Here is a 60,948-nt window from a genome sequence, read left to right as displayed (position 1 = left end):
GAAAGGTTCATCCTTATACCATTTCGAGCTCACATTTATGCTTGTGATATGGTATTGTTGGTGTTTTCTTTTCTTTTTAGTATCAGTGTCATACCATTCACACTTAAAAAGTACCACTTTGTGGTCTAATATGTACGATACTTCTAAAATTTGTGTTATGACACCATAAAAATCACATGTACTACCACCATGTTCACCCTCAACCCAAACACCATAGTTTTGAGTGATCCGTCCAATGTCCCAAGTTTCTGTGTGATATCGCACACCATTAACTATACATCCATTATATGAGAAGATTCGTCGATCTGGCATATTTGCAAGAGCAAACATTGACTCACTACTTTCACGAGGAGATGATTTATATTATGCAACTATCTGTAAAATTATTTAAAATATTATCTTTTAGTAAATTTTATACTTAATTTAACTATGTCTAAAAATTTAAAATAATAAAAAAACTACTCACTTTTTCTTTGAACCAGGATGGAAACTCTAATTCTTGAGCTTGAATGATATCTACTATGCCTTTAGATTGCAATAATTGTCTGTGCTCACTGTTAAACAATGACCTAATATAATTATTTATGAAAAATCTCAAAACTAAAAAAAATACATATGTGATGAAAAGAAATCTTACTCAATATAAGGTTGCAACTCGGCACAATTATTTAAAATGTACCAATGCACCTTGTTATACTCCATAGGTTGTAATTCAAGTAATTCTTTTCTACCAAATAGTCTCGTAGGTTGATCAAAAACCGATAACGTTGATTTATTTTGTACTTCATCAAGATCCCAATTACGTTCTGGACGATTAAATCGTGTTTCAATCCCATGAAGATATATTGAACAAAATGTTAAAGCCTCATTAGCAACATATCCTTCAGCAATTGAACCTTCTGGTCGGGCTTTATTCTTGGCCAATTTTTTCAAAAAACCTAAGAACCTGATTATAAAAATTCATTACTTGGAAAATAAATATTAAATTTTAATCTAATATATAGTTGAGAAAAAATTACAATTTGTGGCAATGAATTATGCTTCTTTTTTTTTTTTTATTAAATCTTAGCTTTTTTTAGTGATTAAATAATTAGTCGGTAAATGTGAACTTTCTCCCACTAAATTATTAGTTGGTAAAAATTATTTAACTTTTGGCGACTAGTTGTTAGTCGTACATACACATTCTTTAGCGACTAAGTAATTTTAGTCACCGATAAAAAGGATTCCTGCCAAAACAACAATTTGGCGCCAAAGTTTCAGTGACTAACAAAAAATTTAGTCACTAAACAAATTAAACAATGACTAAAAATTTAGTCGCTACTTGTTTTGGTACAATTAAACCTTTGTCTTACAACTAAATCTTTTCACGACTAATTATTAGTCGCAAAAACTAACTTTTAGTGACTAACTCAATTTAGTCGTTGAAAACTTGGTCACTGAAAGTGAAGTTTTTTGTAGTACTCTTTGTATTGTAAAAAATGAAATCACTTGGATTTTTTTATATATAATAATTTCATAATAAGTGTTACATTTATTTATTTTATGATATTATACTTACTAAAATATCAAATTAATATTATGTAATAGTTAAATATTAAGTATAACATTTTACTTCTAGTTCTATAGTCACTCAATTAGGAGACATATTAAAAGATTGTGGAACAAAAACATTACTACTATTTGACAACTTAAGTGGAAATTTTTTACTACTATTATATATGTATATATTTTAACATCATGGACCTCCAATTATTAAAATTTTATATTTTATAAATAAATTTAGACTTAATTTTATACGTAAATTGGTATTTTGATTCCATGTGCCAAATTAATTTTAACTAAAAATTAAGTATGATAAAATTTGAAGAAAGATATTAAGTGTGAGAATTAATTTAACCTTTTATTTCTTTACTGTTAATTCAACTATCATAGATATTTAGAACTTTTTATATTAATGTTTTCATACTTTTCTATATACTAGGTATAAGTAATGTTTCTTAGTTTTATTTAAAAAAAAATATTTAATATATTTATTAAATTTTTATAATTGTCATATAATTTAAATAAATAAATAAATAATATTATATATATATATAAAGATAAGAAAATGACATAACCATATTAAAAGAAAAATTAAACCTAAATATTGTTTATGATTTTTATAAAAAATATATATGATAACATTTTAGATCATAAACTAATTCATGATATTATTCAAATCACACATTTATAATTGAAGAAGAAACTTGTTTATTCTTGATAGAAGATAAATGTTATTCTAATTTCTTATATAGCTATATGTTTTATTTATAAATATAAATAATAATTCTTTTAATAAAAATTAAGATTATGTATTATATACTATAATAATAATAATATTTTATAATATTTGAATTTACATTAATATAATTATTAAATATCTAATTTTGTATTAAATATTATTATAATAAAGATATTTTATAATATTTTAATTTGTATTAATATAATTATTAAATATCTATTTTTAATAAATTTTAAATATATATTCTGTTAAATATTTGTAATAATGTTTCGTTAAAGTTAACAAAAAAACTGTTAAAACTAAGAAATCTCATTATCTACACGCTTTTTATATAAAAAAGATAATTTATATATAAAAGAGATATGAAGAGGATTTTTATATTTCATATACCAATTGTTTCTCTCTTCACAAATTAAGTATAATAAAATTTTCAAAATTAATTTAAATATTTTTTTTACCATTTCATTACTTAATGTTAATTCACCTATCCTTGCAAAAAAAAAAAGGGTTGATTTACTGTATAAAACATGAAAAAAAAGAAGTTAATTCACCCAAAATACATATTTACACAAGAATAAATAAATTTTTTCCTCTGAACTTTTGACACTATATCAGATTATGCCCTCTAAAATATGCGGTCGGTTAAAATTTCCACATGAATTATTGATACTATCAAATTGTGCCCCATATTATGATTTGCATAAAATAATTAGCATTTTTGCCCCCCGAACTTTGACAACTACCAAATTGTGCCCCATTTAATTATAAAAATTTTAAAATCTATTTTTCTACTAGTTCTTAAAAAATTTAAAGAAAAATTATTAAAAAAAATCAATAAAAGACTAAAATGATTTAAAATTCTTTTTAAATACATTTAAGTTTAAATTCACTACACCAAACACCCCTTTCCACAATACATCATTATAATGCTATTAAAAAAGTATCATAGAAAATATTATAAAAGACGGTAAAGTAAAAAAGTTTGAACAAATAGCGAGCCTCAAATGTTTTTAGCGGCAATGTTATAATTTTCGCGTGAAGATTAAAAAACTCTTTTTTCCAATGGCTCTGCAACACTAACACTCTCTCCTTGGTTCCTCTTTCTTCTCGACAAAGCCCTCTCTGTCACTCTCACTTCACGGTGAATCCTCTCTGTCTCTCTCTCCGCTGTAGAGCACTCTCGACTGTTGTCCTTCCCCAGCGAAACCTTCTCATCTATTTTTTCTCCCCAGTGAAACCCTCCCCAAGGATCATTCTTTCAAGATGTTAAAGTGGATGAATGTGGCATTATAAAAAGATGCAAAATGCATGATCTGATGCATGATCTTGCCATTCAAGTAGCAGGAGCAGAATGTGCTACTTTTGTAATTCCAAATGGCCAAGCGAATATCAAGGAAACTACTCATCACGTGTCCTTTGCAAGTCATACCTACTCAAAAAGTGAAATTTCAGTTTCATTGGCTCATGCCAAAAAGATTCGAACAATCCTTCACTTTTCTGTTTCAAAGGACCAGACATTTTGCAATGAAATTATATCAAACTGTAAGTTCATGCGTAGTTTGGGTTTGCATGATTCAAGTATGGAGTTAGTATCACATTCTATTGGGAAGTTAAAACTCTTGAGATATGTGGATCTCTCATGGAATTTTGGACTCAAGATACTTCCCAATTCTATTACTAATTTGCTGAATTGGCAAACGCTGAACATCAATCATTGCTCACATCTATAAGAACTACCTAGAGATATTGAGAAACTCATCAATCTTAGGATATTGAACTTTCTTATTGTAGACAATTAAATTCTTTGCCAAGTGGACTAGGTTAGTTAATACAATTGAGATATTTGGATCTTTCTTGGAATAATGGTCTATTGTTACCGGATTCAACTAATTGTTTGTCGAATTTGCAAACACTGAAACTCAATCAATGCTCACAAGTCCAAGAACTACCTAAAGATATTGAGAAACTCATCAATCTTAGGCATCTGGAAATTTCTGGTTGTGATAAATTGGAGTATGTGCCATGTGGATTGGGCCAACTAATTAATCTTCAGACATTATCGAACTACGTGCAGATGAAGAGAGAGAATTATATCCCAAGGCATGGTGGTGAGCTAAAATAATTGATGAGACTGAACAACTTAAGAGGCGATTTGGAAGTTATAAATTTGAGCCATGAGAAAGATGTGGCAACAGAGTATGGGAGTGCAGAATTAAAGGATAAAAAATATCTTCGATCTCTGACATTGGAGTGGGATTCTCATGTTGAAATTGATGAGGCAGAGGCCATTGTTGGTTATGAAATGTCAATGGAAGGCCTTCAGCCACACGAAAATCTTCTAGAACTGACCTTAACAAATTATGGGGGTGTCAAGGTCTCCACCTGGCTTTCATCACTTACAAACTTGGTCAACTTAACTTTGAAGGATTGCAAGAAATGTGAGTATCTAGTTTCATTGAATCAATTCCACTGTCTCAAGGTTTTGAATCTTCAGAACTTGGAGTCTTTACAGTTCATATCCAACAATAATTGCAATGAAGACTTATCTAGGTCAAGAAAATCATTACTGCCATCTTTACAGAAACTTGAGTAGATTGAGTTGCCTAATCTAAAGGGATGGTGGAGAGAGATTGTAATTAGTGGTGAAGAAGACGAACACATATCCTTGCCTTGTCTCCCTTCTCTTTCTAAATTGAAAATACAAGATTGTGCTAGGATGACTTGCCTACCACTTTACCCACATTTGGAACAGCTGACTCTGGAGAACAACTTGAAGCCATTGGAAGAGACATTAAGAATGAAGATGATGATGAGCAGTACCGCTGCATCTTCTTTCTTTCCTCTCTCCAAATTGAAAACACTACGTCTAACTAAGATTGAGAATCTAGAATGTCTTCTGGATTGGTTCGAGAGCCTTACTTCTTCCCTCAATAAATTGTATATTTGGGATTGCCCTAAATTGAAGGATTTGTGTCTAGGTATTCTACATCTCTCGTCACTTCGAAATCTGTGGATTGAAAAATGCGAGGGGTTAGCAGACATGCTTAATGGTGATGATGGCATTATGTGGAAAGCCCTAAATGGAAGACTCCACTCGCTACAACTATGGTTTTGCCAAATATAGTGACTGTTCTTCTTAATGGTATCCAACATCTTACAAGTCTGCAACGTCTTGAAGTTTTTTCCTCTCAAAGTCTGACAACAATTCCAGAGTGGATCCACAACCTCAAATCGCTTCAGAAACTTGACTTTGATAGATGCCCCTATCTAGCATCATTCCCTGAAGGAATTCGAAGCCTCACCACTTTGAACTCATTGACCATTAGCAGATGTCCCATGTTATTGAAGAGATGCAAAAGGGAAATAGGTGAATAATATTATGTATAAAATAATGAGATAAACATATTAAATGAAATATTAAACCAAAATATTATTTATGATTTTTTTTTTAAAATTACATAATATGATAACCTTTTTAAATATATATGATAATATTTTTAATAAAAATTAAGATTATGTATTATATATATAGTTTTATATTAAATATTATTATAATAATGATATTTTATAATATTTGAATTTATATTAATATAATTAATAAATATATATTTTAATTAATTTTAAAAGTATCTTATGTTAAATATTTAGAATATTTAGTTAAAGATAACAAAACAAACCCATTAAAATTAATAATTTCTGTTATCTACATATTTTCCATTATCATGAAACTTTTTTTTTTTTGAAAGGTTTTTGATTGGTTGGGTAAAAACTTGGTATTAGAAGAATTTTTGAAGTAGAAGTTAAAAAATATTGGTATAAAAAAGAAAGATTTTTTTATTATTTTTTATGAAAGGAGAAGGTTACCCTAAAACATATTAAATTTTAATTCTTAAAGAAAAGTTTTTAATTGGTTTGAAACCAAAAAATGTTGGTATAGAAAGAATTGTTGAAGTAGACAGAAATGTAAGAAAATATTGGTATAAAAATGAAAGTTTTTTTATTGTTTTTTTTTTTGTTTTTGATATTTGTAGTAAAGTCTCCTATTCTTTTACAAAAATTACGACAAACTCCCGAATAAAAAATTTTGGTGGCAAAACCCCTTTCCGTTAATGGTTTGTTGCAATTTACCTCTTTTAGGTCTTAAATGTCATGTAAGCAAGTTAAGTGTCAACTAAGATACACATGACAAAAATAATTAATTATTATATTTAAAATAAATAAATTTAATTAAAAAAATAGGAAAAAAATTAATTTGAAATCGTTTTTCAATTTTAAGTTTTGTTTAATTTTAATTATGTATTATTATTAATTTTGAATAATAAAATAATAGAAAAAATAATAATTAACACCCTAAAACAAAACTTAGAATACAAAAAAATAATTTCAAATTTTAATCGTTTTTCAATGCCATTGGGATGTTGGCATTGGAACAGATCTTGGCTGCAAGAGCTTTTACAGAAGCTTATTTTACTCTTGTTGTTTAGCTTCTTGAAACTAGACTTCTTGGTGTTTGAGTCCAATAATAGTTCTTGTTTGAATCAATTCAGTCAAATGGAGATTCGCGTTTATCATATTTACCATGAGATAAATCCAGTGCTTGACTGATTAGTTTTTAGAGACCTTATATCATTGTAGTAATTTTTAAGTTGCAAATTAGCTCAAGTTCTTTTTCTTTTTAGTATTTTTTTCCTTTTATTTTGAGAGGTTTTAGTGAGGCATTTCGTGGTATCCAACAGGATGTTTTTGCATGATCTGTCTTGGTACTCTTCTAGATATTTAGTTATTTTGTTTTGGATTCTTGTAGCCATTGGACAGTTTATTTTATTTTAGTTATCTTGCTAAAATTATATACAACTTTCCTTAAAGAAAAATTATAAATATTTTTCAAAGGAAAAATTACTACTGATCAATAAAGATTACTTGTAAGAAATAAAGTTCTCAAATTTAAGCCTATGTTTGGTAAGGTGGAAAGAAAATAAGAAAGATAGAAAAAATGAAGTGGATAAAAAAAATAAAGGAAAGAAAAGAAAGGTATTTTCTCACCCACTTGTTTGGTAGAAAAAGAGGAAAGAAAATTACTTTATTTCCTTTGTTTGTTTGGTATTTGAGTTAAAATTGAGAAGAAAGAAATATATTTTGACATTTTTGCCCTTATATTTATATGTTATTTATACTCATATTAATCTTTATATGTATTACTTCTTATTTTGATTCCAAAGTTTTATAAATTATCATGCCTTTTATTAAAATTTAGATTTCAAAAATAAATAAATAACTATGTCTACTATTTTATATTTTTGTTTCTTTCTTTTCTTTCATATTCTTAAAATAAAACATATAAATAATTTATATTATAAAATTTAGACTAAAAATAAATAAACGAGCAAATATAAAAAGCTATATATATATATTATTTTTTAGTGTATATAAAAATATGAAGATAGAACATAAATGAATGATTTAAACTTACAAAGTTAAAAAAAATATTGTGAACAAATTAATGAAATAAATATAAATATGATGTTTATATTGATAATAATAATAATGATATTTATGTATAAATAAAATAAAATAAAATAAATATTTTTAAAGAATTAATTTATTAAAATAGAAATAGAAAAAATATAGGAGTAACACAAAGTTATTTTAGTCAAATAAAATTATTAAGAATTTTCTTTCTTGTTTTCTCTCCAATTTAGAGAGAAAATATTTGTTGTGGTCCCACCTTTTTTTTTTCCTCTCACTCTTCTTTCCCTCCACATTTTCTTTTCTACCAAACAACCTTCACTTTTGCTTCTCTTCAATTTTCTCTCCAAAACTTTCTTTCCACCTATTTTTCTTTTCTAACAAACAAAGGGTAAACGAACCATAAAAAAAAAATACATACTAAAATAAGTCTAATTACTGACTCGAAACATAAACATTCTTAGCTAGTATATATTACTTTTATGAAAGACCAAAACACACGAAAAAGTATCTAGCTCTATCAATCTATCTCGTTATATGGGCAATGAAAGAATCCCATTCCATACGAGTGACTCCTCCTTCAGCTGTAGACTTTCTAACTTCAGCACCCAACTCCTCAGCCCTCTTTCTGATCTCACCACCTTCCTCTGAGGCCATTAATGTCCTCACAGCTCTGTCAATCATGGATGAAGTCACCAACTCATCTCTCTGACCCCATTCCATAACAGCCACACCCACTTTGAGAACTTCCGTAACTAAGAGAGCATTCACAGGTTGATCAAACTCCATTGGCCATGCTGCTATAGGCACTCCCATACTTATGCTTTCCATGCATGAGTTCCATCCACAATGACTCATAAACCCACCTATGGATTTGTGCCCTAAAATCTCCACTTGGGACACCCATTTCGTCACCACCATTCCCATTCCCTTTCCCCTCCTTCTTTCCTCAAACCCACTTGGAAGTTTAGATAGCTCACCCTCGTATCCATTGCTGAAACTATCTAATCTATCTTCATCTCTCAACACCCACATAAACTTTACCCCACTCTGCTCCAAACCAAGAGCAATCTCTTTGATCTTTTCCTCAGAAAAAGTAGTAGTTGTTCCAAAAGATATATACAAGACACTGTTGGGCTCTTGTTTGTCTAGCCACTCCAATAAGCACTTGTCATCATCCCTGGCCTCCTTAAAGACTGTCGTTTGGTGCAAGGGCCCCACTGCCCAGATCTTCTTCTCTCCTTTGAGTACGTAGTTTGCTACATGTTCAAGAAAAGAGCCTTCAATAGCCTTACAAGAGTTGTGGAGCTGACCAACCTGACTTTTCATCTGTTTAAACTCACGTTTTATAAATTCATAGAACTGATGAGTGTAACAAGATTCCACAGAGGGAATATTCTTTATTGGGATGATGTCGTACTGTCCTATGGCAGCGAACGCGTAGGTGAACATTGAGAAAACAGAGCCACAATTGACAGCATAGGCTTCTGCGTTTGGTAGAGAAACAAAATCTTGAACCACTGAAGTCATCAGAACATCATGAACAACGACAAGTCGTTTCACGTTTGAAGAGAGTGATCGGAGAAGTGCAGCGACTGGGTCGCGGAGGAGCTTGACGGTTTCGGATAACTTTGTTCCGGAGCAGAGGTTGGGTGGGAATGGTGTAGTTCGGATTAATGGGAAGTTATGAAAATGGATTTTTGTTAATTCTCTAAGAGGGTTTATGGATCGAGACTTGACTTGAGAATTGTGGAGAGTAGAGCCAACGTAGTGGACAGGGATGTTGTATGAGGAAACGACATGGGAGAGTTGAAGGAGGTGGTTGAGGTGGCTTTGAGCTAATAATGGAACCATCACTACCACAACTGATGATGAATCTTTGAGGTGGTGATCAGTAGTCGCCATTAAAACAGTTGGTTAGGAAAGGATTTTTTTTTCTTCTTTCCTTAAAATTCTTTATATCATCATATTGAAATTTTCTGTGGGTACAACTTACAATAATTAATATAATTTCCTATTATCAGTGGCAGAACAAAGATTCAACAAAACGAAAAAGACATCAGAGAAACTTAGACCAAGTAATCTCTGCTATTTAAACTAACAGCCTACAGCAACTGGGAAGCAAGAAACTAGAGGCTGGCAGGAACCATGCACTAACAACTAGAGAAAACTAGGAAGAGCAGACCACAGAAACACAATTCGAAGTGTTACAACTAATCGTATAGTTAGCTAATGGCTCACTTAGACATTGTTTTATTTAATTCAATTTTTAACAGAGCGTATGACAGTTTAGGCCAAGATTCATCTAGTGGAAACTGTCTCTGTTAAATTATTATTTTTTTTTCAAATGATGCTCGTTGCAGCCTAAATTTTTCCAGTGTAGCTTTATTGATCTGTAGCTTTATTAATTGTTCATGTCATCTTGTCATTCTGAATAATGTTTTGTGTCTAATTACATGTATTTGATACTTAAAAGTGCAGATTCATTTGAGGGACTATGGATTCTCAAAGGCAGCCTCCTATTGATACCAACTGGCAGAAGGTCTGCAATGTTTAGTGTTCAAGTTTAAACTATTCTCAAAGGCATCTAATACTTGTGTAGTTGTTTGTGTTTAACACACGAGTCTATGGTGCATTGATTCACGTTGGATTTAAGAATATGAAAAATAAAATGGGGATGTTCTCTTGCTTATTGGTCATTATACATTTCTATTTGTTATATTTGAGCTTCTTAATTCCTATCTGCTATGTACACCCACGCTGTCACATATATGTTTGTATATCATAAGAACTTAATTGCTCACAAAGTGGAATTGGTGACTTTTATTTTGTATGCCAGGGCCATCATCGACTACAAAATAGACAAAAATTGTTGGACCCAAAATTGGGTATGTTCTAAAATATAGATCGCAAGTGCAAGAATCGTGTGTATAGAATAGTGTTTGTGTAAGCAAGGATGTCTAGCCCAAGAGAATTGACTAAAATTAAAAATAATATATATTTTTAACCAAAATTAAATAAACTTTAAGTTAACTCCAAAAATTGATAAGATTTTGTGTCAAGAAAATAAAATAAAATATACAAAATAAAGATATTTAAGACAAGAAAAGTAAACAACTTATGATTTGTAAACAAGTTGAAAGAGAAAAATTATTAAGATACTAGAATCCACAAAATGTAAGTGGAATAATATATATTAGTATATTGATTATCAAGTTTATTGATAGTTAAAATAAATCAAACCATCACATTCAAAATAGATTCATAGTTTAAGCACAAATTATTTATAAGATAAATAAGATTTTTCTTCACTTTTCAAAAATATAATTTCAAAGAATTTAATGTAAATTAACTTGATGACACAAAAAAGAGCCGGTAACAACTCAAAGTCATTGGATACCAAAAATGAAGCTTACCCCTAAATCCAACGACCCACAACTTCTTGAGGTGTGTACATATTATTCAAGATAGGGATGCGCCTCTTTTTTAGCCCTACCAAAGAAAAATCATATTATCTTATTAGGACAATTCTTCTATAAGGGCTTCACATTAAGTCCTACCGGTGGGGCTTTCAGTGTTCTTGACCCGTGAACAGTTTTCGGCACGATTTCTTTTAATGACCGTGTATATTGTAGCTATTTAGAGCATCCTGCAAATTTTCAGAAAATTTCGAATAATTTACAGTACCGAAAACTAAATTCAAACTTGTTTTTACATGCGTAACTAATTTTTTTTATGAGCGTGGAAAAAAATATGTTTAACCTTAGTTTTCAGTACTATAAACTATTCAGAATTTCTGAAAATTTGCAGAATGCTCTAAACAACTACAATATACACGGTCATAAAAAAAAATCGCGTCAAAAACTGTTCACGGGTCGAGAACACTGAAAAGCCCTACAAATAAGGCTTAAAGTGAAGCCCCTACAGGAGAATTCCCCTATCTTGTTATACCACTTTATATTATTTTGCATTTAAAGAATACAATACATTCAACTTATTTTAAATTATTTCATCTCTCTGGTTATTTTTATTAATATTTAATTGTCATATATAAAACAGATAAGGATGAATAATTAATTCATATCAATAAATCATATATATGGTGGAAAATTCAATGATCATTAATTAATTAGTATAATAAAAAGTAATCGGTACTTTAGTCTAATAAATGTTGGGCAATTTTTTAGTCTCTTACTTGTATTTGATGGACTTAGTCTTTCAATTATTTTTCAGCCATTAGATCCATGGTGGACGGTGGGATTGTAGTGTTTGGTTGATGATATGTTAAAATATACATATATCCCTTCATATCCTTTAGCAACCGGCTATCGTTTTGCATATAATTTTTTTTTGGTTATATTTTTGTAAAAATAAAAAACTCTAAAAAACAATGTCTTGAAATCTTGCTAAAAAAAAAATAATAATCAAAGGATTAGTGGGAGTGTGTGATCGTTTCTATTAAATTTCTTGAAGAATAGGTCGATTGTCGTCGTTGATTGGTGATACAGGTCAGGTACGCAGAGTTTGGAGGTTCGAGCGTGGTGGGTTTCACTCATCGTTGTTGGTTCTTAGTATATTTTTCAATCATTTCTTCTAAATCAGAGAGTGATTGGAGCTCTTTGGCATACTAGTAAGTTGTGAAATTGTTTTGGCAGACACTAGTGATTCTCCTTTTCATATACACCATGAATGTGCAATAAATCCACAAATGGAGAAGATAATATATCTAAAAGTAATTTTCATTGTTGAATTTTAGATGACACTCTCTTGTTTTTGTTTTGGGTATTGACGAGTGAAAATTTGAAGACTATTTATTTAGGTAATAGGATTGAAAGATTGTTGTTGGTGAAGTTTTTAGAACGAAAAAAAACATGATTAAGAATTATGGAGAAAGCTTATAAAGATTTTTTCTTTCTTTCTTTTGTCTGCTTCAGTGAAGGCTTTAGTAAGATATTTATCGTTTCAAATTTAGTCATTTAGTTATATCCAACTTATGCAATTAGCTTAAATTTGTTGAACTCTAGTTCTCAACCCATTTTTTCGTTGTGTTCTTCTTCAGATTGTGAGTCGCTATTATCCATGGTTGTCTCCGCCAGATTTGTGAGGTAGGTGTGTTTGTCTAGTTCTAGTTTTATTAAATCTTTGTCAAAAAAATTTAGTGTTTTAATTTTGATTTATATGTGTTTAAATAAACCCCAGTACTCTAACTAAATATTTGTTGATTATAGATATTCAATGACTTTGGTTTCAGTCCTCTTAGCCTTAGTGAAGTACCTGAGAACTTGGAGAGGTTTAAAGAATCTGATTATTTTCATGGACTATGTTTGTTGTTGTAAGACTTTTAGGTTCAAAACACTCCACTAGTTTGTTAAATTTACTCAACCAATCTTATGTATCATTTTTATGGAAGCAAATTTATAGGAAATTTAAGCTTAATAAAAGTAACACCAGCTTACTACTATTATGTTGCTATTTTCATGAGGTTGGTTTTTAAATTTCGGGTATTGCTTCATGCTAATATTATTTTGTTGCATATCATCTTCATGTGATGATATATGAATTGCTTACATTGAGTAACAAATAGTTTTATGTATATATATATATATATAAATGTATGAACACACACATAATTAGGTTCTCTTTTTATTATTATTTTTTCTTTTTTCAGGTTCTTGGCATTAATCCAATTTAAAGATTTGATACAATAAAGATGAAATATAAGAGGAATCACATGAATGCTGAGAATAGATATGATGAAGCAATGGTGCCAGAAAAGGTTAAACCTCTCTCTTTAAAATATTAGCTAAATGAAATGTTCATTTATTTAATATTCCTATTATTTATGTGCTTTGTAATCTTTATAAGTGATATTGTAGGCTTAAGGTGCTTCAATCACTCTTTTAGGCCTTTTTTTATTTATTTATTTATTTCTTTTGCATTGTAAGTATAGATCATGGGGAGTTTTGTTGTAACTAATTTCACGCCATTTATTTCAATGTTTCTAGCTTTTTGTAGTTGTGATTTCGAGAGAGCATGTGCAAGTCATCATATTTTGTTGTTAGGAAATAAACAAAAATCCAATAGATTTGATTGCATATATCTTAGATTGATGATAAAAGTTTGCAAATTGATTTTGGTTCGCTGCTTTAATAGAAAAAAATATATATATTAGTGAAACTCATAGTACATTATTTGTTTGTTTTATGTCATATCAGTTATCTGGAGCTTTGCCTCTTAGTTGATTAATCAATTTCAAATAGAAAAATGATAAGTTCTTTTTATATTGTTAATTGTGTACAACAATATAGACGGTAGGATTAAGATTTTATCATGAGCACATCCCAAGAGATCAAATGTTGATGAGGTTTATACTTTTCTAACTCATGATCTCATCTTTTTTATTGTGTCTATATAATGTATAGATGTGTTTCCCCTGTAATAATTAGCAGTTTCATAAATATATATCACATACTCTTTGTCATGTTAAGTTTCATTTTTTATTGATCATTTTTTCCTTTTATTTTTATCATTACTCTCATCGAGTTTTATATTATTTAACTAACTTGACTTGAAATTATATACATTGTAAAATTGTCTTTTGGCTCTTCCCAGAGTATGCACTAATGAATAGTTTTGATGTACAAATTATGCAAATTAGATGCAGTCTGTATTCCTCTACATCAACTTATTGGACTAAAATTCTCATCATAATATCATGTAAGGTTAAAATCTCTTAACTTACTATTTGCTCTCAAACTTTCTCAAATTAGACTTAATCCCAGTTCAACTGTCACAACAGAAAGTAGTAATAACTATAGTTTGAGTATTTGACAGTTTTAGTGGTTGAAAATGATCTTTAGACTCAAGTTGGTCAATAGATTATATTAATAGCTTTATAAAGAGAATATGTAACTTAGATATCATCTTGTATTCAGCATTGACAAATGTTATACTGGGTTCTTGTATTATGTTGATGAGAGTTTGAAAAATAAAAACAAAGTTCTTATTCAGATTATATAACTTTGTACTGATCTCGATTTGTGCTTATTAAAGAGTATTAGTCTCATCCACTCGATTTAGGTCATACTTGTTTGAACCAAGTAAATTTCTTATGTTGTTAACATGAGTACCGTTTATTTAATTATCATTTGGTCGAAAATATATTACTAGTGCAATGTTGTCAATATGAGTAATGCAGCTAATAAAACTCTCTATGATGATCATGAGACAACTAAGGCTCGTGAGGTGTGCTCATTGGATTCTAGTCATTGTTGGTTTTTTTTATTATTATAATAATAAAACCATATTTACTTCAAGCTTTTTTGCTTTCAGCTATAACATTATTACTTACTACTCAATTAAATATTACTTACTAGCATAAAAATGTTACTTATACGCAAAAAAAAAAAAGTTACTTCAATGTTTTTTACTTTCTGATTCAACGTTATTACTGACTATTTCATTAAAAATTACTTAGTCGCATCAAAAAATTACTTACCCAATATCGTAAATAAGTTCAAACACAATACATATTTTAACTTATTGCACTCGATTGTACATTTTTTGGACTGCTAATTATTTTATTGTCCTTACTTGTCACAGCTATATCAGCACAATTTCTTAGATCCAGTTTAATCAAGTATAAATTTTAAAAAAGAAAAAAACTAAAATGGTTCAAAACTTGATACTTTTGGCAAATTATATGGTCCCACTTGTTGTACTAAGTGGACTAAAGAATTTGCCATAAATGTTATATAAATATATATACTGCGTTCCAGAACATATTTGTTTTATATATAAAAACAAAAGATAAAGACGTTATATATATATATCTAATGATAGACTTAGATACTTGTACCAAGCTCTGAAATTCTCTCTGCTATATAACTTCTTCATTAGCTCAAACTTCAATCAGATTGGAACCAAGTTTCCAAGCCATGGCTGAGTTGATCCTCTCTCCAATTGTTGACAAAATCATTGGGCGTTTGGGATCTGATGCTGTGAAACAGATCTCTCTGGTTTGGGGTGTCAACGATGAGCTCCAACAGCTCAATGAAACCATTTCAACTATCAAAGCAGTGCTTCTCGATGCCGAGAAGAAGCAGTCCCACAACAACCAAGTCAACAACTGGCTCCACAGGCTGGGCAATGCAGTTCTTGAAGCCGACGACTTGATGGACGAGGTCAACACTGAAGCTCTACGACGCCAACTCAGGATGTCTCGAAACCCAATGGCCAACCAGGTATTTTCATTGAATCTCATAGGACTCTTTTTTATTAAATTTTAAATTTTAAATATTTATGTAAATAAATATTCAAATATATATATATGTATAAATGCCACTCTACAGGTATGCACTTTCTTTTCCGGGTCCAACCAACTTGCTTTTCGGTTCAAGATGAGTCGTAGAATAGAAGGCATCAAGAAAAAACTGGCTGCCATTTCCATTGATGAAAATTTACTTTTAGAGAAAGGACGTGAAGAGACTCCGAGTGTTAGGAGAGTGAGAGATACTCACTCCTATGTACGTAAGGAAGATGTTATTGGGAGAGATGGGGATAGATCTGTTATCATAGATAAGCTTTTGTTGGAGAGTTGTGAGGAGAGTGTCTTGGTGCTAGCCATTGTAGGCATAGGTGGGTTAGGAAAAACCACTCTTGCTCAAAGTATTTTTAATGATGAGCAAGTTCAAAAGCATTTTGAGTTAAAGATCTGGGTGTGTGTGTCTGATAATTTTGACTTGAAATTAATTGTGAAAAGCATCATTGAGTCTACGAAAGGTGAGAATAGTGTGGGAGACATAGGAATGGAGCCGCTACGGAAGAAACTTGGAGAAGTACTTGGTGGCAAGCGGTATTTTCTTGTACTAGATGATATGTGGGAGGAAAATCGTAATAAGTTGTTGGAGTTGACAACTTTAATCATAAGTGGTGAAAATGTAGGGAGTAGAGTTGTAGTAACTACTCGGAGTGAAAAGAGTGCTAAATTTATAGCTAGCAAACAACAACCATATCAATTGGGGATTCTTGATGAAGATCAATCTTGGTCTCTGTTTAGAAAAATGGCTTTTGAAAATGGAACACTAGAGCTCGAAAACACTAGTGTTGTGAAGATTGGAAAGGAGATTGTGGAAAGGTGCAAAGGAATCCCGCTAGCCATAAAAACAATAGGAAATCTATTGTATGGTAAAAGTAAAGAGTCGGAGTGGTCTTCCTTTAATAAAGAATTTTCAAAAATACCAAAACAACAAGATGATGATATCTTACCCACCCTTAGATCGAGCTATGATCATCTTGACTCCCATTTGAAACTTTGTTTTGCCTATTGTAGTTTATTTCCTAAAGACTACGAAATGGAGGTGAAAGATTTAGTTAACCTTTGGATGGCTCAAGGATTTCTTAAGCTATCAGATCCAAGTCAAGATCAATGTTTGGAGGATGAGGGTTATGAATGGTTTATGAATTTGTTACAAGGGTCATTCTTTCAAGATGTTGAAGTAGATAAATGTGGCATTATAAAAACATGCAAAATGCATGATCTGATGCATGATCTTGCAGTTCGAGTAGGAGGAGCAGAATGTGCTACTTTTGTAATTTCAAATGGCCAAGCAAATATCAAGGAAACTACTCATCACGTGTCCTTTGAAAGTCATACTTACTCAAAAAGTGAAATTTCAGTTTCGTTGGCTCATGCCAAAAAGATTCGAACAATTCTTCACTTTTCAGCTTCAAAGGACAAGACATTTTGCGATGCAATTATATCAAACTGTAAGTCCATACGTTGTTTGGGTTTAAATAATTCAAGGATGAAGTTAGTATACAATTCTATTGGGAAGTTGAAACACTTGAGATATTTAGATCTCTCATGGAATTCTGGACTCAAGGTGCTTCCCAATTCTATTACTAATTTGCTGAATTTGCAAACACTGAAACTCAATCAATGCTCACAACTCCAAGAACTACCTAGAGATATCGAGAAACTCATCAATCTTAGGCATCTTGACCTTTCTTCATGTGATAAATTGAATTCCTTACCAAGTGGACTCGGTCAGTTAATGCAATTGAGATACTTGGATCTTTCTTGGAATGATGGTCTATTGTTACTACCGGATTCAACTAATTGTTTGTCGAATTTGCAAATACTGAAACTCAATCGTTGCTCTGAGCTCCAAGAATTGCCTAGAGATATTGAGAAACTCTTCAACCTTAAGCATCTTGAAATTTCTCATTGTGATAAATTAGAGTATATGCCACGCGGACTAGGCCAGCTAGCTAATCTTCAGACATTATCGAAGTACGTGCTGATGAAGAGAGAGAGTTCTATCCCAAGGCATGGTGGTGAGCTAAAAGAATTGATGAGACTGAACAACTTGAGAGGCGATTTGGAAGTTATAAATCTGAGCCATGAGAAAGATGTGGTAGCAGAGTATGGGAGAGCAGAAATAAAGGATAAAAAATATCTTCGATCTCTGACATTGGAGTGGGATTCTCGTGTTGAAATTGATGAGGCAGAGGCCATTGTTGGTTATGAAATGTCAATAGAATGCCTTCAGCCACACGAAAATCTTCTACAACTGAGGTTAAGAAATTATGGGGGTGCTAAGCTCTCCACCTGGCTCTCATCACTTACAAACTTGGTCGACTTAACTTTGGTGGATTGCAAAAAATGTGAGTATCTAGTTTCATTGAATCAATTCCACTGTCTCAAGGTTTTGAATCTTCAGAACTTGGAGTCTTTAGAGTACATATCCAGCAATAATTGCAATGAAGACTTAGTTGGGTCAACAAAAACGTTATTGCCATCTCTACGAAAACTTGATTTGAGAGGTTTGCGTAATCTAAAGGGATGGTGGAGAGAAGAAGTTGATCATTCTTTTGCTGCTGCAATTAGTGGTAAAGAAGAAGACAAACACAAACACATGCCCTTGCCTTATCTCCCTTCTCTTTCAACTTTAGAGATATGGAATTGTCCTAAGCTGACTTGCATGCCACTTTACCCACATTTGGAACATTTGACTCTGGAGAACAGCAGCTTGAAGCCATTGGAAGAGACGTTAAGAATGAAGATGATGATGATGAGCAGTAGCGCTGGGTCATTGAAAGATCTAACTCTAACAGCCATTGAGGATCTAGAATGTCTTCCAGACTCATTTGAGAGCCTTACTTCTCTCAATTGCTTGTTTATTAATAATTGCCCTAAATTGAAGCATCTGTGTCCAGGTATTCTACATCTCTCGTCACTTCGAAAACTATGGATTTCAAATTGTGAGGGGTTAGCAGACATGCTTAATGGTGATGATGGCATTATGTGGAAAGCCCTAAATGGAAGCCTCCACTTTCTATGTCTTGAGACGTTGCCAAGTATAGCGACTGTTCTTCCCAAGGGTATCCGACATCTTACAAGTCTGCAACAACTTGAAGTTTCAAGGAGTGATAGTCTAACAACAATTCCAGAGTGGATCCACAACCTCAAATCACTTAAGATGCTTAGGTTATATGGATGCTCCAATCTGACATCATTACCTGATGGAATTCGAAGCCTCACCATTTTGAACTCACTCACTATACGGGACTGTCCCATGTTATTGAAGAGATGCAAAAGGGAAATAGGTGAAGATTGGGATAAGATTTCTCATATACAACGCTTGCACTTATATCCAGAGCCCAACCAAGAAGAAAATGAGGTATAAACGTGTATGTTGAATATTTGTTTTTATTTCCTAATCAAATTAAAATAAATCTTATGCAACATTATGAATGCAAGAAATCAAGGATAGATATGTCTAGGTAATTATTCTGCAAATCCCTTCACCCTACTTCATTCTGATATGATTTGAATTACAAATCTCAAAATAAAATAACAACGGTTTTCAGCAATTTGATAGGGAAAAAAAACAGAGTAACATTGACCGACTAAGAAAATATGTGTTTTTCTTCTATTTAATTCAAAATGTTGAGCTTATGATTTGGTTGGCGATTACATGTTGGTAATATAGAGAATTGACTATGGGTTCAAATTGTATTCATGTTCCACTTGGGATTGACTGGTCATTACTGCCACTCCTGGTTATAAAATCTAGGCATGGAGTGAAGCTAGTTATCATTGTTAATGTACACTGTCTAGAAAATTGTCTTTTAACTGATTTTACTGAGCAAATGAGGATAAGAATATAAGCTGACATTGACATTGATTGAAAAGTTGGAGTCCTTCCATGATGATGATGAGTTCATTTTGATTTTTAATAGATATATCTGAACTCGGTTTTGGTCAATGATCGTGAAAAAGATGATTTATAAATTCCTGAAGGGTTCTAATGATCGATTTTGAGTGGGTTTTGTGGTGTTCAACTACTAAGTCCCATGGCTGTCGTTTAGCTGAATTAGCACATGTTGATGGTGCTTTCAGTTATGTCTAAGCCAAGGAATTCTGCAGCCCCTTGTATGTTTCTTTGTTTACTTGATTGATTCTAAATTACTTATTGTAGGAGGAAGCGAGAGAAGAAGAGCAAGTAAGAAAGAAGGAATCTAAGGGTTGTCAGGAGGATGTGGCATTGAGAGAGATGATTGTTCCAACAGCAAGAGAAGCACAAGAGCCAGCGAGAGCAAGAGCAGTTGTGGGAACTAAGTCGTGCATTGGCTGTTTTAGCTTCTGCATCTGTAAGAATTGGATACTTTAAGCTCCCTTGTCCATTCTTTTTGATAAATTTAGAAGTTGTATTTACTTTCAACTTGTTAAATGCAGTCAGTTAGTAGAGAATATGTAGAGTTCCTTGGGCTTGTAAATAGGGAGCTGCATCGCTACAAGGAAATCATTGAAATGGAAACTTGTTATGTTCATTGTGAGGATAATGTCATCTTCAATTTTTTTGTGCATGACCAACTAGAGCAGAGATTAACATCCAAGGTATAAATGTTGTAATTCATATTAATTTACTTTTCTATGCAAGTATATTGACATATTAGGAATTCCTTAATTTATCATCATTAATTGGTTGAATGGATAGCCAAATAAGGATTGTCTACAAACATTTCCACTAGTAATTCTCTACTTTCACTTCTATAAATACTGTTGAAATGACAGTTCTCCCATTTTGGTGATTATCTAGAAATCTTTAAAATATCTCATACTCATACTGCCTCACACAATTAACCATGTATCAACTTTCTAATATTTAGTATTGTGATTTAGAATCTACTGGAGGACAAAGTGAACTTTATTTAATCAAATACATTTATCTTGTCTAGATTCTAGACCTATGAGATATGCATCTATAGGCAATGCAAACATTATTTCTTTTCTTTACCGTACTATTTCCTTATGTAACTATTAATTTTTTTGTTACTTCAATTCGTTTTTGACTTATAATCTTTTACTTTAAATTTTCAAACAGAGGCAACAATGAGTTGTTTCTAGTTCTATTGGTAGCAGAGAAATGTCTTAAAAAGTCAATCAGTCCAATGATCTGCACTCATGGTTTCTAGTTTTTCAGGTATGCAAGTCAATTGTGAATCTGTTATTTGTTCATGCTTTCTTTTGCTTCTGTATGTCACCTTCTAACTGCAAAGGTTTTTCTACAGGCTGTGCTGATCCTCTTCCTCTGGGGTCTTTTCATGTGGCTGGGATGTTGGCATTGATTTGGGTGATTGGGCTTGCTTGGATCAGATCTTGGCTGCAAGAATTTTTATATAAGCTTCTTCTAGTCACGTTTAGCTTCTTGAAACTAGACCCCCTGGTGTTTTGAGTCCAAAAATAGTTCTTGTCTGCATCAATTCAGTCAAATGGAGATTAATCATGTGCTTGATTTATTAGTTTCTTTTGGTATTTAAGTTTCTCACCAACACACTAATGGCGTAATTCTACCAAACTTTGTTTGTTGTTTGATTATTAGAGACCTTGTATCATTTTAGTAATTGTTGACTCACAATTTAGCCTAATTACTCCTTTCTCTGTCTAGAAATTTTTGTTTTCTTTCATTGAGGCATTTTGTGGGATGATGTTATCCAACAGGATGTTCTTGGGAACTCATGTAGATTTTTTGTAGCCATTGGGCAGTGAATATTCTGAATCTGAAATTTCTTTGTAGTGTTCCTCTTTTCAGAGCCTTTTGGCAGTTTATTTTGCTATTTTGGGTGTTGCTGAGCAAGAAATGTTTTAGCTAGCTGGCATACTTCTTCTAGCTTAACTAGATACTTGTTTTCTTGAAATGGTTTTAGCTTGACAATATTCATTACATTACAATCTTATTCTTCTTGACGAAATGGTGAGTATAAGAAATTCCTTGTTCCCTTTTCAATTTTTCTGTGTATTTTAGTTATAAGGATCATGTGGCCCATATTGCTTAGATCAATGATATTGTACAAATAAGGGTTAGTGCAGCTGCTTTTAATGATTTAGTATTTTGAGAAAGAACTTAAAAAAATGGCTTATTTGTGTAAACTATGAGATGAAAGTTCGTTTTTATCACAATCCATTTTTATTGCATTCTCCTTCGGAATCTAAAAATTTGGTTTTGAATAATTCAAGTGCTTTGAATTGTTTTCTGAAATGGAGTTTGGTTTTACTAAATTATTAGAGAGAAAGAAAAATATAAGTTTAATTTGATATGGTGTTCAACGGCCTTAATTAAAATTTTAAATTCTCTTGTGGTATCATTGTAATATACTTTATACAAAACAACTCTATTTACCCCTTGGCACTGTGATGCTTTAGAGATTGTTGTCAAGTTTTGTTTATGCTGAGTTAGATAAGTACCTATCTAATGGCTTGTTTCTGTTGTTAGCCTGCGACAGCTTTCAAGGGTGCTTATGAAAGTTTAGGTCTGGATGCATCTGGTGGAAAATCCGTTCATTTTCAGAAGATTTGGCACCTTATTCAGGTATAGCAGATGTGTAGGTGCTTAGATGATATCTGATTGCGTGCTCTGCCCCCTGAGGGTCTGGTACAATTTTGTTTTGTGATTTTCTTCGTAGGGGAAGTTATCTTTTTTTCTTTCTTCCCACTATTCTATAGGCATTAACTGGTGAAGACTCGTCTGTTCCAAAAAGCGTGTCAAAAAAGATGTCTTTAATTATTGGTGCAAGGCGCCATCTTGAGCGGGGTCATGAAAAATATGTAACGGATACTATCCAAAGTCATCCTGCCCAGGTAATAACTTAATATTCTACCATGACGGTTTATTGCTGCCTAGCAGGATTTTAATATTTTGGGAATGATTTTTTCCAATGATGCTTGGTGTAGCCTAGATTCTAGTAATTATGTAGCTTTATTGATCCATTCTTGCTCGTGTCTTATGCTCAAATTTTTTCTTCTGCTATTGTGTTTTACATTGATTTAGGGAACTTGCTATTTTGATGTTCACGATTACTCTCATTATAGGCTGCACTTGGTGGGGTTGTTGGAAACATGCAAAGAATTCGTGCATTCCTCCGGGTTAGCGCACATTTCTCTTAACCTTTAGTACTTGCATTTTTCATGTCATCTTGTCATTCTGAATAATTGTTCGCGTCTAATGTATTTGATGCTTAAAAGTGCAGATTCGTTTGAGGGACTACGGAGTTCTAGAGTTTGATGCAGGTGATTCTTGAAGGCAGCCTCCTATTGATACAACTTGGCAGCAGGTCTGCAATAAATGTTCTAGTTCAAACTATTTTCTAAATATTTTGGTTGATTAATGTTAACCATCTCATACTTGTGTTTAAATCATATGAGGCTATGTTGCATTGACGTTGGATTTGAGAATGTGAAAAATAAAATGGGGATACTTTCTCAGTAGTCTGGCTGACTTTGTTCTTCTTTACGTTGCCCTCTTCTTGTTTTGCAACAGGCTGTTTAGGCATAAATTTTCTTGCTTGTACTTCACTAGTAATTACACGAGTCTTTTAATTCCTAACTGCTCAGAATTTGTGTATGTACACTGATGCTGTCACACATGTTTGTATATCATAAGAACTTGATTGCTCAGAAAATGGAATGGGGTTCTTTTGTATGCCAAGGCCAGCATTGAGTACAAAATAGACAAACCAATGGTCTTTTGAATTTGTTTAATGCATTTGTATGACATATGTATAAGTGCGTAATTTATTTGAGTTTAGATGTTATTAATTCATTTTCATACCAATTCCTGTTTGTTGTCTGAGACAGATATACTTTTGGCTGAGAACTGGGTATTATGATGAAGCAAGAAATGTTGCTCTCCAGTCCCGTTCTTCACACCAGTTTGCTCCTCTGGTATATATATGTATAATTTTGTGTCATCCCATTTATATCTGATAATTGTGGCTATATGTTTATTCTTCTTAATTTTTTTTTAAATATAAAATTAACAGCTTACAGAATGGATCAACACTGGGGGTATGGTGCCTGCAGAAGTTGCAGCTGCTGCCTCAGAAGAATGTGACAAAATGTTAAGAATGGGTGATCGCATGAGTCGAGCAGCATATGACAAGAAAAAGCTGTTGTTATATGCTATCATATCTGGGTCACGCAAGCACATTGACCGATTGTTGAGAGATTTACCTACACTTTTCAATACCATAGAGGACTTCCTGTGGTTTAAATTGTCAGCTGTCCGGGACTGTGCTGTTGGTCCCCCATCAGTTGTTATAAGTGACAGCTTGGTGAGGATTGATATCATACCGACTATTATAATCATTATTTCCTTACGTAACTGGACATCTGTTCAATGTTACTATTGTTAACTACATACTGGGCCCAGCATTAAGGAGGGAAGAATATAAAACCCAAGACTTTTTCAGGTTGAAAAGTCAATTATGGGAGGGAAAAAAAAAAAAAATTTAAATCATATATTTGATTGTTTTCCTTTTCTTCTCCCTCCCTCCCGAACCTTTATCTTTCTTCTTCTTCTCTCTTTTTTTTTCTTTTTCTTTTCCTTCCTTTGTTTTCTCTCCAAACCAGCCAAGACAAGCTTCAGACCAGCCACCGTCGGAGCTCCATTTCTGACACGCGCTGGAGCTGCAGCTTCCCTGACCGGCGATGACGGAAACCCCAAAGTTTGGTGACCATTGGAGCAAGGACGCGCCTGTACGGCCACTCCGAAGTTTCGCCGTCGAAACTTTGAGGTGACTTTCCGGCGAACTCCGACCACCGTTCGGCGAATGGGTGGTACCATTGGAATCAGCATCGTGAAAGGATCGTCGCCCACTAAGTCATCCCGGTCAACTCGCCATTTTTCTCTGGCGAGATTTTGGGTATCTTCGCCCCTTTGGAAGCATTTTCCGGCGACACCGGAGGTCATTTGGGCGAAGGAGCTGTACTTTCGTGATGTACTCATCGAGAGGATCGTTTTGATATATGCTATGCATATATTCGTCGATGTTTCCGGTACTGTCACCAACCGCTATAGTGCACCGCTTGGGTGAGGTTCCGGAACTTGAAATTTTAAATATGATCATATTATATGTCATTGGACACGATTTTGAATAAGGAATGCTATGATGATAATCGTTTGCTCATTTGGTGCACGTAGGAAAAGCGTGATATTAAAATCAGACTAAATCATTCTAAGATCGTCGATAAGCTTAGGAGCGTTGCTTTGGGCTCGGATTAAATTCTAAAGAGGTAGGGACTCAACTAGACTATTGGACTTATTTTACTCGTATTAAATTGCATTCAACATATTCCAATTTTGATATTTATAAAATGTTTGAAAAATTGAAAACTTAACCTGCATGTTTTCTGATCTGTTCTGAGGGCACCGAGTGCCAAATATATATTTTTGTTCACTTATTTATGCAGGTTATGATTTTTGGGTTTATTCAAATGTAGCTGTTATGCTGCCCATTTTTCTAAAATATAAAGGGAGTATGTTTGTTTCTTTTAATGTTTACCTGCATTTGGTTATACTGATGAGAGCCATAGTGGTCATGATTGGTGCACGTTGTTGTTTCACGACCTAGTCTCCGTGTCATCATAGGTAGATCAGGTGTCCACTCACCTGTAGGTGTAAAGACCTAGTATCTGTATACAGGAAGTGTTCTGAGCATCCCCCTTGTGGTGGTTATCAGGTCCGGCTACCCGGTTTAGGATGTCGTATTTTCTATGGTGGGTAACGGGAACTAGGGATCTAGTGGACGGTGTGATGTGCACTTGTAGCTATGCTCTTATGATTATTTGTGGTCTCTTTATTTTGGTTTATACATGATGATGTATGTTTTGTTTTAAAAAGCTAACCATGCAGGGGTTTTTATTGAACTTTTGAGTCCGATGTTGTTAGTTGCTTTCCTACTGGGCTTTATAAGCTCACCCCTATCTCTCCCATTCCAGGAGCCTAGTGAAGCGAACGTGGAAAAGTTTGAATTGTTGCTGAAGCCAAGGTGTTTAGAGCCACAGTCCTATCTTTTGAACATTGTATGTATTTAATTTGGAACCTATCGGTCTGTACATCTAAATTAGCTATGTCTTAGTTAGGAATGAGGAATGGTGGATGCTAAGTATTATTTTGGATATTTTATGACTTATTAAATTTAACTGTTTGGTGACTACATAACTGTGGGGATATTATTATTTTATGTATTAAGATAAATGATCTTACTTTTATCCGTAATATTTTCATATATAATTATAGGAGTTATTCCATTGTTTCGGCTTATAATTATAGTAATATTTAATATAAATTAAAGGATCATCTATAAAGACTATTTTCCACCGAGGGTCAAAGTTTGACCTTTGACCACCATATGGATATTACAAATCTGCCACGGCCTAGGGCTCGGGTCGTGACACTCTCTCTAGTGTAACTTCTTCACTACTAGCTCAAACTTCAATCGGATTGCAACCAAGTTTCCAAGCATGGCTGACTTGATCCTCTCTCCAATTGTTGACAAAATCATTGGGCGTTTGGGATCTGATGCTGTGAAAAAGATCTCTCTGGTTTGGGGTGTCAACGATGAGCTCCAACAGCTCAATGAAACCATTTCAACTATCAAAGCAGTGCTTCTCGATGCCGAGAAGAAGCAGTCCCACAACAACCAAGTCAACAACTGGCTCCACAGGCTGGGCAATGCAGTTCTTGAAGCCGACGACTTGATGGACGAGGTCAATACTGAAGCTCTACGACGCAAACTCAGGATGTCTCGAAACCCAATGGCCAACCAGGTATTTTCATTGAATCTCATAGGACTTTTTCTTATTTAATTTTAAATTATAAATATTTATTCAAATATATATATATATATATGCCACTCTACAGGTATGCACTTTCTTTTCCGGATCCAACCAACTTGCTTTTCGGTTCAAGATGAGTCGTAGAATCGAAGGCATCAAGAAAAAACTGGCTGACATTTCCAAGGATAGAAACTTCCTTTTGGACGAAGGACATGGAGAGACTCCGAGTGTTAGGAGAGTGAGAGATACTCACGCCTATGTACGTAAGGAAGATGTTATTGGGAGAGATGGGGATAGATCTGTTATCATAGATAAGCTTTTGTTGGAGAGTTGTGAGGAGAGTGTCTTGGTGCTAGCCATTGTAGGCATAGGTGGGTTAGGAAAAACCACTCTTGCTCAAAGTATTTTTAATGATGAGCAAGTTCAAAAGCATTTTGAGTTAAAGATCTGGGTGTGTGTCTCTGATAATTTTGACTTGAAATTAATTGTGAAAAAGATCATTGAGTCTGCGAAAGGTGAGAATACTGTGGGAGACATAGGAATGGAGCCGCTACGGAAGAAACTTGGCGAAGTACTTGGTGGCGGGCGGTATTTTCTTGTACTAGATGATGTGTGGGAGGAAAATCGTAATAAGTTGTTGGAGTTGAAAACTTTAATCACAAGTGGTGAAAATGTAGGGAGTAGAGTTGTAGTAACTACTCAGTGTGAAAAGTGTGCTAAATTTATAGCTAGCAAAGAACAACCATATCCATTGGGAATTCTTGATGAAGAACAATCTTGGTCTCTGTTTAGAAAAGTGGCTTTTGAGGATGGATCACAAGAGCTCGAAAACAACACTAGTATCGTGAAGATTGGAAAGGAGATTGTGGAAAGGTGCAAAGGAATCCTCCTAGCTATAAAAACAATAGGAAATCTATTGTATGGTAAAAGTAAGGAATCAGAGTGGTCTTCCTTTAATAAGGAATTTTCAAAAATACCAGAACAACAAGACGATGATATCTTACCCACCCTTAGATTGAGCTATGATCATCTTGCCTCCCATTTGAAACTTTGTTTTGCCTATTGTAGTTTATTTCCTAAAGACTACAATATTAAGGTAAAAACTTTAGTTAACCTTTGGATGGCGCAAGGATTTCTTAAGCTATTAGATCCAAGTCAAGATCAATGTTTGGAGGATGTGGGTTATGAATGGTTTATGAATTTGTTGGAAGGATCATTCTTTCAAGATGTTGAAGTAGATGAATGTGGCATTATAGAAAGATGCAAAATGCATGATCTGATGCATGATCTTGCAGTTCAAGTAGCAGGAGCAGAATGTGCTACTTTTGCAAATATCAAGGAAACTACTCATCACGTGTCCTTTACAAGTCATACTTACTCCAAAAGTGAAATATCAGCTTCGTTGGCTCATGCCAAAAGGATTCGAACAATTCTTCACTTTTCTGCTTCGAAGGACCAGACATTTTGCGATGCAATTATATCAAACTGTAAGTCCATACGTTGTTTGGATTTGAATGATTCATGGATGGAGTTAGTAGCAAATTCTATTGGGAAGTTGAAACACTTGAGATATTTAGATCTCTCAATGAATTTTGGACTCAAGTTACTTCCCAGTTCAATTACTAATTTGCTGAATTTGCAAACACTGAAACTCAATGCATGCTCACAACTCCAAGAACTACCTAGAGATATTGAGAAACTCATCAATCTTAGGCATCTTGAACTTTCTTTTTGTTGTAAATTAAATTCTTTGCCAAGTGGACTAGGTCAGTTGACGCAATTGAGATTCTTGAATCTTTCTGGGAATGGTGGTCTATTGTTACTACCGGATTCAACTAATTGTTTGTCGAATTTGCAAACCCTGAAACTCACTCGTTGCTCAAAGCTCCAAGAATTGCCTAGAGATATTGAGAAACTCATCAATCTTAGGCACCTGGAAATTTCTAATTGTGATAAATTGGAGTATGTGCCATGTGGATTGGGCCAGCTAATTAATCTTCAGACATTATCGAGGTACGTGCTGATGAAGAGAGAGGAATCTATCCGAAGGCATGGTGGTGAGTTAAAAGAATTGATGAGACTGAACAACTTGAGAGGGGAATTGGAAGTTATAAATTTGAGCCATGAGAAAGATGTGGCAGCAAAGTATGGGAGTGCAAAATTAAAGGATAAAAAATATCTTCGATCTCTGATATTGGAGTGGGATTCTCATGTTGAAATTGATGATACAGAAATCATTGCTGGTTATGAAATGTCAATGGAAGGCCTTCACCCACACGAAAATCTTCTAGTACTAAGGTTAAAACATTATGGGGGTGTCAAGCTCTCCACCTGGCTCTCATCACTTACAAACTTGGTCAACTTAACTTTGGAGGGTTGCAAGAAATGTGAGTATCTAGTTCCATTGAATCAATTCCACTGTCTCAAGGTTTTGAGCCTTTGGAGGTTGGAGTCCTTAGAGTACATATCCAACAATAGTTGCAAGGAAGACTTATTTGGGTCAACAAAATCATTACTTCCATCTCTACACAAACTTGAGTTGAGAGGTTTGCGTAATCTAAAGGGATGGTGGAGAGAGATTGTAATTAGTGGTGAAGAAGAAGACAAACACATCTCCTTGCCTTATCTCCCTTCTCTTTCTGATTTATTTATACAAGATTGTCCTAAGTTGACTTGCATGCCACTTTACCCGCATTTGGAATATCTGAGATTGTGGAACAGCAGCTTGAAGCCATTGGAAGAGACATCAAGAATGAAGATGAGCAGTAGCGCTGCATCTTCTTTCTCTCCTCTCACCAAATTGAAAACACTATTTCTAACTAACATTCAGGGTCTAGAATGTCTTCCAGACTGGTTCAAGAGCCTTACTTCTCTCAATAAATTGGATATTTTTTATTGCCCTGAATTGAAGGATCTGTGTCCAGGTATCCTACATCTCTCGCCACTTCAAAACCTGCGGATTGGAAATTGCGAGGGGTTAATGAAACAACCAAATAATGAATTTCACCAGCCTAATTATCACTCGCTGTCATCAGGAAAGTTGCCAAATACAGTGACTGTTCTTCCTAAGGGTATCCAACATCTTACAAGTCTGCAACATCTTAAAGTTTATTACTCTCAAAGTCTGACAACAATTCCGGAGTGGATCCACAACCTCAAATCACTTAAGACACTTGGGTTAATATTCTGCCCCAATCTGACATCATTCCCTGAAGGAATTCGAAGCCTCACCACTTTGAACAAGCTCACTATACAAGGCTGTCCCATGTTATTGAAGAGATGCAAAAGGGAAGTAGGTGAAGATTGGGATAAGATTTCTCATATACAACACTTGCTCTTAGATCCAGATCCCAACAAAGAAGAAAATGAGGTAGAAACGTGTATGTCAATTATTTGTAATTTTATAAAATAAAACAGAGTGCTCAGTTTATTTGACACTGCAGAATGCATCGGAAGAGGAAACAGAATCGGGCGAGACAAAGGGATGCAACCTCTTCTTGAACAAGTTTAGGGTAATTATTCTGCAAATCCCTTCTCCCTGTATACAATTTCATTTTGATATGATTCAAATTACAAATCTCAAAATAAAATAAGAGCCATTTGAAAGGAAAAAAACAGAGTAAAATTGATGGACTAAGAAAATATGTTTTTCTTTTCTGTTTAATTCAAAATTTTGAGCTTATTATTGGATTGTTAAGAACTTCTTACTTTAGTTATTATTTTTTTTGGTTCTTGAAAGACTGAAGCATATTAGAATCCCATTTTGTGGCGATAACATGTTGGTAATATAGAGGATTGGCTATGGGTTCAAATTACATTAATGTTTCACTTGGGACTGACCGGTCATTGCTGCTACTCCTGATTATAAAATCCAAGCATGGAGTGAAGCAAGTTATCATTGTGAATGTACAGTGTCTAGAAATTTGTCCATTAACTGATTTTACTGAACAAATGAGGATAAGAATATAAGCTGACCTTCCTATTGAATGAAAAATTTCGAGTCCTGCCATGATGAGTTTGTTTTGAATTTTAATAGATATTTCTGAGCTCGGTTTTGGTTAAATATGGTGAAAAAGATGATTTATATAAGGTTAATGTTAAGTGGGTTTTGTGGTGTACAACTACTAATAACTTTGTCTGACTGAATTTTATATTTATTTTCTTTTGGGTTTTTGACTTTGATGGAATATTGACAACAACCTTAATTAGATGTGTTTGACAATGTTAATTATAGCTATTAAACTTTAAATTATATTGTTTTGTTAATTCTCTGATGTCATTGGAATATACTCTTCACATAACAACTTTATTATCCACTTGGCACAAAGTGAGCCATTGGCAATGTGGAGGTTTTTTTTTTCCATAATTGTAGAAGATTTATTTTGGGATCTTTATGTGTGCCATTTTGGGTTTTCTGTATTGAAAAGTATAATGTGTTAGTGAATAATAACGTTTAATTATTGAGATATTCTAGCAATCTATATTTAAAAAATAATGCTAATAATGAATTTACCTAAAACAAACTAACTCTGTTTCAGGCTACTTTTGGAGAAGATGCATGACCATGAGAGTTATAGAAGCAATGAGGATGATCCAATAAACAAAGATATGAAGCTATTAAGCTATTAAGTCTTGTCATAGCTCAAAAGTCTCACTCTCATGTACTGATTCAAATCTGACTTATTTTTGAGGTAAAACTAGCTTTTTTCTCATTCTCCTTTTCAAGATTTGTCAAAGATACGAAGCTTGAAGGATTAGAGTGCTGCACTTTCTGAAATTTTTGTATAAATGACTTTACGCTTTACAAATGTTGCATTGATAGATGAATTTTTACAAAATGTATTAAAGTTTGTTCTTTGAGAATGAGATTGTTCTTTTTTCCGAATTGACAAAAGGATAGCAGCTGTGAGAATTACATTGCTACAAGGAAATACTTGTCATGTTCATTGTGAGGTTTATGTGAAGTTCAAATATTTTGTACACGACCAACTAGAGCAGAGATACTTTAACATGCATTGTATAAATGTTGTAATTCATATCAATTTACTTTCAGGAAACATTTACCATCTACATTATTCAAGTTACTTTTCTATTAGCAATGCCACAATTTATCATCATTAATTGCTTGAAGGAATATCCAAATAAGGGTCTAGAAACGTTTCCACTATTAGTTCTCTACTTTCACTTCTATAAATACTGTTGAAATGAGAGTTCCCCTAATTTGGTGATTTTAAGTAATGACTGTCTAGAAATCTTTAAAATACCTCATCCTGCTTTACACAATTAACCATTATCAACTTTCTAAATTTTAGTTTTGTAATTAAAACTCTATGGAGGACAAAGTGAACTTTATATACTTAAACACGTTGATCTTTATTTTTTTTTTATGTATACTTTTGTAGTTTAAGTTTGCAAACAGAGGCAATGCTGAACTGGTTCAAGTTCTATTGGTAGCAGAGAAATGTCTAAAAAAGTCTTGTCAGCACAATGAGCACTCATGGTTCACAATGTTCTAGTTTTTCAGGTCTGCAAGTCAATTGTCAATCCTTTATTAGTTCATAATTATATTGATAATCAAATTTGTGTCAACTATTTTACAGCTTTTATGTTTTCATGATGGTTCTTGATGATCTGAACTTCATATCTAAATGTTTGCAAGGAAATTGAGATATCTTGGTACCTCTTAGATTTGTTCTATTGGTTTGGTTTTTTTTATCTATTGGTAATCTGTATTGCAGGGATGGTTATGAATATTTTCACCAGAAGAGTATTGAGACAATCTGCTGAAAAAATTGAAAGAAATTTATACTTTCCTTTCCCATGATGCTTGTTTGGAGAATTTCGTAACTTTATTGATTCGTAGTTGCTCAAATAACATCAGGCAATATGTGTACCTGTGTACCCGAAGAACAATGATCAAAGTTCTAGTAGGTGGAATAAGGAATGGACTCAGTCATCAACCTCCATGCCTTCCAATATATGCTTTGCAGATTCTACAAGATGCAAGAGGTAGAGATTGCGGTTTCAACAGCTACTGTGCTCCACGAAGTGAGCAGAGGCCAAGTTGCCACTACCCAAATGGTTACATTTTCAGTGATCCAATTGATGAGATGACAGGATGCAAACAAAGCTTTGAAGCTCAAAGTTGCGATGAAGATTTGCCTCTGTCTGATTATGAGCATTTTGAAAGAGTGAGTGAGGACTGGTGCAGGAAGTCTTGCTGATGAAGCTGTCCTAATGTTTTTTGTATCACTTTTGCCTTGATACTTTTGTGGACTTGTCGTTATTTTCAGCTCATTTCTACTGCTGTAATATATTGACGTTTTGAGAGTGATATTTATACTCTCTTTTGGGAATGAAAGACCTAGCTGTCATATTTCATAATTAATATTTTGTCTGAAAATAGCTTTCCAATCTTGCAGGAGCTTCCTTCAATCCAATACTCAGACCAGATTTATGACTTGCCTAGGTGATTGTTATTGTGATGTTTTTATAATTTCATTTAAGGTCATCAAAATTGAATATTAACTAAATTATGATAGAACTTTCTCAGGTTAGAAACTTTCTATCTTTAATTAGAACACAGTGAAATGAATCCCTCAAAGAAAAGTTTTATTGATAATAGTGGCAATGGTTACATCGAGCTTTCGAGAGGCTCGTCTCTCCAATTACAATCTTTTGAGAGGGTTACTCTCTCCTTAGAGTCTAATCTCTTCTAACCCAAGCTGCCATCTTAAATGAATCCCCCAAATTTATTTATAGGTATTGGAAAGAATAAAAAGATGCCAGCTAGGATCTTTTATAGATAAGACAACTCAGCCTCCCCTAAAGGAAATTGTAACGTCCCAAAATTCTTAATAAGATTTAGTGCCTTGATTAGGAGCCTGGGAGGACAATATTGGAATATTATGTGAATTAATTGGATATTGATATGATTATCTGAATTACATGGGTTATATTATTATATAGTTGATTATGCATGTTTAGGTGTATTAAATGTGTGAAACAAGCCCGCTTTGATTTAAAGAGGAATATTTGTAATTTTTACCCGTTGATGGTCTAATTGTAATTATATGATATTATGTGATTGAAACCACATTATTATGTGGATATGTTTGAGATATTCGGCATGAGCCGATCCTTTTAAGCAAGATAGCAGTTTCGTCAAAACGAAAAAATTTATACTCGACTCGAGGTGAGCCAAGGGGTATTTTGGTAATTTGGTGAGTTATAGGGACTCACAAGAGTATGCGTCATATTTTGGGAGAATTAGTGATATTCCGGGTTTAGTGGAATTAATTGAGAATTTTAAGTGTAATGAGAGACGAGAGTAAATGATGGTTTTTCCCTCGAGGGGCGTTGAGAGGAGAGAGTTGCCTTTAGGGAATTTTGGTCTTTAGACCATTAGTTATATTTGATTTGGTTGAGTAGACTAACTCAGAAGCTACCTCACTCTCTCTCTATTGTTACACTTTGAAGGAAATTAAGAATTCTTGATCCAAAAGACTTGGAAGCAAGCTAGCTAGGGATTTGGAGTAGCTCTAAGCAGAGTTGGGAAGCTTGTGAGCTTGGTAATCATCAAGGGAAACATTTTCAGCTGAGGAAAACTCATGTTCTTGAGTTTAGTTTTTGAAGTTTTGATGAATTTTGATGTTCAAGTGAGTTTTAAGTTTGATTTTGATATGTTTGAGCTGTTGGGACCATTATTATGGTCGAAACAGGTGAAAAACATGTGTTTGAGATGGTTTTCGAAGGATTGGCGATTTTGAAAATTGCTGGTATTTTGAGTTCACCATGTCGTGTCGTGGCTCTGTTCTTAGGCACCGCGACCCTTGTGAACTCAGAGGGACAAGTAGGTGCCTCGAACTGCCTTGGCACCGCGACGCTAGGCGGGTTGCTACGCAGCGCGTGCCCTGTGGTTTTGGGCTCGAGAATCTCTGACTTCTTACGCTGCGACCCTTAGTGGGGGGCACTGCGACTCAAATAGGGGAAATGAGAAAAGTAGGTTTTGGGAGCTAGGAACCCAAACCTAAGGGCTCGGGAATGGTTCTACTACCCGGGTTAGTAGAATGCAAAGTCTCAGAGGCTAGGATTTGGTCCAGAAGCCTTTATTAGCTCGTTCTTGATAATTATTTATTGTTATGGTTGTGACTAGGGTGAACCGTTAGGCTCCGGAGGAAATTTCCGTACTTAGGGGTCGTCAAATACTATTTACTCAGGACCTTAGGTAAAATAACTGCACTCGGTCTGTGTTTAGGGCTTGTCCCGGTTATAGTACAGGATTATTACTATGCTAAGAATGTTTTATTAAACATGTTAATTGCGTTGTGTTTTCCTGTGTTAAATAATAGCTACTTATCTAGTTATCAAATTGTGAAGCTCGGTTTATAAGTCGAGGATTCATCTGTGTTATCTGATGAAAAGCTTGGCTTAATAGTCAAGGACATACCTGTTATAAAAAGACTCGACTTGTCAATCGAAGGATAAGAGACTCGACTTATCAGTCGAATGTTAAAGGACTCGACTTATCAATCGAAGGATAAAAGACTCAACTTATCAGCCGAAGGTTAAAAGACTCGACTTATCAGTCGAAGGATAAAATACTCGACTTATCAGTCGAAGGTTAAAAGACTCGATTTATCAGTCGAAGGTTAAAAGGACTCGACTAATCGACTTATCATTCAAAGGTTAAAAGACTCAACTTATAAGTCAAAGGTTAAAAGACTCGACTTATCAGCTGAAAGTTAAAAGACTCAGCTTATGAGTCGAGGGCAGCGACAGCGTGCTAGGCATCGACCTGTGTAGTTAAACTAACCAGGAAGCGAGATGTATGCTTGAACGACCCTAAGGCCATCTGAAATAATAAGCGCCTGACACACTTGATCATCTTTAAGGCTAGTTATGTGAGGAATTGGATAGTAGGCCCTGGCGTGACTTCATAGTCACTTATCTGGATGGATCGCATGCATGAGTAAGGTTATTACTTTTTTGAAGATAAAATATGATGACATAATGTTATGTGTTGTTGCATTGGACGCAACACAACCATTTATATCTAGTTGCTTTTGGGGATTGTGGATAGCGAAAATCATGACTCTTAGACATATTTCATGTCAAAGTTGAAAGAAGCACTTGGTGAAGTTGAGCACTTGGCTTTTCTATTTGATAAGCATGCAAGTATTACACACGCGTTAGAGAAAATTTTTCCAAGTGCGTATCATGGTGCTTGTTACCACCACATTAGTATGAATGTTGTTGCAAAATTCAAGATAGATCACTGTCATCAAGAGATGTATTTGGCGGCATATGCTCTTAGAAAGCCAGAGTTTTTCGATCATTTTGGGAAGATAAAGGCAAAAGACCCAGCTATAGCGTAGTATTTAGAAGGCATTGGTTTTGATAGATAGTCGCGAACTTACTTTTATGGAAAAAGGTAAAAACTGTAACGCACTGGTTACCCCCAAGACAGTTACGGTGAACTTTGAACTGTGAATTTAACTCGCTAACCGAGTTCTTTGGTTAAAAACGTGCTTCTAGGTGTTATTAATAGGTTAAGGTGGAAAAACCAATAAAAAAGAAATGATATATTTTATTTAAAAAATAAAACTGTTCATGGGCCCATAAAAACGTTTACAAGTTATTTACAATGCAAAATGGTCATTACTGTGTAAAATTTACAACCCGCCGATCTAAGCGGCAAAAATAGGGTAAACCCCCTAGTTCCCCTGAGAACTCCTTGGGCGTGGTGGTGAAGCGGCCGCATATGTACACATCACCACCTAAGCTCTCCACTCAAGGCTAGGTGACCTTTTCTTTCCCTTTACCTGCACCACATAGCACCCACGAGCCAAAGCCCAGCAAGGAAACTCAATACTGCACTAATATAATATCAAACGATGATCATAATAACCATCCAGGACTTTCAGTCCATAACAGAGAAGTGACAGTTGTAAAATTCACTAAGGTGGGGTCCGTTCCCATTACAGATAAGTGATCATTTCGCTAGCTTAAACGAGATAGGTATCTGATGAAATAATCACCAGCATAAACCTACCGAGTGACCATAGAGTCACTACTGTGGGTACCGCTCCCTTAGCCATGTGACAAAACAGTCACCTAGGCCTTTGGCCTTGGCTCTGAGTAACTAGTCATAGACTCGACAAGCGCTTATAATTTTCATCGAACTTAGGGTCGGTCCAGCATTAATGCTCCGTATGAGTCATTCAACGCTGATACTGATTAGATCTAATCTTTTATCGGCTCTGTGTTCATGACACTTATGTCGTTTCTGACTCTTAGGTCAGTAACACACGACCAGTGTTCAAACCGTTGTGAACTTGACTAGTAAGTCACAGCCTCACAGACGGTTTTGACACCATTGCCGATTCTGACTAGTAAGTCAGTGCCATTCACAAGTAAGCAAGATTTGCTAAGCATTTAATATGCAATCAATGTCCACATTTACACATCAACATGCCTTTATAATAACCACGCATGTCATACACATAGGGTGCAGTTTTCTTACCTCTGATTCGAGCAAGAATTAGTAAAAGAACGACCATTGAGAACGATCTTCCTTTTAGTTCCTTAGCGTGTAATATCCAACATTTTCATTATACATTTTTTTATTATAAATCAGAGTTTTAATACATAAAATGTACAAGTTTACAAATTTAAGAAATAGTAATGGAAAAATAGTGTTTAAAATATCATTTTATGTTTTTAATGAGATTAAAGAGAGAGAAACTTGAGTAGTCAAGTATTGGACCCGAATGTCATATAATTTTAATTGGGGATTTTTATAAAATTGAGAAAGTTTTGCTAAAGGGCTTATTTGAAAAGAATTTTAGTATTTTGGGTCCAAGTGTAATTTAAAAAATAAAAAATAAATAAATAAAATAAAATAAAAGGCTTCAGCCTTTCTTTTTACCCGAGCCCCCCTCTCTCTCTCTCCTTAGAAAATCTCTCTCTCTCTCTCTCTCTCCTCTGCGTGCTACTGTTGCCGACGACGCAGGAGTACTTTCCGGCCACCACTTTTAGCCACGCGCCAGACCGTTGGATTCAGAGGCCTCCGAACTATCGACCCACGCGGGAATCTAGAGCTCACTCGTCGATTAAACACCTCAACTGGTCGATTTAAGTTCGGCCACCCCGCGACTTCAAAGTTGCGATTTGGCCACCTCGGGCATCCGTTCGCCGATCCGTCACCACCATCGTGTTCCTCGTGTTGTGGGCTTCAAAACCTAATAACTTGTTCCTACATCTACCATAGTTGGGTGGTGGGCCCACCACGAGCCACCGCGATCCACCGTAGACCGACGGTCGAAACTTAGTGTTCGAGGTTTTGAAGTACGTTTTGAGTCTCATAAAATCATCGTTTGACTTGTTGTGGAACCCGATCACTTTGGTATAATTTCTTTGACTTATATATTGTGATTTAATTGTGATTGATTAGAGTAATTGTTATTATGTGTATTTATAGTATATAATTATATATTATTGATATATGGAATATTTTTCTGTAATTATACTGGCTGTCTGGGATTATATATATTTTTTATACAGGTTTTGATTTTGGAATTGTCCACTTTATAGCCGTTGTGCTGTTCAATTTTCTAGAAAATATTAGATATTAAATAAAGTATAAAAATACATATTTAATTGATTTTATATTAATATGGAAATTATTATGATTAAGTAATTTTAATTATTATTGTTATTATTTTGTTAAGTAAATCAAGAATACAGATTCATGTGTATATATATATATATGAAAAGTGTGATTTATAGTAAACCTATTATTTAACCATTATTATTGTATATTAATATTTTGTTAATATTTGAATATTAAAATAATATCAAATATTAGTTTCTTACAATTATTGATATATGTAAGACCAGTGAATTTTTGATAATAATGACAAAATTAATTAAAAGGGTATTTTCGAAATAAGTAGTTTCCTCTTTTGTAATATTTTGTGGTGAATTTTGAAAATGGGTAGTTTCTTATTTTGTTGAAATATGTCTTTCTATATTCAGATTTTTATTTATGTGTTAAATAAAATAAATATATATATTTTCCTATAAAAGAATATTTTTTTCTTGAATTGGAAATTATTAGTATTTATTTTTATTTATCTGATTTGGTTACCTATAAATCGTGTACAGCTTGCAATAATAAAAGATATATTGTTTCCTTATTTATTTAAGGAAACTGGGTTGAAAAACTGTCCAGGTTCAATGAATCTGTTTGAACGGATTGCCAGTCTGTTTGAACAGATTCTGACTTTCCTGTTTTGGAAGATTTTCCATTTATGGGCTGTTTGATTCTGACTTGTTTTCCACGACCTAAAGGGATTCTAAAATGTATATAATCATCCTTAGGTCGTTGGTTTTTTATTATCTCTCTTGGTGTATTATTTTCTAAATATTTCTCAAGGTTTAGAGAGACTTTTTGTTATGTGAAGAACTTGAGTCCAGCAAGTTCTTAGTGGTTTATTACAGTGTACTTCTGTATTGTTTTCTTTGTGTTAATTGTGCAAGTTGAACACACTTGGACCTTTGTCATCAAGCTTCGGGAGAAGTCTTGTTCGTGAGTCACTTTTCGGGAGGAAAAGTGCAAGTGTTATGATTTGAAGGGAGTTCAAGATCTTAGCACTTCAGAAATTTGATTAGAAGTTTAGATTACAACAGTTGCGACAAATTCAAGAGGGAGTCTTTATTTGTATAAGTCAATTTGGTTTTGTAATCAATTTAGATATTCTTCTAATAAATTTCATTCTCTGGGCGTGGCCTCGTGGACTAGTAGCAATCTGCAAAGATTGTTGATACCACGTAAAAATTCGTGTGTTCTTTACTTTATGTTCGTTTTTATCTTCTGGTCACAAACTGTTTAAACATATCTGGTTTCTGTTCAAACAGTTTTGGTATCTGTTTAAACATTTCTGTAACAGTTTAACAATTAATTATTTAATTTAAATAATTAAGTTGGTAATTATAAAAAACAGAATTTCAATTGGTATCAGAGCGGTTCACTAAACTCTTAGTGAGAACTTGTGGTTATTTTCCATTTGATTTGTTTTGTGTGAAATGTCTTTCTTTGCAGAAGGTAGTTCGGTGTCTCGACCTCCATTGCTAAATGACTCAAACTATCCATACTGGAAAGTTAGGATGAGAGCTTTCATAAAAGCTCAAGATGAGAAAGCATGGAGAGCAATTTTGTCTGGATGGTCACCTCCTACTGAAAAAGGTGAAGATGGAAGCACAATTGTAAAATCTGAACTTGTTTGGGACACAGAAGAAGAAAAATTATCCAGCTATAATAATAAAGCTCTTCACGCCATATTTAATGGTGTTGGAGAAAGTTTTATAAAACTTGTTTCCACATGTGTCTCGGCTAAAGATGCTTGGACAATTCTTCAAACTCAGTTTGAAGGAACTGTAGATGTTAAAAGGTCTAGATTTATCATGTTACAAACCAGGTTTGATGACCTTAGAATGTCTGATTCTGAAACACTATCTGAATTTTATGAGAGATTATATGATATTTCTAATGAGTATTTTGCACTTGGTGAAAAACTTGATGATTCTGTTCTTGTTAGAAAAATCGTTCGAGTTCTTCCTGACAGGTTCAATGTTAAGCTCACTGCTATGGAAGAGGCAAAAAATTTCAGTACTATGAAGGTAGAAGAACTGATGGGGTCACTTCGTACCTTTGAGTTAAATCAAAAGATTTTTCAAAAAGACAAGCCAAGTACTTCCAAAGAAAAGGAGAAAACCATAGCTTTCAAGAGCACTGAAAAGGAAGTCTCAGATGATGAAGATGGTGATAATGAAATGGCAATGCTTGCAAAGAATTTTCGAAAATATATGAATAAGATAGGAAACAAAAAATTCAATGGCAAGATGTCAAAAGGTAACCCTTCTTCTCTTAAACCTTTTCAAACTAATAAAAAGGGTATTCGGTGCAGGGAATGTGAGGGATTTGGTCACATCCAGTCTGAATGTGCAAATACTTTGAAAAAGAACAAAAAAGGTATGATTGCTACTTGGAGTGATAATGACTCTGAAAGTAGTGAAGATGAGGAAGGTAATGTCGCTCTCACTTCTATTTTACCTGGTTCTAAATCTGAAAATGAAAAAATTGTGTTGCTTGAATAATGTTTCAAAAGATGAAGAAAATTCTGATAGTGATGAATCTGAATTGAATGATGAGTCTTTGAGTGAATCTTACAAAAAGATGTATGGTTCATGGGTGAAAGTGTGTTCTGAAAAACGGTCATTGGTAAGCAAAAATAAAGATTTATCCCTTAAAATTAAACAACTTACTGATTTGAATGAAAATTTGGAAAAAGAAATAATTTCAAAAAATGTTGAAATTAATAAGTTGTCTAAAGATTTGGATACTCTTGAGAAAAATGTTAGAATGCTTAACCCCGGTTCAACTATTTTTGAGAATATACAAAATTCAGGTCAAAGAAGTCATGTGGGACTGGGTGCTTCAAGTTCTCAAAAATCAAAGAAAACTGTCTTTATCTCGGCTGGGATGTTATCGTCTGATGTTCCTGTTGCATCCTCAGTGAAATCTGTTGTATCCGGTACTCGGTTTGTTCCAATAGAAAGGACACAGTCAGCAGGTAAATCCAATGGTAAATTCGAAAAATTCATTCCAATCTGCCATTTTTATGGTAGGAAGGGTCATATTCGTCCTAAGTGTTTTACTCTTATGAATTTTGCTAAAAATGAATATTTTAAAAAATTCAATTATTTTGATGATTTCAAAAGAGTAAAAAAGGAAAATGTTCAATCAAAGAAAATATGGATCAAAAAGAATAATTGTTTTGCTGGTTTTACTAGTGAATATGATAGATCTGCTTCTTCATATTTTTGGTATTTTGACAGTGGTTGTTCAAGACATATGACAGGTGACAAGTCTATTCTTACAGACATAAAACCTTTGCATTGTGGGTCTGTTACTTTTGGCAATGGAATTGAAGGTAATGTTCTTGGTATGGGTACTCTTAACTTTGAAGGGTTGCCTAGAATCAAAAGAGTGTTACTTGTGGAAGGTCTTAAAGCTAATCTTCTAAGCATAAGTCAAATTTGTGATCAAGGTTATACTGTTAACTTTGATAAAGAGAATTGTTTTGTGTTAAACAAGAATGGTGGGAATGTTCTTGAAGGTTATAGATCTAATGACAATTGCTACACTCTTCTGCCATCTATTATGTGTCAATCTGTTGTGAGTAATAACACTGATATGTGGCATGCTAAACTTGGTCACATAAATTTCAAAACCTTGAAAAAATTGTCACATGCAGGGAGTGTTCGTGGTTTACCTAAGCTAGGTAAAGAATCTGATGGTAAGTGTAAGAGTTGTCAACTTGGTAAGCAATTGAAAATTACACATAAAAGTGTTTCTGACATAAACACTTCGAAAGTTTTAGAATTGCTTCACATGGATCTTATGGTTCCAATTCAAATTGAGAGTTTAAATGGCAAAAGGTATATTTTTGTTTGTGTGGATGATTTTTCTAGATATACTTGGGTGGATTTCTTGAAAGAAAAATCTGACACTTTTGATGCCTTTAAAACTCTTTGCTTGAAATTAAAAGTTGAAAAAGATTGCAACATTGGAAAATTTGTTCGTATAAGAAGTGATCATGGTAAAGAATTTGAGAATTCTATCTATGATGATTTTTGTAAGTCTGCAGGTATCTCTCATGAGTTTTCAGCTCCCAAAACTCCTCAACAAAATGGAGTTGTAGAGAGGAAAAATCGCACTCTTCAAGAAATGGCTAGAGTGATGCTAAACAGCAAAAAATTGACCAAACGGTTATGGGCAGAAGCAATCAACACTGCTTGCTATATCATAAATCGTGTTTTTCTTCGTCCAGGTACATCTAAAACATCCTATGAAATTTGGAAAGGTAAGAAACCAAGTGTGGCTTACTTTCATGTTTTTGGATGTGTTTGTTACATTTTGAGAGATAGAGAAAATCTTGGTAAATTTGATGCTAAGAGTGATGAAGGTGTTTTTATTGGATACTCCACTAACAATAGGGCCTATCGTGTGTATAACATGAGAACCCAAACTGTAATGGAGTCGGCTAACGTTGTTATTGATGATTCCAGGGATTTCTCTGAGTTTTCTACTGAGGAAGAAATTGAAAGGTTTATTGATGAATCTACTGAAAAACACGAAGAAGCTTGTGTCAGTGATACTACTGTTGCAACGTCTGGTCCATCTGTTCCAACAAATCGCGAATCCGATGAAACAGATTCTGGACAGACAGAAAAGAAATTTCCAGATATTATTTTGGATGAAGTCCAAAAGGAGCCATCAACCAGAGTTAAGTTAAATCATCTAGCAGATTTAATACTTGGAAATCCAAAAGACAGTATGGTAACACGAAGAAGGTTTAGTAATGTTGTTCAATTTGTTTGTTTCTTATCTTTAATTGAGCCTAAAAATGTGAAAGAAGCTTTAACTGATGAAAATTGGATTAAAGCTATGCAGGAGGAATTTGAACAATTTTTTAGAAACAAAGTGTGGATCCTTGTGCCAAGACCGTTGCATACCAATATTATTGGCACAAAATGGATTTTCAAAAATAAATCTGATGAATTTGGTACAATCGTGCGAAATAAAGCAAGATTAGTGGCACAAGGGTACACACAAGTGGAAGGAATAGACTTTGATGAAACATTTGCACCTGTTGCAAGACTTGAATCAATTAGATTATTATTGTCTATTGCTTGTTTGATTGGTTTCAGGTTGTTCCAAATGGATATCAAATCCGCATTTCTCAATGGGATCTTGAATGAAGAGGTATATGTTGAACAACCCAAAGGATTTGAAGATCCTCATGCACCTGATCATGTTTACAAATTGGAGAAAGCTCTTTATGGTTTGAAGCAAGCCCATCGGGCTTGGTATGAGAGACTTACTCAATTTCTTGTTTCTCATGGATACAAAAGGGGTGGAGTAGATAAAACGTTATTTATCAAAAATATTAAATCTAACATAATTATTGCTCAGATTTATGTTGATGATATTGTGTTTGGTTCTACTTCTAATAATGAGGTGCAGGTTTTTGTGAAACAAATGAAAGAGGAATTTGAAATGAGCATGGTGGGAGAATTGACTTATTTCTTAGGTTTACAAGTCAAGCAGTTAGATGAAGGCACATTTGTTTCTCAAAGCAAATATGCTAAGAACCTGGTCAAAAAGTTTGGACTTGAAAGTTCAAAGATTGCCAAAACACCAATGGGAACAACTGTAAAGCTATCCAAAGATGAAAATGGTGTCAAAGTGGATCCTACACTGTATAGGAGCATGATTGGTAGTCTTCTTTATCTCACTGCTAGTCGACCTGATTTGAGTTATAGTGTTGGTGTGTGTGCCAGGTACCAAGGAAATCCCATGGAGTCTCATGTTGCAGCTGTCAAAAGAATCATTCGATATGTTCATGGGACTGCTGATTATGGTATTTGGTATTCAAAAGAAACTAACCCTAATCTAGTGTGTTTTAGTGATGCTGATTGGGCAGGTAACACTGATGACAGATAAAGCACTAGTGGAGGATGTTTCTTCTTGGGAAATAATCTTGTTTCTTGGCACAGCAAGAAATAGAATTCTATTTCTCTCTCAACAGCTGAGGTTGAATACATTGCAGCGGGAAGTTGTTGTGCACAACTTTTGTGGATGAAGCAAATGATGATGGATTATGGGTTTGATCTTGACATTTTAACTATTTTTTGTGATAATACAAGTGCAATCAATATTTCAAAAAATCCTGTGCAACATTCTCGTACTAAACATATTGATATTCGTCATCATTTCATAAGAGAATTAGTTGAAAATAAAGTTCTTGTCTTGGAATATATTGAAACACATAAACAAATTGCAGATATTTTCACTAAAGCTCTTGATTCGGTTCGCTTTGATTTCCTCCGAAAATCTTTGGGGGTTTGTTCTCTTTAAATTCTCTCGTTATGTTGTCCGCTTGATCTAATGTGTGTTATTTTTGGTTAAGAAAATTGTCAATCACTTTGAAAATTTTGTTGTGTGTCAAGCTGGATAATCTGTCTTGTGTTTATGAATCTTTGGTTGTATATTCTTGAGAGAAATTTAATCTATTCCTCCTAGGCATATTCGAGTAGATTAATCAATGTTTAATGTTTGAGCTTCCTTTTGTGTAGCATTGTTTCAAGCTCCTGTGAAAGAATAGAGCTACCTACATCAGTGTGTGAAAGCCGTCTTTTGAGTAAGTTGGAACTTTGTAATTCGGAGTTATGAAGAGGATACGCTACCATAGAAAAGGGCTACCACTGGTGTAGTGTGACAGCGTCTTCATGTGTTACAATTATTTTAATTTCAAAAAAGACTTATTTGTCATTGGGCAATGTTCCCTTGCATACACTGTCACACACTTATGCTTGAAACAATGCAATAAAAATTGTACACAGTTTATAAAAAAAAAAAAATGTGTGTAAGACTCATACATGTTGATTGATTCACTTAAGAATATGTGCTTGTGACTGAATTGTGCTTTATTTCTCTCGAATATTCTTTCTAATTTTTTTATTTTCACAAGTGTTCTTATCTCTGATTTACACTAACTCTTATTTTCATTTGCTTGATTTTATTCTTATCAAGATGACTCTCTTTGATCAAAGCAGATTTTTTTTGGGTTGAGTTTTTATTTTTGTACATATATATAAAATAAAAAAATAATAATAAAAAAAAATGATGATAATCAAGGAAATTCATGTGAACCGAATCATTGTGGTGATTATGAGAAATTATGCATTTAATTGTGTGATTTAATATATTCTTTGTCTCCAAGGAATCTATTTTTGTCTTCTTTCTCATTTTGGAATATCATGATGTGTATCTTTATTGTCTAGTACTTTGTTTAGGATTTTTTTTTTAAACACAAAAAAAAAAGGGAAAAAGTCTATAAGGAGATCGTGTGGGGTATTTATTTCTGGTTACCTTTTTTGGTTTGGGTGTTTATATATATTACATCTTTATAAACATTTTTTTTTAAATAAAAAAAAAAGGGAAAGTTGTATGTGAATTGTGTGTCTTCAAGATTGATTCCTTTTCTTGGTTAATTAAAACAATTTTTTTAATAAAACAGGGAAACCTCTTTTTGCCGTGGGTATTCATTTTGGGTAAGTAAGTTATTTAAAAAGGCATGTCATTACCCTATTTCCTCTCACCCACGACTTCACTCAGTTATTTCTTCTCCTTCTCATTTTTTTTTCTCTCATTCTCTTGTAAGTGCTTTCTGTTTTTCAGAGAAAAAATGGTGAGAACTCGTGGTGCCTCCTCCAAGAAGATCCCTGTTTCTCAATCCCGAAAGGTGCCATCTCCTTCGCCTCCTCCGTCTGTGTCAACGGCGCCTCTTTCTGTTCCAACAGCTCCCACATCTGTTGGAAAGTCCTGCAAATCCAAGGCTCGCAAGAAGGTGTTTTCGCTCTCTCATGAACATCCTATGGTGTTTCCAGATATCTCTGCTGACATTGTTGCACCACCATCTGAAGTGGTGGTGCCCTCTCAAGCCAAGGACCATTCTCCTCTTCCGTTTGATTCGTCTTTGGAGGCTAGGGCAAAATCGAAATCTGTTTCCTCCTCTTCCAAAGCTGCTGCTGCTGGGTTGCTCAAATTGCCCTTGAAGCCGAGTCAGTCCAAGAAAAATTCTGTGACTCCCAAAAGGAAATTGGGGTTGGACGCGTCTCTTTCTCCTTTGTCTGCTGCCAAGAAAAAATTGAAGGCTCATCCCCCTTCATTGTCCTCCTCCGAATCTGATCCTGAGGAAGATAAGTCCGAATCTGAAGCAACTCATGATACCACATTGTCTGATGAAACGGTTCCTGACATTGCCGAATCAGAGGCTGAGTCTGATGAGCCAGAAAAAGAAGACACTATCCCCTCTGAACAGGAAGCCGAATCTGACTCAGACCACATTGCATCTCCTTTGCCATCCAAAGCTAAAGGGAAGAAACCTATTTCTGGTTCTACACCTTCACCAAAACATTCAGGTGTAAATTTCAAACCTTATTCTTCCATTTTTTGCTATAATGATAATGTACGTGATATGGTTCTATATGCTCAAAGGAAATTTATCATTGAAAGAAATTATGTCTTGAGTGATCATCGTCCTTTTGGTGTGCTAACAATGCTTCAAGATCGACAATGGACAGGTTCTTTGGTTAAATTTTCTGGTTTTGTGGATAGAATAGTCAAGGAATTCTATGCCAATATTACTAATGAAATTATTGAACCTTCATCTCCTCTGTATAATAAAGTGTTTGTTAGGGGCCATTGGTTCTCTTTTTCTCCTCAAGACATTGCTCTTGCTTTGCACCTTCCCCTTACTGTCGAGGATGATGTTGATGGTGCTTCTCTTGACAAGGACATGGTTATCACTGAGTTGGTAGGTCAAAAAATGGTATGACCATCTAATACAGTCATCTCAGTCTCCAATCTCACCTACACTTATGTTGTCCTCCATAAGTTTGCAACAACAAATTGGAAGCCCACTTCTCACACGGCCACTATCTCTTTTGATATGGCATCATTTTTGTACAAGGTGGGGACCGGTCTTGGTATAAATTTGGCTTCGGTTATTCATGATCAAATCATTGGGTTTCGCAAAGGTAACAGGAAAAACTTGAATCTTCCTTTTCCTCATGTTATTTATCAAGTGTTGAGTATGCAGAAAAACGATCTCCAACGTGCTCAAGAAGACTTGGTGGCACCCACTACTGCTGCTTCCTACAAGGCCTCTGCCCCTCCTACTGAAGCCACTGCTGCTCCGTCCTCAAAGAAAGTCAAGCCCCAATCTCTGAAGATTGCCTCGGATGACATTCCTCATGCCTCCTCCTCTGTTGCCACAGATTCAGGACTTGTTGCAACAGAAATAGCTGCTGTTCGAGCCTCTGTTGATTCTTTGACTGCTCGCGTGATGTCAATTGAAGGACTGCAACGTTCTGTGTTGGAGGCTATTCAATCTCTGTCCAATGATCCAGTTGTTTAGTTTTATTTTAGTTTTTGTCCTTTAAACATTGATACTCTTTTTTGTTTTTTTGTTTTATGGTTCTTTGGCTTCTTTGAAAGACACAAAGGGGGAGAGTAGATTTCCAAACCTGTTTGATTGTTGTTTTGTTTAACTCTGGACCTTCTTATTTTGAGGGGGAGGTAAGTCTAGTTTATTTACATGTTTTTTATAAGTTCATGCATGTTTGCAGGGGGAGTTCTTTCTCTTTACTTATCACTAACATTTGTGTTGCAGGTTTTTGAATTAATTTTGTCTATCAAATTGCCAAAGGGGGAGATTGTAAAATCCTTTATTGGCATTTTTGATAATAATGACAAAATTAATTAAAATGGTATTTTCGAAATAAGTAGTTTCCTCTTTTGTAATATTTTGTGGTGAATTTCGAAAATGGGTAGTTTCTTGTTTTGTTGAAATATGTCTTTCTATATTCAGATTTTTATTTATGTGTTAAATAAAATAAATATATATATATATATTTTCCTATAAAAGAATATCTTTTTCTTGAATTGGAAATTATTAGTATTTATTTTTATTTATCTGATTTGGTTACCCATAAATCGTGTACAACTTGCAATAATAAAGGATATATTGTTTCCTTATTTATTTAAGGAAACTGGGTTGAAAAACTGTCCAGGTTCAATGAATCTGTTTGAACAGATTGCCAGTCTGTTTGAACAGATTCTGACTTTCCTGTTTTGGAAGATTTTCCATTTATGGGCTGTTTGATTCTGACTTGTTTTCCACGACCTAAAGGGATTCTAAAATGTATATAATCATCCTTAGGTCGTTGGTTTTTTATTATCTCTCTTGGTGTATTATTTTCTAAATATTTCTCAAGTTTTAGAGAGACTTTTTGTTATGTGAAGAACTTGAGTCCAGCAAGTTCTTAGTGGTTTATTACAGTGTACTTCTGTATTGTTTTCTTTGTGTTAATTGTGCAAGTTGAACACACTTGGACCTTTGTCATCAAGCTTCGGGAGAAGTCTTGTTCGTGAGTCACTTTTCGGGAGGAAAAGTGCAAGTGTTATGATTTGAAGGGAGTTCAAGATCTTAGCACTTCAGAAATTTGATTAGAAGTTTAGATTACAACAGTTGCGACAAATTCAAGAGGGAGTCTTTATTTGTATAAGTCAATTTGGTTTTGTAATCAATTTAGATATTCTTCTAATAAATTTCATTTTCTGGGCGTGGCCTCGTGGACTAGTAGCAATCTGCAAAGATTGTTGATACCACGTAAAAATTCGTGTGTTCTTTACTTTATGTTCATTTTTATCTTCTGGTCACAAACTGTTTAAACATATCTGGTTTCTGTTCAAACAGTTTTGGTATCTGTTTAAATATTTCTGTAACAGTTTAACAATTAATTATTTAATTTAAATAATTAAGTTGGTAATTATAAAAAACGGAATTTCATGTAAGACCAGTGAATTTTGGAGAAAGTATATTTATTATATCACTGGAATTGATATTATGACTATTTAATAATAATATAAATATTTATATTTATATTATTATCATTATATTGATTATTACAATTTTATGTTAAAAATATGATTTCTTTTATAAAATGACTATTTGAATATATACATTCATATATGTATTGCTATTGAAGTATTTTGTTATTAATATCGAAATAAGTTTATTTATAGACGATAATTATTATTGTAGTTAGGATTATTATTATTATTATTATCATAAGAGTACATTATCTTATGAGCAAGGTTTAAAGCATGGTTTTATATGAAGAGTTATTTGCATTACGTTGATAATAATTATTATTATCATTTATATAGTTTCTGGTATTGTTAATATATACTATCAATAGTGTATATTTACGATTTTGATAGAATTTAATAAATGATGTGCCTTGAATAGGATTTGTATGGATTTGATTGATTGACTCTTGGTGAGGAATTTTTAAAATAAGCTAAGGACCTAAGGTAAGTAAATCTCACATTTTGTGCTTAAGTGTAAGATGCATGACTACATTGATTGTGTACATCTGATGAGTTAAGTATGGTATGATGATGATGCATATGATAAGTATGTGAATAATGGTTATATGAACACCATAAGGGTGTTGTGTGATATGTAATTGATGAATTCTGTGATATGTGAAAGATGTCTTACTTGGTTAAGAATGATATGAATTATGTGCAAGTATGTGTTCTTATGTTGATGGATATGTGGATTACTTTATGTTCATGATTTGTTATATGTTATGATATATGAAGCGTTTAAGTTTTTAGGCTGGAAACCTTAGACCTGAGCCATAGCTCTACGTTAAGGTATAACAACGCCACCAACCCAAAGCTTCATGTATTATGACTAAAGATATTTTGAGTTATATGAGATGTGATACAATGCCTTGATTGAATACCATCAAATATGAATCATGAACATGAACATTGACATTTCAGCATCAGCATGTATGCATGGCATGTACAGTTATGTGATACATTATTATGTGATATAAGACCATGCATATAAATATGAGGAAAATTGTGAAATGCCTTGAAAAGTCTTATGTAAAGTTAAACATTTTAATGACACAAGGCTTAAGCAAAGTGATAATAAGATGTTAAAAAGGGTGCCACTGTTTCGATGAAGCAATTAAGTAAGTGTAATGAAGAAGACGGAGGTCTATAAGACTTATAGTGGCTGCCCACTAGTGTGGGCTAGGTCAGAGTTGACCATTCAGATATGTTTTCCATGTTTCCGTCTTTCTCCTCCATATGTGTAATAAGTATGGCAGCTATGGCAACGATGAAATGAGTGTTATGATGAGCCTAGCTGCGATGATGGCTAGCCGGAGGAGAACCCATGGGATTCTATATGATATGTGTAACAAGCCCTGCAGGCATTGGCTGAATCAAACAGTGTGCACAAGTGATATTGGGCCCATAAAAATGTGAAACTAAAAGAAAGAGCATAAAAGTAAAGTTTGAAAGTGCATGAGCAATAAATGAAATGCATAAGTATATAAGTCAGCATATTAGTATGTGTGCACTACAAACTCACGACATTCATGTGTATGTGTATGCATGAGATTTTCTTACTGAGCGTTAGCTCATTATGTTATTTTTCAACATTTTTCAAGGTGTGGCTTTAGCTGTTGAGCAACTTGTGGAGCACGGACTCAGTAGCAATGCAATATTGGTTTAGAGTTTTCATATGGCTACATTAAATTTAAAGTATTCATACGTGTAATAATTTCTATTAATAAGTTTATATAAAAGTTTAAAAATTTTCTGTATTTCTTTGTATCATTTTATTTAAATTCATTTGGTCAAGTGCCTTACATACTCGTAATCCCTAGAATTACGAGTATGTGGCGGACGTACCCTACCTTAGGGTCGTCACATAGCGGTCACCTAGTCATAACCAAATATGGGATTCCGTCAATAAAATGAATAACAAAGGTTCCCGAACCAAGACCTAGCCTCTAGGACATCGAATCCCACTAAACAGGGTAGTAGGAACGATCCCGAGGCCTAAGGTTTGAGTTCCCATGATCAAAACACTCATTTGCCCTCAAAATCCCTCAAGAGCCGCGACCCCAGAACCCTGAGCCGCGACCCCCAGCCAAGACAGGAGCACTAGGGGCAAGCGCTGCGATGCACCTTGATTGACCCAAAACGGGTATGTTTTAAATATTTATAACTCGCAAGCGCACGAATCGTATATGAAATATAGTGTTCGTGTAAGCACGGGATCGAACCCAAAGGAGTTGTCTAAAATAAAAAGGAAAACTATTTTAAATCAAACTTAATAAATTCTAACCTAGCTCCAAAGATTGATGATAATTTGTAATAATAAAAATAAAATAAAAGATAATAAAGACAATATATATATAACATAAATTAATAATTAGAAATCAAAATGGTAAAAGAAAGATTATTAAGATAATAGAATTCACAAAATATAAGTTCAATAATATTTAAAAGTACATTGATTCCCAAGTTTTAGTAATAGTAGAAATTAATCAAACCATCACTTATTCAAATTAGATATTCTATTTAGGCACAAGTTTTTATAAAAATATAGGATATATCTTCACTTTTAAAAATTATAATTTTAAAGCATTTAGTGTAAATCAATCTAATGAAATAACAAATAAATCAATAAACATTATTTATAAGGCAAAACATAATATTTTTGTTCTAATCATTGGATGTGTACAATTTAATGACACATCTTACACAAAGAATATTATGTTTTTCCACTAATGAAGAACAAAGTGTAAATATGTTCTAACAATCTAAAATACAATATACTGAAGATGAAAGAAAATATTTGAAGAAGAAAATCCATAAACTTTATTGCACAAAATGGGAAATCAACATACAAAATAAATACTATTTAGTTACATATTGTTTCATCATCATCTTAATAATCTTAAGAAGATTAGAAACTCATAACTAAAATAGCAAATACAAACTAAAAATTACAAACATAAATAGGAAAATTTGGAGGAGAAACCCCCAAATTTCCTCTAAAAACTCATAGGAAAAATGACCAAAAAGAAGAAAAAGATGAAGAGAATTGAGAGGTCTTGAAAGTGGAGAACTTGTGGTATGGTAACCTCCCCCTCCAAAAAAAAAAATTATGCTCTAAACTCCCTTATTTATAGAAAAAAAAGGTATTAAAATAATCAATTTAAATTAATTAAATTGATTAATTATAATATGACAAATACGGGTAAATTGTAGGGTGTAATGATGATTTTTGGGTAAAATGTGTAGAAAGTGGGGTAAAATGTGGCATTTTTAGACAAAGGGGACAAATGGACCATTTATGGGCTCAATAAAGGGGAAGGCCGCTACATGGCTGGAGAAGAGCTGGCATTGGGCCTGGTCTTGGTGCTGGCAGGTGGCCCAAAGGCTGGAGGAAATGGCTGGGGTGTTGGGTGGCAAGCTGGTGGAGGCTTCGGCTGGAAGAGAAAGGTCAGGCGTGGTGGAGCTTTGGGAGTGAGGTGGAGTGCAGCTGGGCCGAAGTCTTGCTGTTGGGTGCTGAAGGAAGGAGTGGCACGGGCCTGGCTTGGGCCGAAGGAAGAGTAGGTGCAGCTAGGTCCACTTGGGCTGAAGTAGAGGGCATGCGAGCTGGCTGAAGGCAGTGTTGGGCCGAAGCTGAAGAAAATGGGCCCAGGCGGGCTGGTGTGGTGCCAGGCAGCTGGAGCTAGGGGTGAGCAACGGTCGGTTTGGGCGGTTTTTTCACAACAAAAAATCCAGAATTCGGTTTTCGGTTCGGATTGGTGCAATCCGAAAACCGACCGAACCAAACCAATTTAAAAAAAAACCGACCGTTTTGGACCGCGGTTTGGTCGGTTAAACCGACCAAACCGAAATATTTTTTTTTTTTTTTGGGTGGAAACAAGCAATGTTCTCTCAGGGCTCTGTGGAAAGATGAATGAAAACGAAGATTTTAGCTATGTGCTGACAACTCTAGCTTGAAAGAAACAGTCTTATCTTTCATGGCATCGAATCAGAGTTGATGCAGCTGTGGGAAAACGAAAAAGTTCAATTTTAGGTAATTTTACTGATGTACAAGATTGATGACTTCCTGTATTTTTCATTTTCTGGTTTAGTACAAGAAAAGAAGATTTTTGTTTTGTGTGATAAATGTTATGTTTCTTATCATATAAATACATACATATATATATATGAACTTTGACTAATTGAATTTGAAATTACCACTGTCAAGTGTGAAGTTTGTGTATGAATATATATTGGTCTAATTGAACCTTTGGGAGATGAGCTACTACTTGTGGCCAATTTACTCTTGTTTTGAATAGACAATTTCCCATTACTGCAGGACCCTTTACAATCTTCAGCTTCTGGAAACTCAATCTATGCAAAGTGTTACAAAACTTCAAGCTGAGGTAAGCATCTAAATTGCCAGTGATTGAATGTTAAATAGAGAGTACAAAAGATTGGGAGACACATGAATTAGTGTCCTTGTAATTTTTTCAGACAGAGTAATTTTTGGTGAAAGAGACTTGGAGAATTGTGATGATGCTGTGTATTGAAGCAGAGCTAGTTTGCGAGTCAGCAAGTTACGGTCCTGAGCAGTATATTTAAGGTTGCTGAAGTGTTTACTTATTTTTCTTCTTCTTCTCTAAATTATGCTCAGCTAAAGCAGTATATTTAAGTTTACAAGATTATGCTCATCTATATATATATATGAATCTGTTTCCAAACTTTTCACGAATCTATAATGATATTTATATATATATAATAATACAATAATGGCATACCTCTGTGAAGTGGTCGCCGGAGTGGGCTGGGCAGTGCTGCCGCCGCTGAGACATGCTCGGTCCGTTCCGTTCGCGAAACAGAGAGGAAGAGCAGAGGAGGAGACGAGGAAGAGGCTGGGCTGGGCTGGGCTGTTCCCGTTCATTTAGGTAGTCGCCGGAGGGAGGAAGGATGAGTGCAGTGCAGTAGGGGGCTGAGAGTCCTGTGCGCCTGCGCCGTGCGTAGAGAAGGAAGAGAAGAGACTCTTCTCTGATGCCCTGCAGCTTTAGTAAAAATAAAAAAAAAACAGATTTTATTTAATTTTTAATTAATAATTATATAATATTATATTATTATATATAATAGTACTCGGTCGGTTTCGGTTCCGTTCGGTCGGTCCGGACAATGTTTCCAAACCGACCGAACAGTGGCGGTTTGCGCCGTTGGCGGTTTTTTCGGTGTTCGGATGGTCGGTTTATTCGGTTTTTTCGGTTTTTCGGATTTTATGCTCAGCCCTAGCTGGAGCTTGATCCATGGCATTTTTAAAAATGCCATTTTCCCTTCTTTCTTTTCCTTAAAAATGCCAATTTTCCTTCATTTTTCTTGCTTTTTCAAGGGCAAAAAATGCAACAAATTCTCTACAAAAATCAACATAAATTAAATTAAAACTAAATATTTTTAATAATAAAATATACAACAAAAGTTCCATGAAAATATTAATTAAAACTTAATTTACTTAAATATTTAAGCTCAAAATTGCATCTTTTTACTCCTAACTGAACAATATTAATTTTAAATAATTAAACTATAACATATTATAATAAAATATCTATAAAAACACACAAAAATCTATACAATTAAAATAAACCTAATAAATTCAAAATTACTTAAAAACTTAATAAATCAATTAAAAACTCAAGAATTAAGCAACAATTAGTATATAAAAAGTGGTAAAATAACTCTATTTTGTAGAGTTATCAACCAAATTGAATAAGGTTTGCAACCTTTGTCCAAAAACTTATGTGGATAATGTTGAATAAATGGATAATACCCTATCACAATACCATCATTAAACTATTGCTAACCTGTTGTTAGCATATTTACATTTAAAAAAAATAGCATTAGTCAATGATCTCTATCCCATCACTAAAGTATCATTAGGTATTCACAGTTTATGAACAAAAAAAACTATCTATCAAGTGAGAATTTAACCATCAAGGGTACACATTCTCATAAAATATGTCCACACATAGCTTGTTTCCGAATTACTAAATGTGATCGTCCACTGCGTACGATAATAGTACGTCTCCCAACAAAATCTCCAAGTGCTTGATTGAAAAGACACTGCAATCTCCACTGTAATTGCAAAAACCAAAGTTAGAACCAATTAATTATTGAGGATAATGAAGATAAGAAAAATATTTTTTCCATACCTAGATTTCTCCCACTAATGTGCCCCCTCCCATATTTTGGACAAAAATACCCCTTCAGTTAAAAATCTCACATTTAACACTTCACACATTTCTATCTCTATCTCTCTCTCTCCTCCATCACTCACGACCATTTTCACAGCAACCCAACTTAAAATAGTCGAATATACTAAACAAAGCTGCAATATTTGGACTGCTCAGATTTGGAAGTTTCATTTCATGTGAAGAAATTATCATTCTTGGCGTTTTTGAAGAGAAAAAAATCATGGGTAAGTATCATCTCATTCTATCTACTTGTGAATATGAAATGCCATAGTTAGATATTAGATTCGAACTGTTCTAGTGTTGAATGTGGTATTTTTTCTACATTTTTTTATATGTTCTTTGGATATGGAAGATCTGGAAATCGGGGGACTGCCAATCAAAATCGATGGTAAATCGACGCTAAATTGATGGCATTTCGATGGTACATCGATGCCCTACCGATGTCCCATCCATGCTATTTCGATGCTGAGGCGAACATATAATTTAGATGTTATTTTTCGATATAACATCGATGGTATATCGATGCTGAATCGATGCCATATATGTTGATGTGGTTCATCATCGATATACCATCGAAATGGAATCGCGTACAGATGGCAACCATCAATATCGAAATGTCTGTTGGTATTACATGATCAAATCAAAGGTACGTAGTGGAATATATAAATTCATTTTGATAAATATTAATACCAACCAAGATCATATACATATATAAATATTAAATCACATACAAAACATATTAGGGATTACCTCTTGTAGCCTATTAAGTGTTGATTTTTGTAAATTAATAAGTTTTAAAGCACATTGAGATTTACAAATAAAAAATAAAAAAATACATAACTAAAACCTTTTTTTTTTTTTATTTTACATCAACTTTTTACATTACACCATCAACTTTTTACATTGCATCATATATCAACTCTTATATATATTTTTTATATTATTTAAATATTATATATTTAAACATTTTTCATTAATTAAAATAAGAAACTAAAAAAGAAAGAAAAAAATAAATATATAAAAATAATTAATTAGAGAAAGAAAGAAATAAAAATGAATAAAATAATGACAAATATATTTAATGGAGCTTTGTATCATTCTTTACATGTAGAAATCTCTTACGTCATCTTTAACTCATAACTCTATATATGGTGTTGCACCAACATCAAAATTGTCGAATGTTAGCACCATATTTTCTTTTATTCAAACCATAATACTAAAAATTACACCAAAAAGTATATTATTTATTATTTTATTATTTTTGCTATTGCTATAGTACTCCACCATATTTGGTGGGATATTGTAGCTTGATAACATAATGGTGAGATAAATGCATTTGAGTTAGCTTAGATTTTGTGTCTTTTTAGCACTATATTTGCTGTTTTGCAGTCCAATTAGAGTTGCATGACATTCTCTTGATGTAAAAGATTCCATGGAACCTTCAAAGTAAAAATATAGAAATTTTAAATTCATCAACTTATTCATAACACCATAATTTAATATGCACAAATTTTTATTTTTCATTATTTGCTTTTTAGAGTGAGACATAGAGAAAAAATAATTTTTTTATGTAAGTTAATTAGATTAATGTATTTTATATTTTTGTTCTACTACTTTGCTAATGTCTTGCAAGTAAAAAGACTCAAATAATTTTGTCAAAAAAAAGTTTATTCCCTTTTGAATTTTGGTAAAAGGTTTTATTTGAGTTAAAATTATAAATAATTTATCAAATTAATAATTTAAAATAAAAATAAAATTATTTTTCCGAATAATTAAATTCAATTTATCATTCACTGCAATTGGATTTAAAAGTATATTTTAACCATTTTAACTTTTTGTTGGGTGTCACCAAAGTCATCATTTAGAAATTAAAAAAGAGTAAAAACTGAACCGAAAATAACATTTCTGTTCCACTCTCGACCTCTCCTCCATTCCCACCCGACTGGCATATCCACCACGCCTTAACCTCGCCGATTCTTTCCGTAGAGTTCAGCGGCGGCGGAGTTCGGCTCTTTGCTCGTGGTGTTCAGCTGTGGTCTTCCGTGCGCTCCTCAGGTATCGTGGTTTATTTTTACTCAATGATTTTCTTAGATCTGATCTGATTTGGGTGTATGTGATTATTAGGTATTCTTGCATAAATTGATTGGGGAGTATGTGATTATTTGTATGTTGTTGTTTGCTTTTTCTTGAGAAATTTTACAGTGAGATGTAGGGAACATTTTTCAAAATATCTGGACAAAGCAATAGAATTCAGCGACTTCAAGCATATCAATGTGCATATTATTTAAGGGCTATAGGGAATAATGAACAGTATTGCATAACATAATTATCCCTTTCTTTCTTTTCTTTTCTTTGACTCGTTTTAATCGCGCTAAAAGTTGTTAAATGGAAGAGCTATAGGGAAAGGTAAAGTTTGATGGATCACTTGTGTATGGCAATGGAAACTTTCCAAAAGGAATCGATTTTCATGTATTACAGCATTGCTCTTTTGCCTTCTTACTTTCCTTAGAATCCTTTTTGTTTCCTTCACACTTCGTTAATCAGACAGTTTCCTGAATCTGATTCATTCTCTTTTAACAAGGAGAAGTTGTTTGCTGTTTTGTATGTTTGTGTGATGAAAATTTCAGATTTTAATTTATTCAAGATCATTGTGCTTGCTATTTGTTGGTAGTTTATTCATATGCATTGTATTATGTTTTTCTTTTTCTCTTTTGTTGTAAAAAAAAAGAAGAGAGAATTGAGAGGGAACAACAAAGTGTTACTAGTGGCAGTGACAGTAGCAGCAAGGATGTAGCTGAAACAAATCCAATTACCACAAAGAAATCGCAAACACCATCCCAAACATGTGTGTAATTGATTTTGATTTTGTTTGCTGAGTTGGTTGGTTGTACTTGTAATGTTGATCTTTGATCTTTGCATGCGTGTTTGTGTTTGTAATATTGGAATTTGGTATTTTTTGTGGGTTGGTGAATTTTTTTCTCATTTCTACTAATTAACCACCCTGCCCTCACCCTGACAAAATTCGGCCTTTTGATTATTGGGTCGAGTAAACTCATCCGATCTTCAACCATTTTCAAATTTTGTCTATGTATCTTTTCGTTCCCTCTCAATAGCCTAGGGTTCCATTCACTTCGAAAATTTATGATCTGTCGCCATAGAATTGTTGAATTTGTATGCTGATTTGTTTTCCAACTATCTTCAATATTGCTTTGCCCATTTTTTTTTTTTGCTAATTTAGTTTGAGAATTTTTCTAAATTGGTTGATCATCACGTGTATTTTAGTGCTTAATCTCGTAACTGTGTTTGATAATTCTTACTGTTCTCGTATCACTTATTTCGCAAAAACAAGTGGGACATTTTTTCAATTCACGTAAATACGAAGTTTGGATCTTTCTTTTGTTGATTTGTTCAAATTCATGGGGCGGATGGACTGTTTATTCTGCTTAATTGAATTTTCTTCTTGTTCAGTGCATTTTCTTTTTTTTCATGCGATTATGAAAGGGCTTTGATCAACAGGGTAGTGCAGAATCCAAACTTCTGTTGTACTAGCCCAATATATATTCTCATAGGAGTCATGACATCATAGTATGTGTTGTGTGCTTCTTGTTTAGTTATGAAATAAGTTTTTGGGTCTTTTTGGAGGTCCTTACCTTAGAAAAGTCAGTGTTACCTTTCCTCTTCACAGAGCAGCCTCCAAATTTCCCTATAACATTTCTGCCAAAATATCTGTACATGTATATTGTATTATATATACTGGGGTTTGTTTTCTTTATTATTTCTTTTTTAATCTTAATCAGTTTGCTGTCAACATAGGTCATAGGCATAAATATTTATGGTTTCAAAAGTCTGATGGGCTCTAATTAGAGATTTCTGCCATGTTTTGTTTGACTGAATGAATGAAATGATCCACGCTGAAGGAATACTGGATATGTACACACACACAAATGTTTTAACTTACTTCCTGAAATTAACAAAACGACTGCAATGAAGTTAATCTCTGTTTTGCGAAATAAAATCTTGATGGTAATAACCGATCTGTGGTTCGGTTGTTTGCTTCAATTAGGATGGATTGGCAAGGGCAAAAGCTAGCAGAGCAACTGATGCAGATTTTACTATTAGCATCTGCAGTGGTGGGATTTGGAGTGGGTTATGTGATGGGCTCGTTCCAGATGATGGTTCTCATTTATGCTGGTGGTGTGGTTCTCACCACATTGGTCACTATCCCAAATTGGCCCTTTTTCAATCGCCACCCTTTGAAGTGGTTGGACCCAAGCGAAAGTGAAAAGCACCCCAAGCCGCAGCGGCAGCAGCCTGTGACTTCCAAGAAGAAATCCTCGAAGAAATAGATGGGAGCTAGGCCAATTTGACTGATCATAATAAAACTGAACTATGGTTTTTAGTGTTTTTATCCTTGAGTTCTGATTTGCCTGTTCTAGCAATGTCAATGGATTTTGTTTTACCAAGACTTTAGGTTCATATCAATAGATTTTATCACTTACTAGAGTTTACTTTTTAAAATTTTGTATTTACCATTTACCATTTACCAATGATCGTGGGCAAATCTTTTGTTGGTTTCAGTTCTATTTTCTTAGTTTTCCCAAAGCAATCTGCTGCCTTGATTTTTCCAAGCGAATTAGGTATTATGGCTCAATAGATGTGTGTCAACCTTTCTGATTCATTATCAAAATCAATCATGATATTGTTAAGGGTGCTCAACTCAAAAGATTGGACTATTGACTTATAAACTCGCATATAAGATCGGTTTAATGTCTGTCTAGACAGAAGAAAGTTGTGACTAATTGGATCTATAATCTATTTAGTTATGGTTACCAAAATGAATATTTCAAGATATAAATCTGCAATTGGTTAGAAAGCTTAGCCAATATTTCAAAACTGTCAAAATGTATTGGTGCTAGGCATTGTGACCGGTGACTTTATTTGTGATAGAGCTGTTTATTATTGAGAAAGGATTACACAAAATGAATCATATGAAGTACCGTTAGCTAAATGGTACACATACCCGTGATTCAATACAAAATTAAAGAATCGTTAATAGTGCGTGAGTGCCATAAAAAATAAACATAAAGCTCATGTAATACATTCAAGTTTTTTTTAAAAAAATGAAATGACATGTTATATACACGAATTTTTGAAGGTTGATATTGAAGGGAAGATCCTATGATTTTTGGGCATGTGAGATTTATTTGTAAAAACTCAAATGTATTTGATTACAAATAAGAAGAGGAAAATATATTCTTGAATTATTTTGAAATATTTTAAATAAGTTCGAAAAAAAAAA

General features: G+C 33.8%; 6 protein-coding genes across 9 annotated transcripts; 5 read left to right on the top strand and 1 right to left on the bottom strand.

The window, feature by feature from the left end:
- The first annotated feature begins 4,269 nt into the window (after positions 1-4,269).
- On the top strand, positions 4,270-5,405 carry LOC133833102 (putative disease resistance protein RGA1). Its single transcript, XM_062263360.1, has 2 exons — positions 4,270-4,787; positions 4,875-5,405. Exons 1-2 carry the CDS (start codon positions 4,407-4,409, stop codon positions 5,403-5,405), a joined length of 912 nt encoding a protein of 303 aa, XP_062119344.1. The 5' UTR covers positions 4,270-4,406.
- A 2,867-nt stretch (positions 5,406-8,272) lies between these two features.
- Positions 8,273-9,652, bottom strand: LOC133833101 (zeatin O-glucosyltransferase-like). The gene has a single exon (XM_062263359.1). It carries the CDS (start codon positions 9,650-9,652, stop codon positions 8,273-8,275), a length of 1,380 nt encoding a protein of 459 aa, XP_062119343.1.
- A 4,396-nt stretch (positions 9,653-14,048) lies between these two features.
- LOC133831486 (putative disease resistance protein RGA4) lies at positions 14,049-26,234 on the top strand. The gene is made up of 14 exons (XM_062261789.1): positions 14,049-14,111; positions 15,663-15,990; positions 16,099-19,431; positions 20,233-20,404; positions 20,494-20,651; positions 21,139-21,237; positions 21,326-22,623; positions 22,758-22,892; positions 23,083-23,177; positions 23,282-23,365; positions 23,889-23,975; positions 24,074-25,122; positions 25,234-25,325; positions 26,031-26,234. The coding sequence occupies exons 1-6, from the start codon at positions 14,101-14,103 to the stop codon at positions 21,148-21,150; spliced, it is 4,014 nt and encodes a 1,337-aa protein (XP_062117773.1). The 5' UTR covers positions 14,049-14,100; the 3' UTR covers positions 21,151-21,237; positions 21,326-22,623; positions 22,758-22,892; positions 23,083-23,177; positions 23,282-23,365; positions 23,889-23,975; positions 24,074-25,122; positions 25,234-25,325; positions 26,031-26,234.
- Positions 26,235-26,386: 152 nt separating this feature from the next.
- On the top strand, positions 26,387-33,258 carry LOC133831488 (putative disease resistance protein RGA3). Of its 4 annotated transcripts, none has more exons than XM_062261793.1 (6): positions 26,387-26,861; positions 26,956-30,240; positions 30,314-30,382; positions 31,409-31,561; positions 32,273-32,394; positions 32,752-33,258. In XM_062261793.1, the coding sequence occupies exons 1-4, from the start codon at positions 26,556-26,558 to the stop codon at positions 31,430-31,432; spliced, it is 3,684 nt and encodes a 1,227-aa protein (XP_062117777.1). In that variant the 5' UTR covers positions 26,387-26,555; the 3' UTR covers positions 31,433-31,561; positions 32,273-32,394; positions 32,752-33,258. The 4 variants fall into 4 exon arrangements, with proteins under 4 accessions (XP_062117777.1, XP_062117776.1, XP_062117779.1 ...); XM_062261792.1 differs by having other exon boundaries at positions 32,609-33,258; XM_062261795.1 differs by lacking the exon at positions 32,273-32,394.
- A 12,928-nt stretch (positions 33,259-46,186) lies between these two features.
- LOC133833100 (uncharacterized) lies at positions 46,187-47,920 on the top strand. Its single transcript, XM_062263358.1, has 2 exons — positions 46,187-47,317; positions 47,399-47,920. Exons 1-2 carry the CDS (start codon positions 46,187-46,189, stop codon positions 47,918-47,920), a joined length of 1,653 nt encoding a protein of 550 aa, XP_062119342.1.
- Positions 47,921-57,505: 9,585 nt separating this feature from the next.
- Positions 57,506-60,226, top strand: LOC133831483 (signal peptidase complex subunit 1-like). The gene is made up of 2 exons (XM_062261786.1): positions 57,506-57,704; positions 59,713-60,226. The coding sequence occupies exon 2, from the start codon at positions 59,714-59,716 to the stop codon at positions 59,993-59,995; it is 282 nt and encodes a 93-aa protein (XP_062117770.1). The 5' UTR covers positions 57,506-57,704; position 59,713; the 3' UTR covers positions 59,996-60,226.
- The last annotated feature ends 722 nt before the right edge of the window (positions 60,227-60,948 follow it).

The sequence above is a fragment of the Humulus lupulus genome, chromosome 4 (assembly GCF_963169125.1).
Source record: "Humulus lupulus chromosome 4, drHumLupu1.1, whole genome shotgun sequence".
Classification (NCBI taxonomy): domain Eukaryota; kingdom Viridiplantae; phylum Streptophyta; class Magnoliopsida; order Rosales; family Cannabaceae; genus Humulus; species Humulus lupulus.
Note: the sequence above shows the minus strand (reverse complement) of the source record. Positions and strands in the feature narration are given on the sequence as shown.

Coding starts and splice junctions, on each gene's coding strand:
- LOC133831483 (XM_062261786.1), top strand. CDS start 59,714: ATGGATTGGCAAGGGCAAAAGCTAGCAGAGCAACTGATGCAGATTTTA.
- LOC133833101 (XM_062263359.1), bottom strand. CDS start 9,652: ATGGCGACTACTGATCACCACCTCAAAGATTCATCATCAGTTGTGGTA.
- LOC133831486 (XM_062261789.1), top strand. Junction 15,991..16,098: donor GAAACCCAATGGCCAACCAG/GTATTTTCATTG, acceptor GCCACTCTACAG/GTATGCACTTTCTTTTCCGG. Junction 19,432..20,232: donor CCAACCAAGAAGAAAATGAG/GTATAAACGTGT, acceptor TACTTATTGTAG/GAGGAAGCGAGAGAAGAAGA.
- LOC133831488 (XM_062261795.1), top strand. CDS start 26,556: ATGGCTGACTTGATCCTCTCTCCAATTGTTGACAAAATCATTGGGCGT. Junction 30,241..30,313: donor CCAACAAAGAAGAAAATGAG/GTAGAAACGTGT, acceptor TTGACACTGCAG/AATGCATCGGAAGAGGAAAC. Junction 30,383..31,408: donor TCTTCTTGAACAAGTTTAGG/GTAATTATTCTG, acceptor ACTCTGTTTCAG/GCTACTTTTGGAGAAGATGC.
- LOC133833102 (XM_062263360.1), top strand. CDS start 4,407: ATGAGACTGAACAACTTAAGAGGCGATTTGGAAGTTATAAATTTGAGC. Junction 4,788..4,874: donor ATCTTCAGAACTTGGAGTCT/TTACAGTTCATA, acceptor AAACTTGAGTAG/ATTGAGTTGCCTAATCTAAA.
- LOC133833100 (XM_062263358.1), top strand. CDS start 46,187: ATGGTGAGAACTCGTGGTGCCTCCTCCAAGAAGATCCCTGTTTCTCAA. Junction 47,318..47,398: donor ACATGGTTATCACTGAGTTG/GTAGGTCAAAAA, acceptor GTCCTCCATAAG/TTTGCAACAACAAATTGGAA.